The 72,089-nt window shown below is 35.1% G+C and overlaps 1 protein-coding gene across 1 annotated transcript; it reads right to left on the reverse strand.

Annotated features, from left to right (window-relative positions):
• Positions 1-23,419: 23,419 nt before the first annotated feature.
• On the reverse strand, positions 23,420-48,654 carry LOC139894613 (YDG domain-containing protein At5g47150-like). Its single transcript, XM_071878012.1, has 2 exons — positions 47,553-48,654; positions 23,420-23,977 (listed from the first exon to the last, which is right to left on the reverse strand). The coding sequence occupies exons 1-2, from the start codon at positions 48,616-48,618 to the stop codon at positions 23,904-23,906; spliced, it is 1,140 nt and encodes a 379-aa protein (XP_071734113.1). The 5' UTR covers positions 48,619-48,654; the 3' UTR covers positions 23,420-23,903.
• Between the last annotated feature and the right edge of the window lie 23,435 nt (positions 48,655-72,089).

The following is a 72,089-nucleotide window of genomic DNA, read 5'->3' on the forward strand; positions in this document are numbered from 1 at the left end:
TAATGATATAAAAAAATATATAATTTTGTAAAAGTTTTTATTAAGTTCTTCGTATAAAAATATAAGTTTTTAAAAAAATATAAAAATATAAAAATACAAAAAGAGTTTGTTAAAAAATATATAAAGTTTAAAAAAAAAGTATTTTTACTTTTGAGTTTAAAAATAAGTATTTTATTGTTTTATAAAAATATTTAGTTATATTTTATATATTTTTGATTAAACAGAAAAACATAATAATAATAAATAAAAAATAATAATAACTGAACCTGATTAAAAAATGAACCCTTTCTCAGCTTAAATTTGACCCTCCGCGACTCGCGGAGATTTTGAACCGGGACCAACCGCACTCGCGGAGGTCCACTGACAGGCTAGGGTTTGACTCTGCAAACTGTAATAATTACGGAGTATTATTAATTATTACTATTAAACCTAATTAGGTTATTAATTATTTATTATTTAGTTTAGTTTTAATTATTTAATTTGTATTTTTAAGTTTTAATTAGTTTTATTAATATATAAAATTAATACTTTTATAAAATAAATAATCTAAAAATAATATTTTTATAAAAATTGTAATTTTGACAACTTTTAGTTTATTTTTATATTTTGTCTCATTTTTTTTTAGCGTAATATTTGTATTTTTCGCTCGTATTTAGTTTTAATCCATAGTTTTCGCCATAGTTATTTTTGTTTCTAGATTTTTAGGTTTTGCCGTAAAATCCCTTAAGTGCTTTTTCTTTATACTAAGATTTAAGTGCTCTAGAATTTTGCGACGCTGTTCTAAGTTTTTAGTACCTTTTTAAGTTATTGCCATTTGGGATATAGTTTTACTTGTAAGCCTTAATATTTTTAGACGCAACTTTTAGTTTTTAGTTTTTAGTTCCTTTTTAAGTTTCAACGCGCTACTTTCTTATTTTTATTTTTCGACGCCTTTTACCTATGTATCAATTATCACTCCAATTAGTAATCTCAATTTGCAATTTTAATTTTAAGTTAGTGATAATAATAAGGTTGGGTTAGTCGAGTGTTTTAAAGTTTTATAAGTCACTCTTTTTCTTTCTTATTTCTCTAATTTTAATACCGACGCGTTCTTTTTCTTTCTTATTTCTCGCCATTCTAGTTTTAGGATATAGATTTTTATTCTATTTCTTCTCTAAATTTCTTTAAAATTACGAAAATTTATTTTAAGTGGTTAAATTGATAGACATCAAAATTTTCTGGTTCGTAGTAATAGTTGGATTTGTACGTGGACCGGGTTATTTGAGCCAAACAGTACTCAATTATATTGAGACCAAACGAATCCTGCCCCTCTGCTGCATCTTTTGGCTATTCGAAACGTGGGCAAAATCAAAAAAGTCTATTAATTGGATAACTTATATATTTTTTCTTTCCTTTTAAAAAACTAATAGGATATTCAGTGAATGCACCGAGCAAGACGTTCACCACCTTTTGTACGTTCACCACCGGTAACTCGATCAAGACATTTAGCAAATATTGTCGCCGTTGATTTTTCTTTAGAATCGTCATCCAGTCGACCAAGTACTCCAATTCAAATTTCCGATAATCCATTTTTTGAACCCGACCTCACAATTGAGAATCCGGAGAATATTCAGGGACGATTCATAGATCCTGAACCATTAATTTTTCCTCCGGAACCACCAATCATTCAAACAGAGATTGTTGAGGAACGAACCATTAAATCAGAATCCTCTAGTGATTCCGATTCAACAAATTCAATCATGGAAAATCTGGAACCTTTAAGTATAGAAGACCGAATGAGAGCTAAACACACTGGCCAAGGTCACGCAATTACTCATCCAGACATTAATGTGCCAGATTATGAAATCAAAGGACAAATTTTACATATGGTGACTAATCAATGCCAGTTTAGTGGTGCGCCGAAGGAAGATCCAAATGAACATCTTCATACCTTTAATAGGATCTGCACACTATTTAAAATCCAAGAAGTGGAAAATGAACAGATATATCTCATGTTATTTCCCTGGACTTTAAAGGGAGAAGCCAAAGATTGGTTGGAATCATTACCTGAAGGGGCGATCGATACATGGGACGTTTTAGTTGAAAAATTTCTTAAACAATTCTTTCCCGCATCTAAAGCCGTAAGACTTCAAGGAGAAATTGTTACGTTCACACAGAAACCAAATGAAACTCTATATGAGGCGTGGACCAGATTTGGAAAGTTATTGAGAGGATGTCCGCAACATGGTTTAGATACTTGTCAAATAGTACAAATATTCTACCAAGGATGTGACATCACTACAAGAAAAGACATCGACATAGCAGCTGGTAGTTCTATTATGAAGAAAACAGAAACTGATGCTTACAAAATTATTGATAACACTGCTTCCCACTCACATGAGTGGCACCAAGAAAAAGATATCGTTAGATCATCTAAAGCAGCTAGAGCCGATTCTAGCCATGACTTAGATTCCATTTCTGCAAAGATAGATGCTGTCGAGAGACGAATGGAAAAGATGACTAAGGATATACACTCAATATGAATTAGTTGTGAGCAGTGTGGAGGACCACATTTGACAAAAGATTGTCTCAGTATTGAACTAACAATGGAACAAAGAGAGAATGTTTCATACTTAAACCAAAGGCCTGGAAATAATTATTAGAATAATTATCAACCGCCAAGACCAATTTACAATCAAAACCAGAATTATAACCGAAATGTTCCATACAACAACCAACAAGGTCCTAGTAATCAACAAGTATCCAACAATACTTACAATCAGCAAAGACCTAATTTTCAAAACAAACCACCACAAACCGATGATAAAAAGCTGAATTTAGAAGATATGATGACGAAGCTAGTTGAATCTCAAACGCAATTTTTCACATCTCAGAAACAAACGAATGAACAAAATGCTCAAGCATTTAGAAATCAACAAGCTTCTATTCAAAATCTGGAACAAGAAGTAAGTAACCTAGCAAGGTTAATAGGTGAAAGAAAACCGGGAAGTTTACCTAGTGATACAAATGCTAACCCCCGGAATGAAACAGCTAAAGCTATTACCACAAGAAGTGGTATTACACTTAAACCACCTGAAACACCTGTAATTTCTGATGACACTATTCCTAATCCACAAGAACCACAACCTGAACAAGATAAGGAAAAAGAACCGGTAGTTGAAAAGGTTAATGGAGATAACACAGTTAAGGCAAAACCTTATGTTAAACCATACCAACCACCACTTCCTTACCCGAGTAAAATAAAAAAAGAGAGACTTGAAGCCGAGCAATCCAAATTCTTGGATATGTTTAAACAGATAAATGTAAATCTTCCTTTCATTGATGTAATTTCAGGAATGCCTAGATTTGCTAAATTTCTGAAAGATCTAATCACAAATAGAAAGAAAATGGAAGAACTCTCAGCTGTTACTATGAATGCTAATTGTTCAGCAGTACTGTTGAATAAGATGCCAGAAAAATTATCTGATCCAAAAAGTTTCACAATTCCATATTTTCTGGGTAGTCTTAGTTCAATAGAAGCATTGGCAGACTTAGGTGCTAGTATAAATTTAATGCCGTATTCGCTATACACTAAACTAGACCTTGGAGAATTGAAACCAACAAGAATAAGCATGCAAATAGCCGATAGATCAATAAAATATCCTAGAGGGATAATGGAGAACATGCTAGTTAAAGTTGGTACTTTAGTATTTCCAGTAGATTTTGTTGTTCTGGATATGGAAGAAGATTCTCAAGTTCCTTTCATATTAGGAAGACCATTCTTAAACACGGCTAAAGCGATGATAGACGTGTTCGGTAAGAAACTGACCCTAAGTATAGAGGACGAGAGTGTTACCTTTTCAGTTGATAGAGCTATGCAACAACCGCAATCTGCAGATGATACATGTTATTATATTCAAACTATAGATTCACATGCAGAATTGTTAGAAGAATTTCCAGAATTACAAGGAACAGGAGAATGTTTTTTAGGAGAAGGAACTGAACCAATTGATGAAACTGAAATGTTAGCTACACTTATGGCTAATGGATATGAACCAACAACAGAAGAAATTCAAATGCTAAAAGAAGAAGACAGATATCGATATAAATCATCGATAGAAGAACCACCGACATTAGAGTTAAAGCCACTTCCAAACTATTTGGAATACGCTTATTTACATGGTGAATCTGAATTACATGTAATAATATCATCTTCTCTTACTGAAAATGAAAAATCACAACTCATTTATGTGTTAAAAGCTCATAAACCAGCCATTGCATAGAAGATTCATGATATTAAAGGAATAAGTCCTTCGTATTGCACACATAAAATCCTTATGGAAGAAGGTCATAAAACGTATGTGCAACGCCAACGAAGACTAAATCCTAATATGCAAGATGTTGTTAAGAAAGAAATTATTAAACTGCTTGATGCAGGTTTAATTTATCCAATCTCTGATAGTCCATGGGTAAGCCCAGTTCAATGCGTGCCTAAGAAGGGTGGCATGACTGTCATCACAAATGAGAAAAATGAGCTTATTCCTACTAGAACTGTAACAGGATGGCGTGTATGTATTGATTATAGAAAATTAAATGACGCCACCAGAAAAGATCACTTTCCCTTACCTTTCATTGATCAAATGTTGGAAAGATTAGCCAGAAATAGTTACTATTGTTTTCTTGATGATTTTTCCGGATATTTTCAAATTCCAATAGCACCCGAAGACCAAGAGAAAACCACATTCACATGCCCTTATGGTACTTTTGCTTACAAACGCATGCCATTTGGACTTTGCAACGCCCCTGCAACCTTTCAAAGGTGCATGATGGCGATTTTTCACGACATGATAGAAGAATGCATGGAAGTTTTCATGGATGACTTTTCAGTCTTCGGTGATACTTTTGAATCATGTCTAGTTAATCTTGAATGAATGCTTATGAGATGCGAACAATCAAATCTAGTACTTAATTGGGAGAAATGCCATTTCATGGTTAAAGAAGGCATCGTTCTTGGTCATAAAATCTCAAAGGAAGGAATTGAAGTAGATAGAGCTAAAGTAGATGTAATTGCTAAACTTCCACATCCCACCAATGTTAGAGGAGTTAGGAGTTTTCTAGGGCATGCCGGTTTTTACCGACGTTTCATAAAAGATTTTTCTAAAATTGCCACTCCTATGAATAAACTCCTAGAAAAGGATGCTCCATTCATCTTTTCAGATGACTGTATCAAATCTTTTAATATACTTAAAGAAAAACTCACTAATGCGCCAATCATGATAACTCCAAATTGGAATCTACCGTTTGAACTTATGTGCGATGCAAGTGATTTTGAAATGGGAGCCGTTTTAGGACAAAGGATTGAAAAACGATTTCAACCTATATATTATGCTAGTAAGATGTTAAAAGGAGCACAAACGAATTACACAACTACTGAAAAAGAACTCCTTGCTATTGTCTTTGCTTTTGACAAATTTCGATCATATCTCGTTCTAGCTAAAACGGTGGTCTATACCGACCATTCTGCTCTTAGATACCTATTTTCGAAACAAGATGCTAAACCAAGATTAATCCGTTGGATCTTACTCTTACAAGAGTTCGATATTGAAATCCGAGATAAAAGAGGAGCAGAAAATCTCGCCGCTGATCATCTTTCCCGTCTTGAAAATCCCGAATTAGAAGTTCTAAATGAATCGGCCATACAAGACAACTTTCCTGATGAATATCTATTGAAGATAGATTATAATGGAATTCCATGGTTTGCAGACTATGCAAACTATTTAGTATGTGGATTTCTTGAAAAAGGATTGTCGTACCAAAAACGAAAGAAATTCTTTAGTGATATAAAACACTATTTCTGGGAAGATCCACATTTGTTTAAAAGTTGTCCCAATGGAATAATACGCCGATGTGTATTCGGAGATGAAGCTAGTAAAATTTTAAACCATTGTCACACAGGACCAACAGGAGGGCATTATGTGCCTCAGCTCACAGCAAGAAAAGTTTACGATGCTAGATTCTATTGGCCTACAATTTACAAAGACGCACACCTTCTTTGCAAATCCTGTGATGCTTGTCAAAGGGCCGGAAAAATAAGTCAACGTGATGAAATGCCAAAAAATGTCATTCAAGTATGTGAAGTATTTGACATTTGGGGTATTGACTTTATGGGTCCATTTCCAAAATCTCATAATAATCTCTACATTCTCGTAGCCATTTATTATGTATCTAAATGGGCGGAAGCACAAGCTCTTCCAACTAACAATGCACGAGTTGAAGTCAATTTTTTAAAACGTCTTTTTGCAAGGTTTGTAACACCAAAAGCTTTAATAAGTGATCGGGGAACTCATTTCTGTAATAATCAACTTGAGAAAGTTCTTAAAAGATACGGAGTAACTCATAAAATCTCCACCGCATATCATCCACAAACAAGTGGACAAGTTGAAAATACCAACCGAGCATTAAAACGTATTCTAGAGAAAACCGTAGGATCAAATCCGAAGGAATGGTCCATAAAATTGGAGGATGCACTCTGGGCTTTTAGAACAGCCTACAAAACTCCAATTGGAACCACACCTTTTAAACTCGTTTACGGAAAAGCATGTCATCTTCCAGTAGAAATTGAACACAAAGCATTTTGGGGTTTGAAGACATGTAATCTTGATTTACATGAAGCTGGACGTCTACGATTAATTCAATTAAACGAATTAGAAGAATTAAGACATGAAGCATACGAAAATTCGTTAATTTATAAAGAAAGAACGAAGAAATGGCATGATAAAAGAATCAGAAGTTCAAAAGAATTTAAAGAAGGAGACAGAGTTCTTCTTTTAAATTCACGATTCAAGCTATTTCCTGGAAAATTAAAATCAAGATGGTCTGGACCATTCATAGTCAAAAGAGTTTTCCCATACGGAACAGTAGAATAGATAAATTCAAATGGGATTGAATTTAAAGTTAATGGTCACAGAGTTAAACATTACATAGATAGTCCGATGGAAGCTGACAATAAAGTTAATCACAATTTCAACACCACAGCTAACTAAGTGTGGGGAGAATCAAGTCTTTAAAGGATAATATGTATTTCTGTTAGAGTTAGATTTTCTGTTTTCGTGTAGTTCTCGAAAATGGAACCCGAATGGTCTTTCCCTAGCAGACCCTAAAGAACTAGTCTTCTCCCCCCATTCTGAATTTTTATTTTTTTTTAGGTTTTTCGAAATAAAGACTTCATGTGAATTAAACCATGGTCTAATGCTACACGCTTTGATCACTAAACGTAATAATGACACACTTCCAAGTGAAATCGTATCATTAATCAGAGGTAAATTGGTCGGAGTAAGAAAAGAATCCAGATGCGAAAATAATAAGTTACAATTTGGTAAAAGAAAATCAAAATCCGCAGCGAAAAGGAGAGCACGACACCTTGAAAAATGTCACAAATGCGGAAAATGGTCACACGAAGGTAAATGTTCAAATAATCAAACCTATTCAAACACCGAATTTGTTACTTTATGCAGAGACGGACCGTTCATATGTTTAGAAGAAAAAACGTTAAATGCTCGAGGTTACGCCTATGTAGCTATGGAAAATCAATTAGTCCGACTATCTTATGAGTGGGCTAGAGCATATCACTAAGAATACTATCTCACAGGTAAGTTTGTACAGTTTTCATTTTTATTTTTATTTTTATTTTTAACCTTTTGATAATAAACGCTAATTTGTTCGCTATAAAGTATTAAATTGGTATTCGATGAAATTAGGTCTTGCGACCGAAATTATTGATATCATACAAAAATTTATTACATCACTGCGAAATTTACCGTTTATTCTTAAGGTATAAATACCTTTAATCAATCAACCCAAAATATTTCAAAAATTCGTCATGAGTTAAACTAGGTTATGAAACCGAAATTACTTTACCGAAAAGAGGGACGTATATTTTTGATAATATTTGATTAATTAAAGTGGGACAACAGATCAAAAAGATTTTTAATTTTATTTTTACTTTGTTTTTAAAATTAATATTAAAATAATATTGTAAACTTTTGAAATCAATATATTTAAGTTTGTAAATATTTGAAAATTTTAATATTTTTAATATAAGTTTGTATAAAAACAAAAATATAATATAAGTTTGGTGTGAATTTTTAATTTTTAAAATATGAATTTTATTTTAATTTTATGCATTTTAAATTTAAGTTTGGTGTGAATTTAAAAACAAAAATTTACTTTATTTCGTTAAGTTAAAAATATGATTTTTAAAATTCGTCGTGAGTTGAAGACTTGGTCTTTGAACCGAAATTGCTTTACCCGAGAGAGGGACGAGAACTTTTATTATCATTATTTTTAATCTTATTGAATTAAAGTATACCAAAAACATTAAAAAAAATCCAAAAATCTTTACTTTTAAAAACCGCGCTTTAAATTGACAAATTTTAAAATTTTGTCGAGGGACGGACTAGGACAACGATCCGAAACGCCCTCATCCTAAAAAGAAACAAAATTTTAATTTTTAAATTAATTTTATGTTTTATAAAGTTATAAGGTTTTAAAAAAAAAAATAAAAAAAAAAGAGTAAACCGCCGCGACTCGCGGTGATTTAAACTGGCCCACCACCGCACTCGCGGAGGTCAGAAAACCCAGAATACTTATCTGGTCGAACAGACCAGTTACAAATACACAAACACACACACATTTTTACCCGAAAAACCCACAAAAATTCATCACAAATTCGCCATTTTCACCATTTTTCATCAAATCTTTCATAAAATCGCAATAAGGAGACTATTATCAAGGAATTACACAAAAAATGGGTAAATTTCTACACCTAAACACCATTTAATCCAAATTTTAGTGTTCTTGAACAATTTCATACATAATTCGATTTTGATGCTTTCTAGTGTAATAATGCTTCAATTGTTTGTGTATTATGCTTGTATAACCTAGATTGATGCTATTTAACATGATTAGAAGCTTTGAACTTCAATTTTTGAATAATCTAGGGTTTGTGTTCTTGAGCAAAATTAGGGCTTTTTGATATAAACAGGTTATGGCCGATTTTTGTCATGAATTATTGCTTAATTGAGTAGTGTAACATGTTTAGGTAGTTAAATGATCCAAACATTGATCCTAAACATGATTTTTAGAGATTAAAGTGGACTTTTTAGGCGAAAATTCATGAACTTGATTAATTTGATATATTTGCCATTTGAGACTTGTTTAATTGTTAGTAATGACTATTTTGACATGTTATTTGAGTTAAATGCTTAAGAACTTTGTATACATTTTCATATGTGCTTATTTGGAAAAGTATAGAATTGTAAAAAAAAAAAAAAAAAAAAAATTGTGAAAATGTGTATAAGTTTAATTTTGATTTAACATGTTATTGTGATTGTTTTAAGTTGTTATTTTGCTAAAACTAATGCACATTTGGATGCACAAAAATTGTGTTTGATATATTTTGCAGACTGAAAGGGGTGAATCTTCATCCCAGGCTCGCAATGTTCCTCCGGAAGATGCAAATCAACAGGAAATTAATAACCATTACCGACAAGATATGCCTCACCCAATTGTTTCATATTCAAACATTCATGAGGCGGATTTACATCCGAATTTGAGATTTGATAGATATTGGATAGGCTACCCAAAATATCAAAAGAACCTGCACAACCTTGTGTCTAATAATGTTGAGGTACCCAGAATTATAGATTGGGCACCATTAGAGGTAGTGGAATTGGCCGAGCCAATCAGGGAATTACTTACTCAAAGGTATGGTAATTCTACTTTTAATGATTGGGTACGTTTATTCAACATGCGTAGACCTGTGTATAGAGAATGGTGTATAGAGTTATTGTGTACTATTGAAATAAATGATCGGGTAGATACTTTAACCGATCGTAGTTTTATTAGATTTTTATTAGGAGGGGAGATGCGCCATATGTCCTTACTGGACATGGCTCGGGCTTTAGGTATATATACACCCGAGGAGCTAGCATCTTATGATTGCCAGAGGTTAATAGTTTATGGTAGGAGGGTGGATGAAAATTTTGATACGAATGACGTATGGAGCAGGATGACTAGCCATCGCCGATTCCAGGGGGGATTATACTCTTATCTTGATATTGATAGAGCTGAATTAAGAGTAATCCATAGGTTTTTAGCCAATTCGATTACACAACGAGGTAAGAATAAGGAAAAGGTAAATGAACAGGATTTGTTTTACCACATGTGTATTCGAGACCCACACAGCACTGTAAGTATACCTTTTTGCATGGGTTATTATTTATTGACTATGGTTAGGGGTATGAGGCGTGGTAGCATAATAGGAGGTGGTATATTTATTACTTTGATTGCTGAATATCTCGGTGTGGATAGAAGTCGGGGGGGATTATTAATGGCAGAACAAGAACCCCGCGATTGAATAGATTTGCGTGTTTATCATGGTGCTAAGGTCTTAAAGAAATGAAACAACGCGGCAGCACGTTATGATGGCAGGCATCCACAGGTTGAGAGAGAACAACAGCAAGGTCAACTGGGAGGGGGTAATCCAATGACGGAAATGCAAATTTTTATGGCACGACACGAGTATGAAATGGCTAGACAAAAAGCATTTCAAGATTGGCAGTATCATCAAAGCCAAATCATGAGTCATTGTATACATGTAGGTAGAGAATACATTCCTACCGTTATGCCCGAATTTGCTCCTTGGACTTTAGAGAGCCGACTTCCATATCCTACATATGACCCGGCTCAAACATTTTACAGCATCTATGGATACGCTTGGGACCCACACTGGAACCATCCTCCTCATTCGTAATTTTTTATTTTTGTTTATTTTATTGTAATGTTACTAATTCTTAATTTTCTTATTTCTTATTTCTTATTTTATTATTATAATAGCTTTTATAATTTTCTAACTTTATTAGATTTTAATAATTTTTGAATGTGGTGTGAAAACCCAACTTCAAAAATATGTATATATGTGTTTGTAGTTTATCTCATGTACAAAACAGGGTAAAATAGCGCATTTTCAAAGACTGGCATTAAGTTCAGCAAAAGCTATTAATTTTGACGACAAAACGAAAAACAAATGTGATGTACCAACAGACGGAATGAACAAATGATGTGCAACATTTATCATTCAGCAAACAAACGCCAATATGTTTGGAAACTTTGGTAAAATTTAATCATTTTTCTACGCTAATCACCCTCAATAATTTAAATTGTTACTGATTTCTTGCAGATGAGGGCATTGCAAGATCTTAAGTGTGGGAAGGGGTTAAATTCTTTCAGATTTTTAAAATTTTTAACTTATACACTTGGTTACCATTAAAAATACTAGTAACGTAGTAGTTGTATTAGAATCTAGTGCTCTCTGATAATAAAGAACAGCCCTAGTCTTATATACTGACTACCCACTTCTAGTAAAAATTTTTAAAATTTTCAATTAAATGAACTCAAAATCATGTTTATACATATTTATGAACGATAAAACTAGGTGTTAACACCGAAATTATTGTTACCTCGGAAAGGACATAAATTGAGAAACAAACCAAAATGTTAGAATTCATTTAAAATGGAATAGAGGACAATAAAAAGGAAAATAAAAGCCAAGTATGGGAAAATTTACCAAGTTATTTTAAACATATGTTACATATTTCTGTAACAAATAATTGAAGATACTTTTGCTTTGGATTAAAATAAAAAAGTTTTACCCGATTTACTGTAAGAAAGATGGATCTACACGATGAATCAATTCCATCACTTAAAGGAAGTAAAGTCTTCCAAAAAAGAAACGCGCTTCTTGATTTAGGTCATGAAGTTGTCGTCTAGACCAGCTGTAGGTTGACGAAAAATCTAGAAAAGTCATCTCTAAAATCAGCAGGAAATCCACGGACCTCAGCATCAAACAGGGTCGCCAAGTGGTCAGACTTATCCTAACCATGAGAGGATCTGTCTTGTAAAATGGGGAGGACGCCGTGTAAATTAGCTGGATAAGACTAATGAATCAGATTCCCAGAAAGGATAATCTCCTTAAAGATCAGCTTTTAAGACTGATATTACTCAATCCTTGTGATTGACCTTAAAGATTGAGAATTATAAACTCATGGAATTCGATGATATCTAAACTCGAGCTTGAACGAGAAAATATTTTGATCAAAATACAAACCGATTTGTTTTCTAAAAACCCATTTTCAATGCGTTCATTACCATTGAACGTAAAATCCTAGGAATTCACCTGGAATTCATTAGGTCACCTGAACCAAATCGGGTGTCAACCGTAAGAACGGTGGTTGCATAGCATGGTCAAAGACAGGACCTTGTGCCAGACCGAAAAATTATAAGGGTGAGCTTTACTATTACTCCTACAAAGGATAGTAATTGCATCCGACACGTTATAAGACCATAATTAAAAGCATGTCAGGGGACATTGCCTTAACAGTTGCTTGTTCAACGCTTTCCTTTACAACCGGACGGTAGTTTACCGAAAGGTAATATACGGAACAAGTAAACTGGTCGTGTTGCTTTCCTAATACAAGGTTAGCAAGTGGGTGACACAAAACCGCAAGTTTTGAGCTAAAATTTTCAAATCTGAAACCCACCAAACCCACAAAAACAATTTGCAAACACTGATGAAGGGTTATTCCGGAAAACTTATCTAGGGTAAAAGCTAGATTGAATTTTCAAAAGATCAAATATTTTCATAAAGATCCAATTTCCTTAATGGATCTAAATTTTTATAGTCATGTGGGACTGTAAACCACATCGTTATTACCATTGTTTATACCGCCGTAAAGAAATCATTGATGTACAAAGTGTGAAGAATAAAGAAGTGATTCTAGTATATTTCAAGACTATATTGCTTGAGGACAAGAAACGCTCAAGTGTGGGAATATTTGATAATGCTAAAAACGAACATATATTTCATAGCATTATCCCTCAAGAAAGACAAGCTTTTAGTTGCAATTATTCTATTTACAAGTGATTTTCGTTTAAATAATAGAAGGTGAAGACAAAAGACAGATTCGACGAATTGAAGACGCAAACGACCAAAAAGCTAAAAAGTACAAAGTACAATCAAAGAGGTTCCAATTATTGATAAGAAACGTCTCAAAATTACAAGAGTACAAGACGCGAAACGCAAAGTACAAGATATTAAATTATACGCAAGGACGTTCGAAAATCCGGAACCGGGACCAGAGTCAACTCTCAACGCTCGACGCAACGGACTAAAAATTACAAGTCAACTATGCACATGAATATAATATAATATATAATTAATTCTTAAAATTAATATATATATTATATTATATTATAAATCCGTCGGCAGACTAAGATCCAAAATTGTGTTAGCTAGAATTAGGGGCTCCGCACTCGCGGAGCTTTGAAGACCAAAATCCTCCGCACTCGCGGAGGTCAAACAGTAAACGTAGGGCCTATAAAAGGCCGAGCATTCGGCCGAATTTTTTACACATCTTTTTCTCTTCACTCATATGTAAACGTATATATATATATATATATCTATATTTTAATTTTAATTTTAATTTTAAATCCTAATAATAAGGGTATGTTAGCGAATGTTGTAAGGGTGTAAGTCGAAATTCTGTCTGTGTAACGCTACGCTATTTTTAATCATTGTAAGTTATGTTCAACCTTTTTAATATAATGTCTCGTAGCTAAGTTATTATTATGCTTATTTAAAACGAAGTAATCATGATGTTGGGCTAATTACTAAAATTGGGTAATTGGGCTTTGTACCATAATTGGGGTTTGGACAAAAGAACGACACTTGTGGAAATTAGACTATGGGCTATTAATGGGCTTTATATCTGTTTAACTAAATGATAGTTTGTTAATTTTAATATAAAGATTTACAATTGGACATACCTATAAATAACCATATACACTCAATCGGACACGATGGGCGGGGTATTTATATGTACGAATAATCGTTCATTTAACCGGACACGGGAATGGATTAATAGTCTATGGAATTATTAAAACAGGGGTGAAATTATGTACAAGGACACTTGGCGTAATTGTTAACAAAGTATTAAAACCTTGGGTTACACGCAGTCGATATCCTGGTGTAATTATTAAACAAAGTATTAAAACCTTGTTACAGTTTAAGTCCCTAATTATTTGGAATATTTGACTTCGGGTATAAGGATAATTTGACGAGGATACTCGCACTTTATATTTATGACTGATGCACTGTTATGGACAAAAACCAGACGGACATATTGAATAATCCAGGACAAAGGACAATTAACCCATGGGCATAAAACTAAAAATCAACACGTCAAACATCATGATTATGGAAGTTTAAATAAGCATAATTCCTTTATTTTCATACTTAATTGCACTTCTAATTATTGCACTTTTATTTATTGTCATTGTATTTAATTGCACTTTTAATTAACGCACTTTTTAATTATTGTATTTTATTTCATCGCACTTTTATTTATCGCAATTTCATTATCGTTATTTATTTTACGCTTTAAATTAAGTTGTATTTATTTTTAATATTTTACATTAGGTTTTAACTGTGACTAAAGTTTTAAAAAAATTGACAAACCGGTCATTAAACGGTAAAAACTCCCTTTATAATAATAATATTACTTATATATATATTTGTATTTTTTTATAAATTAAAACTAATATAGCGTTAAGCTTTGTTTAAAAGATTTTCCTGTGGAACGAACCGGACTTACTAAAAACTACACTACTGTACGATTAGGTACACTGCCTATAAGTGTTGTAGCAAGGTTTAGGTATATCCATTCTATAAATAAATAAATATCTTGTGTAAAATTGTATCGTATTTAATAGTTTTTCCTAGTAAAAATATAAGCTATTTCATATACACCTCGCACAACATCAGTGGTTCCCCTATTGTGAAGTCGAGATCAATTTCTCCGATGGGCCAACACCTTTCTCCAGAGAATCCAACTAAGGGTACTCTTGGGGCGCTTAACCGTGCCCTGATGGCGGGACTTAGCCGTTCGAAGCAATGTTCGTACATCACGTCACAAGCACTTCCACTGTCGAGGTATATCCTTCGTACCTCTCCGTTGAAAATCTTTCCATTTATGGTGACCGGTAGGTCCGAAGGACATATTGTATCAAGGGCTGGGAACGACACTTCACTCAATTCTCTGACGATACGACATCTTTCTATTTTCTTATAAGGCTGGTGTGAATCTATTGCCACGATTGCATTTTCTGCTTCTTGCCTCGTATCCTCCATTTTCTTTTCCTGTACCCTGTCTTTCTTTGGTTCCCGAATTCCCTTTATGAGATGGGACAGTTTGCCCGACTTAACAGCCTCTTCAATGGCTGTTTTGAGGTTGAAACATTCATCCGTATCGTGCCCAAAATCGTTGTGGATGTCACAAAACTTGGTCATGCCCCTATTTCTTCCTCTGTTGGACATCTTTCCCGGGGCTTTGAACTTGTTGGCAGCTTTCTCTGTTGCTAGGATTTCCTTGGGAGTTTTTATTAATGCCCCCAGGATCCCAGCTCCGGTTTCTCTTCGGTAAGGGTGGAATCTCCCTCTATCCTCTTTCCTACCATGTTTATCGTCCCTTCTTTCTGATTTCTCCTTTCGCCTATTCATGGGGATGTCATCTAGGACGAAGTTACCGGCTGTTTCCTTAGCATCTAACCATATATATACCTTTTCTAACAAAGCTTCGTAAGTGCTTGGTAGGTCTCGGCTGAGGTGTTCAATGAGAGGCCTGACCCTAGATCCGTAGAGCAACCCAGATATTCTTTGGGATTCTGGTAGGTTGGAAATTTGTTGTGTTTCGTTGGTATACCTAGTGAGGAAGGCTCTAGAACCTTCACTATCCTTCTGCTTTATCCCATGAGCGGCCACATGATTCTTCTTGTGTCGCTTTTGCTGACTAAACTTAGACCTAAATTGTCGTTTTAGGTCATCGAAGCTAACTACGGAGTCTTTTGGTAGGGAGTCAAACCAAACCCTAGCATCTCCCTTTAACATGTAAGAGAATGCGTGACATGCTACAGGTATGTCCCATTTGGCCATTTGTGCTGCACCCTCGAATATACTAAGGAAATCATCCGGGTCGTCTTTTCCCTCGTAGTAAATTAGGTGCGAGGGTATTTTCATTCCATCGGGGAATGCACAGTTTTGGATGTAGGGCACAAACGAAGTTTTTTGGTTTATCCAAAAGTTTCTGTTGGCTACGATAGGGGGTAGTATCAGGTGACCTTGGGTGTAGCACATTCCCCCTTGGTTAGGAGGATATATCCAGGTGGTGGTCATTTGTTGTGGTGGGTGGTTCCAATTTTGGAAGTAGGCGTGGTTGGTTACTGGTGGTACCGAAGCGTTTGGTTGGTTGCTTACAGGGGTTACCTCCACACATGGTATGTTAGGGATGACATGGGAGTTTCCTTGGGCCCATATATATTGGTTGGATTGCCTGAAGCTTCCCCAGCTCGGGTGTGGAGGTGGTACATGTCTATTTGGCGCTTGGGATGCTAGGACACAGTCGGAGCTGTCGTGTTACAAGTGTAGAGGGGTGCAGTAGGTATAGTTAGGGTTACCTGAGAGGCGTTGGGAGTTTCCTCCGCACGAGTCATAGTTTCTGCTGATGAGTTCGCTGGCGGGATTCTAGGTTGCGAATTTTGATTCGGAGGTTCCATTTCCATCTCCTCGTCGTAATCCTCGCTTTCGTACGTCAGCATCCTTCTACTTTGCAAGACCCATGTGTCCCTTAAATTCTTTATCACCGACCTGATATGATCATAATTATTCAAGACGAAGTTCTTATCTATCAACGGTGGTGGTTCTGCGGAATGCGAGCCATGGGGGTTCGTCGAGACGAGTATAGCCGGAGTGGCGGGTGACCTGGTTAAGGTTCCTACAGTTGAGAACTCTAGCTGTGTTGAATCTGAGGCTTGTGTGATTCTGGGTGGCGTGAAGCCTGGAGGTATGTGACTGGAGTCCGCCATTGCGTCGGTTCTTGCTCAACAAAATGAATAAGATGTGAGTCCCAAGGATGGCGCCAATTGTTTGTACAATAACTGGCGTTTAGCATTGATATGGGGATATGCAAGTCACAGGGATTAAGATTGAGTGATTATGATTTTGGTTATGTTCGTTGGCGATTCTCCGAAGGTAACAGTCAGAGGACTGTTTTACGCCACCGAAGCAAATTGTATAACATGATTGTTTTATTATGTGTGTGTGTATTGAATGTGGAATATTTCCTGCATTCTATACTATTTATAAGTGGGATGGAATGGCTTTCCATACCAGTTCGCTAGTTCCCAATGATTTTGGATCACTAGTCGACTTTCCCTTTTGGTAAGCCTGCAGAGGAAAGTGAGCTTGTCCCATTTCCTTTGTGGTACAGGCGTGCACCGAGCTAGGAATAGTTTCGCTAGTCTTGACTTTGTAATTGACCGAGGTTTTATGGGCTCTAAGCTCACTGTTGTTGCTCCGATTCCAGGACCTTGTTCACTGTAGCTAAAGTTTTCCTTCGTTCCATATATTGTAGCCATATTCTCCGAAGCAAACTTTGAAGCTGATAGACGGGCCGGAGGTGGGGTACACTATCAGTACCTTTCCACTATCCTATCTAGGCGTACCAATCGGTATTAATAGGGAAAGAATCGCCATGTGGGAACCCATCGTGTCTAAATTCAAAAAGAAATTTGCGGGATGGAAAGGAAGATGTCTTTCTTTTGGTGGTCGTCTCGTCATGGTTAACGCGGTCATCTCGAATCTTCCAATTCATTACATGTCCATTTATAAAGCTCCTATAGCCATCATTAATAAACTCGAAAGATATCGAAGGAATTTTTTGTGGGGTGGGAATTGTCTCAAAAAGAAAACGAGTTTGGTAAAATGGGAGTCGGTTTGTCTCCCGAAGGAACAAGGAGGCTTAGGCATCACACCACTTCGGTTAAAAAAATTTCACATTGCTCGCTAAGTGGTGGGCAAGAATGAATGACAACAAGCAACAACTTTGGAAATCAATCGTGGTCTCTTCGTTTGGCCCATCGTTCCGAGGTAAAATCATGAACAACGTTTCCGAACTTCATTCCTCACAACTTTCTCCGATTTGGAGAGATTTACTTAACCTTCAAAAGGAAGAGTCGTCGCAATCTATCGTGGGTCCGAACGTTTGGAGATGGAAAATTGGTAACTGGTCGAGCATTTCCTTTTGGTTTGATTCGTGGGCGGACGTGAAAATTTTAAAAGATGAATTCCCTTCCCTTTTCTTTATTTCCCGTCATCAGAATGCACCCCTGCAATTTTTTCGTTACCCGTCTGATCTTTCTGCTGCTCAGACCGGCTGGGACTTGATGCTCCAACTCCCGCTTTCTCGGTACGTCTCCTTTCGGGCTGACCAACTGTTCCAGCTCATTGCACCATTTAAAATCAATCCTGTTGTCCAAGATCGCGTGTTTTGGTCTCCTGTAGTCGATGATCCCTATTCGGTTGCCACTGGGGTACGAGTTTTGTTACAATCTGGCGATTTAATTTCTCCCGCTTGGCCAAAAGTTATTTGGGGCAATAACATCCCGTCTAAAATTATGCTCTTCCATTGGCTAGCATTTAAGAAAAGTATTCCCGTTAAAGATGTGTTAGCCAGGAGAAATATTTTACCTTCTTCCCAATCGACTTTATGCGTTTGGTGCTCTTTAGAAGTCGAAACTATTGACCATCTTCTTATGCATTGTAAGTAGGTATCTCGCATTTGGTCGGAGCTTTTTAAATGGTAGAATATTAGATGGGTTGTTCCGAAGTCAATCGAGTCGTTCTCCTTTGATTGGTATCATGGAATGGGGATCAAAGCCGCAAAATATTGGAGAATGATCGGACCCGCTGCAATTTGGGTGATTTGGTTAGCAAGAAACGATGTCACTTTCAACGGAAAATTCACATGTCGGTCTATCATCGTTCGCAACATCAAACTAAAAGTCTTCTTGTGGTCTGCCAATTTGAAGTTTTGCCATGGGTTTCAATCATACATGTAGGAGCAAAATCCATATATGCTTTGCCTATAGTGATTTTGCATGTCAATTACTTATGTAATTTTATTTTGTTGTTCCTAAATCGCTTGTATTTTGATCACTTTTATTGATCCACAATTGTAATCTCTTTTGCATTGTTATCATTCATCGTTTTGATGAAGGTAACAAAGGTTATTAATATATCATTCTTCGCCGTTTAACAAAAAGATAGATACTATGATATAGTATGATATGATGATTAAGTGTAGTAAGATGTATCATCATTATTTTCTAGTAAATGTATATTGGGCAAAAGGTGACAAGATGGTTGAGTGTAGTCAGATAGAAGGCAAAAAGTGACAAGATAGGTTCTGAAACCCCATATATATCTACACTCACACACAACCCCACATGATGATGCATTAACAAAAAGTGAAACCATGTCTTTCCAAAGCCTGGGTTTCAGAACGCTTGAAAAATGAGAAAAAGTGGTCAAAACCCGGAATACCGGGTCTCAAAAAGGTTGTCCACATGGCCTATCCCAAACAATTAACTTAGTACTACGACAAATCCAAATGCAATTATAATCATAATTCACAACCTATTTAACAGAGAACATTCAGCTAACAATAGCAACACAATGACAATGGTCATATAAACTCAAGTTTGAATTTGAATGCCTTCCCAATCAGGCCACATATCCCATTTTCATGTTGACCAAGTTCACACCAACACATACTGCTTTAACCACTGTTACCGTAAGCCGAAATAGTAGTACAAATGATCAATGCACAGACCACTAGTACAGTCATCTATCTACATACGCATAAAAGTTGCTAACCTTCACACATTCCAACAATAGAATATCCAAAATTAACACTAATATGTACTACTAATCTATAGTAAGATCCAATGTACATATAGTGATCAATGATCAGCAAATCTATGTATTCTAACTCATAGATTTGGTCATGAAATCATGAATTTGAATGTTGTAAGCAAAAAAAAGAAAAGAAAAGGAATCACATTTGTTTTATTATACACTGAATCCAAGTTAAATTCAAAAAAGTAAATTCGTAACTAACATGTTGTCAAATGGGTTAAACATACCTGAAACACTAGCAAATGTTGTACGTAATGTACAGATTTCTGTTCAAAAAAGACTAAACAAAACGATATCACAACCTAACACCTGCCTTTTTCACTTCATTTACAGATTTCCATTCAGTAAAGTTGCTGGTTGCCCAGGTAATCTACTTAGCTCGAAATTATACACCATCTTGCCTTGTTTACTTCTTTCATATACAAAACCACTCACAATGTACAACCCATCATATAAAAACATCTGATTCTTGCCAACGTCTTCAAATTTTCGAATCACTCGAACAGGGTTTTTTTCATCCTTACTGTTCTTCAAAGCAAGATTACCTAATTCAAGTTTTTGATCTTCCATTTTTTGTTTACCTCCCATTACACTTCGACCACCATGACCACAATAAACCAGCTTATCACAATCTCTGCGCTCATTCGAGTAACGTTGAGAATCAACAATGCTGATAGCCAGATTTTTCCCTTCAAAATTGGTATAATCTATACCACATTGCTGTTGACAATGAAGACCGATCATCACAAGCTGTAACCTAAACCTAAACTTATCCCCGACTCGAACCCCACACACCGGTCCTATTACTTTTTCAGGATCGGTCCACTTTAACTCTCGTCTGACTATCTTCGCTACATTCTTAAGAACCCTCCAAGACGAAATCTTTTCTATCACCGGCTTCGATCTATTCTCTTCATCTAAACGTTTATAAACTTCAACAAAATTGCTCATTGCTTCCTTAATCTTTTCACGTTTCGCTACTTCTACTTCTTTACTCGTTACAATAGTTGCGTGCTCTATCCAACTCCTAACTCGATCCCAATATTTCACCTTACTGTCTCGCCTTTTATCGAGATAAGACTTGTTTCTCCCCAACTCTTTCTGTTCAAGCCTCTTAACTTTACTTTCGGTTACAGCGTTAGTGGTAACTTTTAGTTTTTCACCATTGTCATCCTTAACCGTCGGTCTTAAACCGCAACAATAGTCATCTTTCACACACATAGAAGGGTGAAAATAAAACTCCCCTACTTTAGGCTTCTTCTCATTATCAACATTGTAATCATTTACATCATCAGCGGGTCGTTTTCTAGGTATGGCAAATTGCACAGGCATCTTCTTCACTGTAAAATTGGGATCGCAACTTTTTTCGAAATCGTTCGAAGGCTTCCGCTTTAAAACCATGACCTTCGGTTTTGGGGGATTACACTCCTTTACAGATGCAGGATCCAGATATTTAACTTTTCCAGCATTCGGCTTTGGGGCGCGTAAACGAACGTTTCGTCTAACTTTTTTGTTATTATTATTCTCGGAATCAAAATGATCAGCGATGCAACCGGAAGTCATCTTCTCAAAAATCAAAGTATGATTATCAAAGTTTTTCAATGGCGTCCTCTCTGATTCTATTCAATTTGGGGGAAAAAGTTAGCAAGAAATAGGAATAAGAAATTAAAGTAAAAAAATTGTACAGTAGAAAATAGCAGCTTCTTCATAAACAGTATACAGCAATTAATTAACTAAATAGAAACTTAATTAATAAAACGGTTACTAATAATCATCAGAAAATGTAACCGTCATATTTGATAAATCATAAAGAATTGGACACGATCAATGCGATAAACAACTCACATATATACATACATATTATACAGTTGTATTTAATATAGCCAGCAATTAATTTAACAAAAAAGAATAAATTATACACAAATAGTTACGCATTTACTGCTACAATCCGGACAAAGGTTTATATATGAGTATTAATAATTAATTAATTAATCATTATTAATATCATACAATAAATCGATTCATAGGACATAAAAAGAAATCTTACTGAAATTGCGTTCTTGGAACAAGAAGAATGCCGGTATTTTAATGGAAGGTGAGGAGGTTGAAAATGGAGGAAATTGTAAGGGTTTAGTTATCGTTGTAGAGACGCGGGCTTTAATTTTGGTACATTTGTTAGGAATTTCAAATGACTTTATCTCTTTATATTCCGATGACAAGTTATTTACGTAACTGGTCCTTTTAGTTTACTTTTTTACGAATAAAACAAAATCTTTAATCAATGTAGTATGATGGTACATCAGACTAATAGATACCTTCTTTCACTGATAGCCTAAAGAAAAAACGTCATCGATTTATTAGTTTAGCATACTGATAAGATGTTTTGATAGTCTCACTTTACATCTAAATACTAAACCCGAACAATCAAATATCTTTAGGGTGACCATTAAAAAGTGTAAAATGGTTATGAAAATATGTTAATTAGACCATGTACGTTTGAGTAGTAAAAAATCTTTATAGTTTTCAAATGATTTTTACGGATTATTTATTTTATATTTAGTATGTATATATGGGTATAATATAATCCCAACCATACTTGTAGCATTTACGTTTGATGTGTCACTATCACAACGTCAGAACGCTTGAAATCTAGGGTTTGTCTAGGTCAACGCACTATATCGTGATCGGTCAACGAAGAACACAACACTCAAATGTTGGTACCTCATATTTCCTTCCATTTTACTCCTTAAGACGAGTACTATAAAAAAAAGCTTAAAAGAAACTTGCCAAATAGAGATACAGAGTTGGAGGAATTGAATGGGATAAAACTTAGGTGGCGTTTAGCTCGGAGATTTGAAATGGATTTTTGAAATCCCATGAGATTTGAATCCCGAGATTTGAAATCTTATCATATGTTTGGTTTCGGGATATGAGATCTCAAAAATTTTAAAACGTAAACGTAAAATATAAAGTGTAAACGTAAACGTAAAGTAAAAACACGTAAACTATAAATCATAAACGTAAAACATAAATATAAATTCAGGAAAAAAAGTAAACAACCTCTAAGTCTCTAAACGCCTCACCTTACTTTTTTCAATCATACACTATATTTTCACATTAGGTTGAATAAATTGTGTGATAATCATAGTATACAAACTTACACATAAATTTGTATTCTATGCAAGTGTAGTAAACACCAAGGTCACCAACAATCTTCAAATTGGTTATTTATATTATTGTTTTTTCGTCAAAAAGAACAACAATCTTCAAATACCTTTTATTCTGATTGATTTGTTCTTCTTATTTATGACTTCAACAGCGGAGTAATTCATCTTATTAAAATCATTCAACCGTTTTACGAATATTAAACAAGAAACTCCACTACCTCTCAAGTTTACATAGATGACAAACTGAAAACTAACTCTCCTAACCCTAACAGACATATACAAACGCTTATAACAAATCCAAATATAATATTTACAGATTAAACCCTGTAGAAAGATAAGTTACAACTTCAGTCCCTTAAGTCTTTCAAAGTTTGCACCTGCAACAAAACTAACTACAAAAATAATAAACAAACTTGACAATTGTTGATTAAACTTTCTAGAACAAAATGCAATAACTACATGATCAACCATTAAGAACCACAAAAGAGTTATCCTAAACTTTATTTGATCTTCTTAACAATATGTAACATCTACTTGCCAAGTTTCGAATATTTCTACGCACTTCATGATTGAATGGGATTATTAACAAGAATTCTAGACATTTATCAGTTTGAGATGGTTCAATCTTGTACATACTAAATGTCTTCTTCATTTCATTAAATCATACACACATTAAATGTTATAATACATTTCCTTGAGCAAATCTATGTCTATGTCTAAGTCATAGATTTGATTTTTGTTCCTTTTAAGTCACGGATTTGATAATCAAAGTAAAGTCCGGTATACGTTACGGAAACAATATAGATGTGGCACGTTACTTTAATACATATGACGTTAGTTGCTATGTGGAGCATTGGTTCACTACTGAAACCTCTCGAGCATCATACTTAGAACATATCGGGCATTTGCCCCATCAGTACTGTCAAATCCGGATAATCTTTGTATTTTGAACACCCAAACACTAGTGGAAAGACAAGCTGGACGCTTACCTAATCGTGCACGTACTTCTCCCAAGGAAAAGAATAGAACAAAAATGTGAAAACTTTTTCTCGTGCAAGGAACCTGGCAACACTAGAGAAACATGTAAAGCTTCTTGTGAAAAAAAAAAAAAAAAGAATCTACTTGAGATCCAAGGTCAGAAGCAAGGTCAAAGTTGAGATCAAAGAACCGAATCAAGATCAACTGCCCGAGACTATTAAATCACAAAGTTATCAAGTTGTACAATTTAGAACACGACTAATGTAACGTTTATCACAATGTTATGTAAAATATTACGTTGTTATGTTATTCAAGTTTATCTTAGAGTCACTCTATAAAACAATTCTTTTCACAAAATGGGTCGCGAGGTTATTACAGAAAGTCGCAAGTATACCTCGCGATCTTGTAATGAGCTTTCACATCTCTATTTTTTTAGGTAAGTGTGGATAAGATTTTTTGATAAAATTTTCTTATATTTTGTAGGTTGTTGTCGGATAACGCTTCAACATTATAAATAGTTTGGAGAACACTTATTATCCTTACAAAAACCTTTCAACTTTTAACTCATTAAACACAAAATCTCAGAAAATGGATATGCCTACGCCGTTCAATGCTTACTTGAGGAGATGTTGGCGATTTTAGTGTCATCCAATGAATCGTTTTAGTGTATTGGATTTGCTAGGTTGAAAGTGAAGCGATTTCTAATGTTCTATAATGGATTTAAAGAGTGTGGAGTATACGTCCGTCAAAAAGCTACAGAGATAGCTTGAGTTGGGTTCTGGTTTGTTGATGAAAATAAACCAAAGTGGTGTCCAGGTATTTGGTGTGCCACACTAACTATTTGGTGTGCCACACTAACTATTTGGTGTGCCGCACCATATAGGTGAGAGGTGCGCCGCTCTAAAGGGCTATTGCGCCGCACCTTATAACGTGAAATGTCAAAATCGTCATCAGAAGGTTTTGGAAACATTTTGGTGCGCCACATCATCTCTTGGTGCACCGCACCGTTTGGCAAGTAAGTGTTGAGGTGCGCCACACCTCTACTATTGTGTGCCACACCATGTTGCTGATGCTGCGGAAAAGTGGCAACTTTTGCCCAAACGTTTTGCAAATTTTCATAAACGGTTGCATTGTATACCTGGACGTTTTGGGACATGTTTAAGGGATTTACTAGGATACTAATGCACCCTTTAACACATGTCCATTGCCAAGGGTTGTGTACTTTGATCATAACCAATATTGGAAGGTTGCAACACTTCATTGCACCTTTTGACCCATTATAAATATAACCCTTCATTCATTGAAAAAAGTTTCCAAAAATTTGACATTTCTAAGCTTACTTTCAACACTCAAACTTCCAGATTATACTTTCTATAATGGGAAAATTGCCCCAAAAGGTAACATAAAAGTCAATATTTCCCAATAAAGGGTATGTTGTTTTTTCCTTTTCCCAAAAGGGTGTCTGATTTGAATTTAGTACGTAAAAAGGATTCTGATATGAAAAAAATACCAATAAAGGTAATATTCATCCACATGTGCTTTCACATAGACGCCACCTCATCGAACATGTTACCTTTTGGTCAATTTGCCCTTATATAATTGCAAGGAACAATTATCTTTTTGTCAAGACGACTGTTCATACTAGTCTTATCCTAATCGTGATTTTGTGATACCTGTGACCAAGTAGGTCGAGATACTCGATTAAGAAAGTGACACCATGATTCTAGTATCAATCCGGTTACAGATTCTCAACCTAATAAATACATATATCTAACATATTAATCGAGTATTTAAAAATCATGGTCGGTGAATCGGTTAAAGAGATGACTTCAAGGTTTGTAAATAGGAGAAGTTTGAGGGTGTAAACTTTAGAAGATGGCAAAAGAAGATGCAGTTTTGTTGACAACATTGAAGGTGGTTTATGATCTTTCAAACCCAAGGCCCGCTAAGATAGAGGACGAGACATTGGAACACACCCGGTTTAGGAACAAGTGGGACAACGATGACTTGATGAGTCGTGGCCACATCATAAACGGTATGTCTGATGTTTTATTTGATGTGTATCAAACTGTTGAAATGGCAAAAGAAGTATGGGATCTATTGGAGGCCAAATAAATGGCCAAGGATGCATCTAGCAAGAAATTTCTTGTTAGTAATTTTGACAATTATTAGATTTTTGATTCTCTATGTAGTTTCACGTACTTGCGTCTATTTTGTAAATCATTTATAAAACCTGCATGTATTCTCATCCCAAAAATATTAGATTTTAAAAGTGGGACTATAACTCACTTTCACAGATTTTTACTTCGTCGGGAAGTAAGACTTGGCCACTGGTTGATTCACGAACCTATAACAATATATACATATATATCAAAGTATGTTCAAAAATATATTTACAACACTTTTAATATATATAATACAAGTTTAAATGTTTTATAATATAATATAGTCCCACTTTTAAAATCTAATATTTTTGGGATGAGAATACATGCAGGTTTTATAAATGATTTACAAAATAGACGCAAGTACGTGAAACTACATTCTATGGTTGAATTATCGAAATCGAATATGCCCCTTTTTATTAAGTCTGGTAATCTAAGAATTAGGGAACAGACACCCTAATTGACGCGAATCCTAAAGATAGATCTATTGGGCCTAACAAACCCCATCCAAAGTACCGGATGCTTTAGTACTTCGAAATTTATATCATATCCGAAGGGTGTCCCGGAATGATGGGGATATTCTTATATATGCATCTTGTTATTGTCGGTTACCAGGTGTTCACCATATGAATGATTTTTATCTCTATGTATGGGATGTGTATTGAAATATGAAATCTTGTGGTCTATTGTTACGATTTGATATATATAGGTTAAACCTATAACTCACCAACATTTTTGTTGACGTTTAAAGCATGTTTATTCTCAGGTGAATATTAAGAGCTTCCGCTGTTGCATACTAAAATAAGGACAAGATTTGGAGTCCATGTTTGTATGATATTGTGTAAAAACTGCATTCAAGAAACTGATTTCGATGTAACATATTTGTATTGTAAACCATTATGTAATGGTCGTGTGTAAACAGGATATTTTAGATTATCATTATTTGATAATCTACGTAAAGCTTTTTAAACCTTTATTTATGAAATAAAGGTTATAAGACCAAACATGGAACAATTCTATGAGATCGTAAGGATCTTGGTTGTGACGACCCGGAAATTTCCGACCAAATTTAAATTTAATCTTATTATGATCTCGACACGATAAGCAAAGTCTGTAATATTGAGTTTTAAAATTTTTGAACTAATTATATAGATTCAGTTAACCTATAACCATTCCCGACGATTCACGAACAAGTGTGTGCAAATATATATATATATATATATATATATATATATATATATATATATATATATATATATATATATATATATATATATATATATATATATATATATATATATATATATAAGTGTATATACAATATTTTAAATTAATAAATTACACTTTAATCATTTGAATTAAAAATATAAAATAATATATAGAATTATTAAGTTATTATTAAATATATATATATGAACTCTATATATTGTAATGTTTAGAATATTAAATATTCAATGAATATTAGTATATATTACATAATTAATAATATGTAATATTAATATCTAATATAATAAGTTAAATTATTAATGTTATAGTAATATTATTATTACTTTCAATATTAACATTTATGTTAGTATTATTATTAGTATCATTAATAACATTATTAATATCATTTTTATAATTACTTTTATCTTATTATTAGCATAATTTTGATAATATTTTATTAATATTATTAGTATTATTATATCTCTATTATTACTATTATTATTGTATTTTTATTAAAATTAAAAACATTCACAGATTTATTAATAGAGTTATATAATAAAATAATATTACAAAATGTAATATAACAGATACTCCATACAAAGACATACACCAATATACAAATACAGATATATATATATATCACGTATTCTGTTTCACATCACCATCAATCTTTATGTAAGTTTTGTTCCCGTTTGCTATTTGTTATCAAGCGACCTCAAAAATCACAGGTATAAACCAAAAGCAGTTGACGATCGATATCAGTTTTATATTTTCTTATTTGTTCTTTCCTGATAGAATAATTCCTATCTCCAAAATGATTTCCAATCGATCTCCATTCGTAGATACAAAACAAAATGGATTAGATATCAAAGTCATAAAATCGTACGAAATTGTTTCCCATCACGATCATACTGTGTTTAATTTTGTTCTTTGTCTCTAAATCGTACAAATCAAAATACGATCATAAGAATCAAACAAAATCTGTTGAACGTCGATTTCACTTTTCTTTATTTTCTTCTGACAGAATAAAATTTGTCGACTCAATCAAGGCTACAAAACAAACTGAAATCGAATCTTGTGGCTGTATATATATCGTACTAACTACTGCCAATCACAGAGAAAAGGAGATGAAAAATTAAATAGAAACATTAAGATACATATACATATATTACTTACACGCAAGCAATTGCAGAGAGATATTTAGGATTTATAATCGAAACTCAAAACCACCAAATACACCCTTATTGTCTTTTTACTACCTTCATGACCCACGATCATTACTAACGCTCTTCGATTCTGTTCAACGCCAACACCCATTAGAACACCCCAGGTTTGTTACTCGAATCTTATGTTTCTGAGACGAAATAAAAAAAATACCATACAACCATCACCATTACCTCGCTACCTCTACTAAACGCTATTGTTTTCATCTGCTAGAAATCAATCTCAATCGAACCACATCATATGTGATTGCTCAAACTATCCTTTCTCTTGTAAACCATCACCAACATCATTATAATTCGATAGTTCTTCTATTTTTCTGTTTACGGTTTCAACAACCCAAACCCGCCATCAACATTTAGTCCACCTTCCGTCTACCATCGAACCACTCCCACATCATCACCTTTGTTCATCTCCGGCCACCTCATCATCTCTCATACGCCACTATCTACGTGAGATTTTTGTTACCATAAACCTCCACAACCCATTAAACTTACTACTTCCTTTTTGATGAGGCTACTATATATATTTTTATACATCTGAGAAGGAAACGAATAAGAGTGAGTGCGATGCATCGAGACTTTTAGTGAAGTGATAAAAAAAATATAATGACTCTTATAACCATACTTAATTATTGATGCAAAGCTTTTTATGAAATTGTCGGTAATCCTTTTCCTAGTGGGTGGTTAATGGAAAATGACGGATATATATTCAAAACAAACGCAATGATTGATATCCCATCCGCGTTAAATATTGTTTCCTGTTAGTTGTATTCAGAAGTTTGAAAATGGGGGACCAAGTTGATTACTTTTCACATGCCACTCATATCTAAATCTCAACTTGCAAAACCCTTTTGCTATACGTGACCTTGCAAAACCCAAGTTGATTATTTTTTTTATAACCCCACCGTTTGTTGATTACTTTTCACCGAATCCTATTTTTTGTTTGGGCCATGATAATTCATTTAACAAACCGAGACTATCGTGGAGTTCTTCTACTGGTTACCATCCTTGAACAGCCATTTAAATTGCTGCTACAATTTACAACTTCTGTTGGGCTTCGGTGTTCCTGTTGGGCCGAGTGTTATATAGACACATAAGATTGTTATATAAATGATGATTCCGTAAGTGATGATAGATTACGGTTATAAGAATGATGAAATCCGACAATGATGATAACGTTGATGATTATGATAGTGAAGAAGATGATGTTCATATGTTAGGTTAAGATTTAGGAATGATGAGGATAATAGATGATGAAGAAAAAGAAAAAAAGAAAAAAAAAGCAAACAGAAAATAAAACGGGTTAAATGGGTTTAGGCCGAGTTCAAAACAGAAAAGTAATAACAACTCGATGATCTAGGGCGTTATCGGGTTAGCGGGACATCGCGGGTTCAAACCCGGACTTGGACATTTTTTTTTAGAACAACTTCTTTGAGGTAGTAATTTTAACTCTATTTATTATTTTTATTTATAATAATTATTATTATTATTATTATTATTATTGACATTATTGATATTATTGTTGTTATCATTATTGTTAAAAAGATCATATTTAGTAAAAGTATTATTATTTTTATAAATATTATTCTTATTATCATTATTATTACAAATATTATTATTAGTAATATTGTTATCATTATTATCATTAGCAGTAAAATTATTATTATTATTATTATTATCATTATAATTATTATTATTATTATAATTAGAATTATTATCATTATTATTATCATTAATACTATCATTATCATTATTTCATTAACATGATTTTTATGTAATTTTATTTACATTATTTACATTATTTTTATTATTATAATTTTTTATTATTATTATGATATTATTATTATTATTATTACTACAAACAAAATGACTATAGTTATTATTATCAAAATTATCATTTTCATTATCACTATTAAGATTACTATTATTAATTTACTGAATAAATATTATACATATAAGAAAGATATATTTATTACATATAACATAACTATATTAATATTTTTATAATAAATACTAGTTATTTACCTAAAGTATATAAAATAAATATAGTTAATTAAGTTATTAATGAAACATATAAGTTACTAAAATAACAATTAATAATAATATATAAATTGTTCGGTTACGAGTATATATGTTAATATATATATAAATGATATAGGTTCGTGAATCCGAGGCCAACCTTGCATTGTTTGGTTCCGTCGTATGAATATTTTTACTACAAAATATCGTATTGTGAGTTCATTTGATCCCCTTTTACTCTTTACATTTTTAGGACTGAGAATACATGCGCTGTTTTTATAGCTGTTTCCTAAATGCTTTTGAGATATATTTTTGAACTGAGAATACATGAACTGCTTCTATAAACGTTTGACGAAATAGACACAAATATTCAAAACTACATTCTATGATAGAATTATTTGGATTCAGGGGTTCGATTTCTATAAAGATTGTATTATCGACCATCGGTGAGATGATTTCATCATTGCACTACGCGTTAGCTACCGATATGGTTCAATTTAGTAGTTAGTAACGGTGAGATGATTTCGTCATTGCACTACGCGTTAGCTACCGTTTTAACTACCATCGGTGAGATGATTTCGTCATTGCACTACGCGTTAGCTACCGATGTATTGTATTGTATTATATTGTATTATAGTCGACTTTGTAGTTGGTAACGGAGGGATGATTTTGCATTGCATACGCATTAGCCCCCGTTTCAGCTACCCTCGGAGGGATGATTTTGCATTGCGTACGCATTAGCCCCCGTTGTAAGAATTATATTGTATTAACTACCACGGTGAGATGATTTTGTCATTGCACTACGCATTAGCTACTATTGGTGAGTTGTTTGAAAGGTTCCGGTGTTCTTCATATGAATGATTTTACAGCAGGAGTAGACCTGCACAGATTGTTTTCTAAATATGAGTATCTTGTGGTCTATTATATTATTGAAAATGATTATTTACTATAAACTAATGAACTCACCAACCTTTTGGTTGACACTTGAAAGCATGTTTATTCTCAGGTATGAAAGAAATCTTCCGCTGTGCATTTGCTCATTCTAGAGACATTACTTGGAGTCGATCATCGCAATGAGACCAGATGTTGGTGACTTTGTCCAGATGGATTAGGACGGGGTATGACATTGGTGCAATTTGCCCAACACCACATGACTATGGATGAAACCATTTCGGTTTCATCTATCATTGACAAATTGCCATCTTCATGGCAAGATTTCAAACACACGTTGAAAAATAAGAAAGAGGAAATGAACTTAGATGAATTGGGTAGCCACTTACGTATTAAAAAATCAATATGTGTTCAATAAAAATGGCAAGAAGGGTAAAGAAAAGGAAACAAGATCATCTTCTATCAACATGATTGAAGATAATCGCCATGGTAATAAACACAAAAATAACAAGAAATCAAACAGAAAGAAGCGAAAGTTTGATGTTAAAAGTGAATACAAAAAGAAAGACAAAAAAGGTTTGTTGGAGGTGTGGCAAATCCGGGCACTTTAAAAGGGATTGTCGGGTAAATAACATTGAAGGATGGAGCACTTCGGGTGCGGTTCAAGGATCTAAGCGTCCGACTCTAAATCAAGGTCAAATTCTTGACTTATTGATTGATCCAATTAAGAATTATGTGTCCCATATTTATGATTTTATGTGCAGGATGATAATATGGATGGTGGATAGATTCGGGTGCCACTTTCCATGCGTGCAAGGATCGTCAATGGTTCAAGAATTTTGTACCGAATGGTGATGTTTTACATATGGGCAATGACCTGTAGCAAATGTTCTAGGTTATGGTAGTGTTGTGTTGGAATATAGTTCCGAAAAAACTATTACTCTTGCACATGTATTATATGTACCTAATTTAAAAAAAAAAAATCTTATCTCTAATCCTTGGGTACAAACAAGTGTTTATATCGGACAAATATGACAAATATATCTTGTCCAAAGGTGGTGTATTTATTGGTTTTGGTTATTATAACAATGACATGGTTATGTTAAATCTCAAGAATGTTCCAAATGTTAAGAATTCTACTTGTATGATTAGTTCTAGTTCTATTGATTTTGGTTTATGGCATGCACGTTTAGGACATGTACATTATAAACGATTACATGAAATGTCCAAGGAATATATGATACCAAGTTTTGATTTAACTTTGGAAAAATGTAAAACTTGTATGTTGACTAAAATTATTAGACAACCTATGAAAGATATAAACCGAAAATCAATAGTGATCTATGTGACTTCCATTCTACTATTTCATTGGGTAACAAGAAGTATATGATCAGATTTATAGATGATACGTCTAACTTTTGCTATGTATATCTTTTGCATGCTAAAGATGAAGCTTTAGACAAATTTAAAATCTATAAAACGGAAGTAGAATTGCAACAAATGAATCAATTAAAACATTGCGTACCGATAGGGTGGTGAATACTATGACCTGGTGTATTTCCAATCAATAGGTGTAATTCACCAAATCACGGATCCTTATACACCTTAACAAAATGGTGTAGTGGAAAGGAAAAATGGGACACCAAAGAAATGGTTAATTCCACGATGTCCTATTCGGGTTTGCGTGAAGAGTTTTTTGGGTGAAGTCATGTTGACGGCTTGTATATCTTAAATAGGGTTCCCAACAAGAAGGAAAAGAAAACCCCTAATGAACTTTGGTATAAGAAACGACCTAACTTGCATTACTTGCGAGTTTGGGGTTGTCGGGCGGCCGTGAGACTATAGGACCTAAAAGGAAAACATTGGGTGAAAAAGGTATTGATTGCATCTTTATTGGATATGCGGAGCATTTCAAGGCGTATAGTATCTATGTCATTGAACCTAATGATGCTATATCGGTTAACACCATGATAGAATATAGAGATGCAATATTTGATGAATCAAGTTTTACATCAATACCTAGACATAAGGACATGGTGCCTATTGCATGTACTTCCTAAGGAGCACAATTGGAAGAAATTCCAAGTGAGCCATTCGAACCTCGTAGAGGGAGCATAACTAGAACTCCTAAATCATATGGTTTCGATTTTCAACTATATCTAGTTGAGAGTTTTAGAGATTGTGTTCAATAACTCTACTATTGTCACAATATAGAGGAAGATCTTAATATCTATGATGAAGCTATGAGATTTCGTGACGTTGCTTTTTGGAAAGAAGCAATTCGTGATGAGATGGACTCTATTGTGGAAAATAACACTTGGGTTTTAACGGGACTTTCCACCGGGGTGTAAATCATTGGAAAATAAATGGATATTCAAGAGGAAAATGAAGGTTGATAGGACAATCAATAAGTTTAAAGCTCATTTGGTTATCCAAGGCTTTAGATAAAAGGAAGGCATTGATTATTTCGATACCTATGCACCGTTTGCACGTATTACCACCATTAGATTGTCGATAGCTCTTGCTTCAACTCATAATCTAGCGACTTGCGAGGTTTTTTAGAAATTTTTTTTATTTTGTGGGCGTATAGTTATAGTTTGTTCGAAAAATGAGCGTTTCGTTAAAAAATGAGTAAGATACTACTTTCACACAACTATAACACATCAGCTTACCATGACCACAATATTGCCTTCTTTGCCAGCAGATGTACAAATTTTTCTTGGTGACCACACACGAGGAAAACTTTCTAAGGAGGTCACCCACACCTATACTACTAGCGCCCTCAGTCGAGCATGCACATTTGTAACGTACATCTGCCATGTTTGTGGTCTCAAAATGTGTTCTAATGATAAACAAATCACTCGGTACAAGTGATTGTAACATCCCGTTTTTTAGAAGCTTAGGACGTCATTTGAGTTCCAAGGTATGTAATCAATCTTTTGGAATGTAAAATTTACCATGTTTGGCCTAAAAGTGATCAAAATGAGAAAATGCTGAAACTGGTGGGGATCGCAGTCGCGACCAACACCATCGCGGTCGCGATATGTTGACAGGAGTACCAGGTTTTTGGTTTGATGGATCGCGGTCGCGACATACCCCATCGCGGTCACGATGCGAGTATGGCAGGAACTTTTTGGAACACGTTTTTGGGTTTTAAAAAGGGCAAAAAGGTCTTTTTACCTTGATGCCGATATCTAGGCCATAAATCTGGATCCAAGCTCATCTTGAGCTCATTTCTTATCCATTCAAATACTCCCATTTAGAGAGAGAGAGTAAGAACCATAGAGAGAGAAAGCTTGATTCAAGGGAAGAAGAAGCTAGTTCTCACTAATTGGAGTTGGGTTTTTGTTGAATCCACTTGCTAACCATTTTTTGGTGTTGTGGTAAGTTCCAATTCAAAGTTCTAGTGTTTAATTTGATTTATGGCTAGGATTTTGGTCATGTGTTGGGTGTAAGCCCTATTTCTTTGGTAATTTGGGAATTTTGGGTAAGATTTATGTATATAGACCCAAAGATTCATAATATAGGGTTTGATGATGTAAATTGGGTTGTTGAGTCTTAAATTGTCATTGAATCACCAACACACTTATGTGTTAGTGAATGGGTGTTGTTAGGGTTCATGATTGACCTAAATGTAAGTGTTGACCTTGAAATGAGTCAAATGGGTGTTGTGTGACCCAACTAGTAGGATGAGTATGTAATTACTCAAAACTTGTGTAGTTAGTGTATTTGGACTATAATCACTAGCTATTATTGATTTGGGATAGTCTTGACTTAGTGTGGGTGTTAGTAGTGCAAATGGGTCACATTTGCACTATGGGTCATAATTGCACTAGGAGTTATGAGTTGGTATGTAGTTTAACTTGTTTGTGTGTGTTAATTGTGTGATTAATGTAATAGGTATATTGCATTGAAGGTTGCGGGATTTTGTATCATCGTCACCTAAGCGATAAGGTGAGTGGAATAATTATACGTATATGTATATAGTGTATTTACTTGTGTGGGGCGCGATGTGGGTTTAAAGTTCGGGCGTTCGATACCACATTGTGTTGGCATGTGATATGGGTTTAAAGTTCAGGCGTTCGATACCATATCATCATGTGTGTGTGAGCGTGAAGTGTGGGTTTAAATTTCAGGCGTTCAATACCACATTTCACGTGACGGGTGAGTTTAAAGTTCAGGCGTTCGATACCACCCATGTGTTAGTGATACAAGGCATATGTACACTAATGGTTGTTGCAAACACCGATGGTCATTCGTGAGTACCATTCCCATGTGCTTATGGTTAACCATGTTTATGTGTTGGTAGTATTAGCATGTTATATTGTGACGATTATATGCTATTGGGCATCCTAGCTTGGGGCGTATTGGGAACTTCTAGCTTTATACTTTGTAATGGTATGTTATTTAGATTGCTAGCGTATATGCGGTATTTGTGTAAGTGATTGCTAGTAAGTAGATTATATATGTATATGTATAATTGTTGTATTCACTAAGCGTTATGTTTACCCTCTCGTTGTTTACTCTTTTTAGATCCAGATACGGATAAGGGCAAGGCCGCAAGGGTACGCTCGTGGACTAGAGGACCCTCTCTTGTGGATATTTAGAAGACACTTTTGGAATTCGACCTAAATTTGCGTAGTTTAATCCCAAACGCCATGCTCGTCTTTTGTTTGGAACTTAAACTCTTTGGGTCAAATTTATCTCTTGGTTATGTTAAACGGGTCTTGGAAACCCATGGGTTGTTATGCCCATTTTGATACTTGAACTTATGTATTTAACTTATTAAAGTTGTTTAAACTTGTTGGTGCATTGGAAGTGTTTTGAAAACATAATTGTGGTGTTTTTGATATTAAAAAAAAAATTTATGTTGGTTTAATGACAGGTTGAGTCATTACAAGTAGTATCATAGCATGGTCTAAGAGATTTAGGTGATTTGTGATAAGTGCATAGACTTAGACTTTATTGTATGTACATTAAATGCGGGACTTGTAGGATACGGGTCGGAACGGGGATTGATTATTGCCTTAGCATAGGTGAACTAACTATGTTGTGATTATATCGTATTTGTGTTTGCTATCGTCGAGCAAGATGTCATTGTATCAACGAGTTGATGTGACGTGCTCACTTAACAATGACTAGCTACCATTGTTATGGGTTCAAATCGTGTCAAACGAGTGAGGTACGACGAGTGTTGAGTAAGATGGAGTGGTGTGGTGTGTATGGTTTACATGTGTTTCGTTGTTTAACCTATTTCATTTCATAGAATTAAGACAAGGAACGAACACGATAATGGGGGCCAAAGTGATGAAAAAGACTTCATGGCCAAGGTAGAGGCCATCTTGGAAAGCCATTCCGAGGATTTTATCGCAAAGGACGATAAAGTCTTTCAAGAGTCGGTTGATGAGCAAATAACTGACCTTATAAAAGTACAAGTGGGTGCTATTGTTCAAGGCGATTTTTGGAAGAGGTTTCCTAAACTTCAAGGCGTGAATGTGGAAGGTGATACGGGAGATGTTGGAAGAAGAGACTTCGCTTACAAGAACTTCATGATTCACAAACCTCCAACGTTTGATGGTGAAAGAAATCCGCTTAAAAGTACTCGTTGGATCTCCGATATTGAGGGGGGATTTCCGCACTAGTGAATGCCCTCTTGATAATAAAATGAGGTACGGTAGAAGTATGTTGAGGGGTGATGTAAAGCTATAGTGGGATGGAAGGATTCAAGTTTTTGGTGAAGAGCAATGTATGAGCTTAACTTGGGAAGAGTTCAAGGCGGAATTCTTTAGAAAGTACCGAACTCAAGCCGATCTTTCTAGGCTAAGAAACGAATTGCGTAATTTGAGGCAAGGGTCAATGGATTTGAACACTCTCAAGTCCACTTTCTTGTCAAAGACCCAATTTTGCCCGGAGTATGACTGTAATGATCGTATGTTGATGGAAGACTTTTATCGAACCTTGAATGATAACATGCGAAGAAGATTAGCATTTGGTCGGTGGATTCTTTTGCTAAGTTGTTTGATGTGGCGAGGGGTTTTGAGTCACATGTCCCGAAAAGAAATGATTTCACTTTTAGCAAAAGAAAGTTCGAAGATACAAGCCATTCTAACAAGAAGCGTAAGAGTACAACCGAAAGCGTCGGTAGTGTGAAGAAAAGTGCTTCCAGAGGTTATGCATTCACGTGTTATATTTGTAGTAAAAAGGGTCATATGGCTCATGATTGCCCAAACCCATCTTCTAACAAGATCACATGTTTTAATTGTCGAAAGGAAGACACCGAAAGTCAGAATGTCCCGATTTGTATGGGGATCAAACCAAGAAGCTTGAGAAGGCAGCGGGTACGGCAAGGAGACGAAATTATTTGATGACTAGTGAGGAAGCCAAGAAGTTCAATGAAGTTGTTTTAGGTACTTTTATGCTTACTAACCCGCGAAAGTGCTTTTTGATTGTGGTGCTAATTTGTCATTTGTTTCCCCCAACGTTTGTGAATAAACTTGAGAGACCTCTAGTTAAGTTGAGGAATCCGGTAGAAGTCAAAATAGCGTATGGCAAAACTATACTTGGGTTTGATGTGTGTGAAAATTGTGATATTGTGTTTGGTGCTGAAAACTTTAAGATTGACCTTATACCAATGACATTGGGTAAATTCGATGTTGTTGTTGGCATGAATTCGCTCGATCGTTATAGAGCCGACATTGCTTGTCATGAAAATTTTGTGCAGGTAAAGACCTCAAGTTGGGGAGAACTGATTATCTACGATGAAAAACAAAGGAGACTTGTGCCACTATGTACTTATGCACGGGCACATCGGCTCCTCGGAGGTGGGGGTATGGATTTTCTAACACATGTAGTTAATACTTGTGAAGAGCCTCCATCCATTCGAAGTATTCCGGCGGTTAATGAATTTGAAGACGTGTTTCCGGAGGAGTTACCAGGTGTTCCGGCAGAAAGACAAGTTGAATTTCGCGTTGAGTTGGTTTCGGGGGCTACTCTCATTGCTAATACGCCTTATCATTTAGCGCCAATGGAAATGCAAGAATTGTTGAATCAAACCCAAGAATTTTTAGAGAAGGGTTTTATCCGACCGAGTGCTTCGCCATGGGGTGCTCCGGTTTTGTTCGTGAAGAAGAAAGATGGTAGTATGCCGATGTGCATTGATTACCAGGAGTTGAACAAAGTGATGATCAAAAATCGTTATCCATTACCTAGGATTGACGATTTGTTTGACCAAATCTAAGGCGCATGTTATTTTTCCAAAATTGATTTACGGTCCGGTTATCATAAAAGTCCGTGATGAAGATATTAAGAAAATGGCCTTTCGAACTCGTTACGAGCATTTCGAATTTGTAGTAATGCCCTTTGGTCTTATGAATGCGCCCACGACATTTATGGATCTTATGAACCGAGTGTGCCAACCTATGTTAGACAAGTCGGTGATTGTGTTCATTGACGACATACTCGTTTATTCTAAGAGTATGAAGGAACATGAACATCATCTACGTGAAGTGTTGAAGACGTTACGAAAAGAGAAGTTGTATGTTAAATTCTCTAAATGTGAATTTTGACTAAGAGAAGTGCAATTCCTTGGCCATATTGTGAATGAAGAAGACATTCAAGTAGACCCGGGGAAGATAGAGGTGGTGAAGGATTGGGAACAACCGACTACACCAACGAAAATTCGAAGCTTTCTCGGATTGGCAGGTTACTACTGTCGGTTTATTCAAGACTTCTCTAAAATTGCTTATCCGTTAACAAAATTGACAAGGAAGAATGTGAAGTTTAATGGGGAAAATGAGCAAGAAATTGCTTTTGAATTGTTGAAAGAGAAATTGTGTCGAGCACCGGTGTTGGTGTTACCGGAAGGAGTTAAAGATATGACGGTTTATTGTGATGCCTCAATCAATAGGCTCGGGTGTGTTCTAATGCAAATGGGTAAAGTCATCGCTTATGCCTTGTAAACTAAGATAAACGAAAGACTAATAAAGAACAAGGATCTAAAACTAAGTAAAGAAGTGAAAGAAAAGAACACTGTAAAACCCAAACGACTACATTGTTATCACTTCTATATTATTCATCATACATACATATAGGGTATTTATAGACCCATAAGAATTATAGTTCAGCTGCTCATTAAATGCAGCTGCTAACTAACAACAACCATATATTAAATGCACCGACTCCAACAACTACATTAAATGTGTATACTGTCTACCGACTGTATTCTAATACTATCTTTATCTTCCTATGTATTCTAACACTACGTATTCTAACACTCCCCCTCAAGCTGAGCATAGCATAGCATAGATAGTAATCATGCTCAGCTTGACACGAAACCGACACATGTAGCTTCGACGTAACTTCCGGATATCTGACAACATGCGTACATAATTTGACTCTTCTAACCACATCAGTAAATGCTTTCTAACACTCCCCTCAAGGTGGAGCATAGTTGTTAATCATATCCAGCTTGTTACAAAAGTAAACAGCCAAGAAATAATCCACCTCTTTCATAATCTTCTTTGAATCAATAATCACAAAGATAATCAATCTCACTTGGGATCGACAAAAACAAAGCAACCAAATCATGTCTCAATAGATCGCACTCGAGATCTAATCAAAGCAACCGAAATGGACAATACACTTGTGGAGAATACAATGGTAGAGGATATGGAGGATATCACAATGGTAGCGGACGTGGAGGCCATGACAACGATGAAGGATGTGACTAACCAAATTTGTCTCGCCGGGGACGAACAAAACAAACGAACTTGCTTTAACAGAATTCATCTCGTCAGTTATGAATATCAACCGATCTTGCTTACCAGGAGCATCGGGATGAATAAAATACCAGTGACCATCAAAACTCGTCTCAACATGGACGATCAATTAACCATGGATGACTAATTAACAGGCGACCGAATAACTAATGGAGGATAACCAAACTTGATGACTAAGTAACATACTCGCCTCACCAGGGACGAATAAATAACCGAATCGATCTCACCAAGGACCGAACTCAAAATTGATCTCACAAAGGATCAAACAAACTCAAATGGTCTTCGCTAGAGACCTTCCAAATAACCAAACTTGCCTTACAATGGCAACCAAATTCGTCTCATCTGGGACGAACAAATAACTGAATTAGCCTCCCAAAGGGCTACCAAATCTGACTTGTCTAGTGACTTCAAAGGACAACGGCGGTGCTGACTTCAAAGGACAACGGCGGTGCTGACTTCAAACGACAGCGGCGGTGACTTCAAAGGTCTATTCAACAACCGAATTAGCCTCACAAGGTGCTACCAAATTACCAAACTCGTCTTACCATAGACGAACAAATAGCTGAACTTGCCTCATACAGGGCAACTAAACTCGTCTCATAATGACTGGCGACCAAATAAAGGACTAGGAAGGCGGAGAGTGGATGAACAAATAATGGATGACTAATAACCATGAATAACCAAAATTTTTCTCTCCGAGGATGAACAAATAACCAAAGTTGCCTCACCAGGGCATTCAAATTCGTCTCACAGGACGACCAAATAACTGACATTGCTTCACTAGGAGCAACAAATAACCATGGATGACTAATTAACATACTCGCCTTACCGGGGGCGATCAAATAACCAATGAAAGATAACCGAACTTGATGACTAAATAACCAAACGTGCCTCACAACGGGCAACCAAACTCGCCTGATCAGGGACGAACAAATAAATGACTTTGACAACGGTGGTGGTGGCGGTGGCTTGTAAATGACCTTGCTTCACTAGGAACTTGGTGGTGGTTAGTTGAAACACTCATCAAACCTAAAACAGTAACCCAAAATAGCCTTATGGGCATTCTCAACACAAGAGCCAATTTCTTCCAAATCTCTATCTTCCAAATATCTCAGCAACCCGAAACTCAACGGATCAAACTTACCCACCAGATAAAAGAAATCAGCAAATAAATAATTTATGTTTGGCTATATATCGCAATAGTAAGGCCATGAATTGATTTGGTCAATATTGTGGTCCACTTTGGACATGTACTAAATTCCAAATACAATTGCATGACAGCATGAGTGGTACCTTTATAAATATGTTTCAACTATTTGAATGTCAGCCAACGATTTTCAATCTTGCACATACACGCATGTATTTATCATTTTATCACATGATTTCCTACATTATTATCATCTTCCACTTACATAAAAGTATTATTACTTTATTCACAATTGTAATTTCAATGAGTGACCCATCCTTTAAATAAAGTAGCAGGGAAAGCCAAATAATGTACTTGAACCAGACAGAAGCATGACCAGAAACACTTCAGTACATAAAGTACTCGAAAATCAAATTAATCGAATGGACCAATACTCACCGGGGTATGGTTGGAATCTCCAGACGAGTCTACGGGAAGAAAAACAACGGCGAACGGAGACCTCACGTGCTTTAGTTCGCACTTAAACTGAGTGCTTCTCCTATCTCCGACTGAGCACGCACTCGTTTGCTTCTGAAATTTAATCAGATACCCTCCAGGTAAAAAACTGAAACTGAATTAACAGGGTGACTGAGACTTGAAAATCACTCTCCGTGGGTGATTCTTGATGACAGCCGGTGATGGTGGGATTGTACTCACCGGTAACAATCTCTACACTATGAAACCCTCACAGGCACGCTCTGACTACCTAGCTCTGATACCATGTAAACTAAGATAAACGAAAGATTAATAAAGAACAAGGATCTAAAACTAAGTAAAGAACTGAAAGAAAAGAACACTGTAAAACCCAAACGACTACATTGTTATCACTTCTATATTATTCATCATACATACATATAGGGTATTTATAGACCCATAAGAATTATAGTTCAGCTGCTCATTAAATGCAGCTGCTAACTAACAACAACCATATATTAAATGCACCGACTCCAACAACTACATTAAATGTGTATACTGTCTACCGACTGTATTCTAATACTATCTTTATCTTCCTACGTATTCTAACACTACGTATTCTAACATGCCTCTAGACACTTAAAGGAACGCGAAAAGAAATACCCGACTCACTATCTTGAATTGGCGGCGATGGTCAATGCTTTGAAAATTTGGTGCCACTATTTATATGGTGTCAAGTGCACGATTTATTCGAATCATAAGAGTTTGACATATCTCTTCGGTCAACGAGAATTGAACAACCGTCAACGTCGGTGGATCGATTTGTTGAAAGATTATGATTGTGAGATATACTTTACCATCCGGGTAAGATAAATGTTGTTACGGATGCGTTCAGTAGAAAAAGTCAATATCTGATAATACGAGTGGAATCATTACGCATGACTATTACTAACAATTTCCTCGTAAAGCTTGGTGAGATTCAAATGAAAGCTTTCGTTAATAACAAGCATGAAGAACGGATTAAGAGGCAAACAGAGTCTATCAAATTAGGTCCACACGGGTTGTTATCTTTTCAAGGTAGAGTGTGGGTGCCTAAAATGGGTGATTAACGACAAGTGCTACTTGATGAAGCACATAAGTCAAAGTTTCCATTCATCCGGGTGCGACAAAGATGTACCTTGATTTAAAGAAAGAGTATTGGTGGCCCGTAATGAAGCGTGCCGTTGTTAAGTATGTTGAACAATGCGTTACATGTTTACAAGTTAAGGCCGAGCATCAAAAGTCGTATGGTATGTTGCAACCGCTAGAAATCCCGAAGTGGAAGTGGGAGCACATTACAGTGGACTTCATTACAAAGTTGCATGCGGGTACTATTTTTTGTCTAGCGGCTAAAAGGTACCAGTACAGTACTGAAAACCGCCTAGCTTGGAGAGATGTGTTACCGACTGATGTTTTCCCTCGGAATAAAATCCCTGCAGACCCGGAACACGGACGAGATCTTCATGGGGTGGCCTTATCACTCTTAAAGGATAAAACTGAGAGTTGATCCATCTAGCGTATTGTTGCTAAGCGGTGAAGGTTCTAGAGTGAGAAAGTACCGTGTGAGAGAGAAAGTGTACTCTGTGACAAATGACTGAACTGTTAAATGTGGTGACCCAGGGGGTCTATTTATAGGCGTAGAATGTCTGAAATTCTCGGAAACACATGTCAAATGCTGATTAATTTGATTAGGCAAAATATCCGCAACCGACTTTGGCTTGGGCTGACGTGGTTTTATGTCGCTCACGCGCCTATTCAAGGGCTTAAGCATAAAAGCTGCCTTCAGGGCTTACGCATGACGTTGGGCGGCCTGGCTGAGCGCTGAACTGCTACTAACAAAAACCGTCACGATTGCTATCTTTTGTGCGTTTTAAACCTTTCTTTTATTGTAAGAACGATGCTTTTATGCGTATATCCCCTAGGATATACCATTATTTCCAAAGAATTCGAGGACCCAATTCGATACAATTTGGGTAATAGTCGATAGATTGACGAAAAGTGCATTATTTATTCCCATCCGGGAGGCGATATCGTCTGAGGCACTATCGAAGTTATTTATCAAGGAGGTAATACCTAGACACGGGGTTCCAATATCTATTATTTTGGATCGGGATACTCTTTTTACATCTCGATTTTGGAATAAGTTTCATGAAGATATGAGTACAAAGTTGAAAATGAGCACAGCGTATCATCCTCAAACGGACGGTCAAATCGAATGTAAGAATCAAACATTGGAGGACATGTTACGGGCGCGTGTTATTGATTTTGGTGGTAGTTGGGATGAGCACTTGCCTTTGGTGGATATCTCATACAACAATAGTTATCAAGCTAGTATCTGGATACCACCGTATGAGATGCTTTATGGGCGAATGTGCTACACCTCGATTTGTTGGGGTGAAGTGGGTAAAAAAGAAGTCGGGAGTACCGACTTGGTGCTAGAGACGAATAGTAAAATTGTATTGATTCGGGCTCAACTTAAGGCGACAAAAGATAGACAAAAGTTTTATGCCGATAAACGTAGGCGACCGATTGAGTTTCAAGAAGGTGACATGGTGATGTTCAAAGTTTCGCCATGGAAGGGTATTATCCGGTTTCAGAATTGGGGAAAGTTAGCTCCTCATTTTATTGGGCCATTCAAAATTTTGATTCATGTTGGTGAGGTTGCTTACAAACTAGAGTTACCCGAAGAACTTGTGGGATTTCATAACACATTGCATGTTTCCCATCTCTGTAAGTGTCTTGCGGATGACTCGACGTGGGAGCCATTGGACGAAATTACTCTAAACAAAAAATTGATTACGTTGAAGAACCGATGGGCATCCTTGATGAAAAGGTCAAGTTGTTGCGTAATAAATAGGTGAGAACTTATAAAGTACAATCGCGACATCGAAATGGTTCGGAGTTTAAATGGAAACTCGAAGAGTTTGTGTTGGCGTATCTTCCTGCTTGTTATGCATCTTGGATCGCGAGGACACGATCCGGTTTAATTGGGGGAGAGTTGTAACATCCCATTTGTTAGAAATGTGTTACTTTGGACGTCATATGAGTTCCAAGGTATGTAATCAATCTTTTTGAATGTAAAATTTACCATGTTTGGCCTAAAAGTGATCACAATGAGAAAATGCTGAAACTGGTGGGGATCGCGGATGCCACCAACACCATCGCGGTCGCGATATGTTGACATGAGTACCAGGTTTTTGGTTTGATGGATCGCGGACCAATTCCAAGTTCTAGTATTTGAGTTATGGCTAGGGTTTTGGTCATATGTTGGGTGTAAGCCACATTTCTTTGGAAAATTGGGGATTTATGTATATAGACCCAAAGATTCATAATCTAGGGTTTGATGATGTAAATTGGGGTGGTGAGTCTTAAATTGTTGTTGAATCACTAACACACTTATGTGTTAGTGAATGGGTGTTGTTAGGGTTCATGATTGACTCAAATGTAAGTGTTGACCTTGAATGGGTCAAATGGGTGTTGTGTGACACAACTAGCAACATGAGTATTTAATTACTCAAAACTTGTGTAATTAGTGTATTTGGACTATAATCACTAGCTATTAGTGATTTGGGATAGTCTTGACTTAATGTGGGTGTTAGTAGTGAAAATAGGTCACATTTGCACTATGGGTCATAATTGCACTAGTAGTTATGAGTTGGTATGTAGTCCAACTTGTTTGCGTGTGTGTTAATTGTGTGATTAATGTAATAGGTATATTGCATTGAAGGTTGCAGGATTTTGTATTATCGTCACCTAAGCGATAAGGTGAGTGGAATAATTATACGTGTATATATATATTGTATTTACTGTGTGGGACGCGATGTGGGTTTAAAGTTCGGGCGTTCGATACCACATCGTGTTGGCATGTGATATGGGTTTAAAGTTCGGGCGTTCGATACCATATCATCATGTGTGCGTGGGCGTGAAGTGTGGGTTTAAAGTTTGGGCGTTCGTTGCCATATTTCATGTGACGGGTGGGTTTAAAGTTCGGGCGTTCGATACCACCCAGGGGTTAGTGATACAAGGCGTATGTACACTAATGGTTGTTGCAAACACCGATGGTCATTCACGAGTACCATTCCCCTGTGCTTATGGTTAACCATGGTTATGTGTTGGTAGTATTAGCATGTTATATTGTGACGATTATATGCTATTGGGCATCCTAGCTTGGGGCGTATTGGGAACTTCTAGCTTTATACTTTGTAATGGTATGTTATTTAGATTGCTAGCGTATATGCGGTATTTGTGTAAGTGATTGCTAGTAAGTAGATTATATATGTATATGTATAATTGTTGCATTCAATAAGCGTTATGCTTACCATGTCGTTATTTACTCTTTTTAGATCCATGTACAGATAAGGGAAAGGGTACGCTCATGGACTAGAGGACCCTCTCTTGTGGATATTTAGAAGACACTTTTGGAATTCATCTAAGTTTGGGTAGTTTAATTCCAAACGTCATGCCCGTCTTTTATTTGAAACTTAAACTCTTTGGGTCAAAATTATCTCTTGATTATGTTGAACGGGTTTTGGAACCCATCGGTTGTTATGCCCATTTTGATACTTGAACTTATTATGTATTTAACTTATTAAAGTTGTTTAAACTTGTTGGTGCATTGGAAGTGTTTTGAAAACATAATTGTGGTGTTGTTGATATTAAAAAAAAAATTATGTCGGCTTAATGACGGGTTGAGTCATTACAGTGATGAAATATAATTCAGGAAATGAAGATGAATTGAAAATAAAGCTGATGCACGTGAATATGTTATAACAAAAATGAACTAAATCAAACATGAATTGGAATTATTGTATCACCTCAGCTTACTATGACCACAATATTGTCCGTTTTGTCCCGTAGACGAACGACTTATTCTTGGCAACCAAACACGATGAACCACCTTCTCATGAGGTCACCCATCTAGATAGTGTTGTCTCCTGAGTACACTCAACTGTAAAGTACTCGCAACACCTACCGTGCATGTGGTCCCAAGGCGCGTTTTGTCATGAAAGCGTGGGAATTATCTTATAATCTCAAAATCACTTATGTCCTCTGGTGGCCATGTGAGATTCAGATACGTGTTGCAACCACCCCATCAGGTACTCACCGTCCTTGAGGTTTGCACCACAATCCCAAACGACATATGAGTAACTTTGATATCATACTGTCCGCTTTTCCGGCAAACACACCGCGTTTTCTTGGCGACTACACATGAGGAACTACTTTCCTAGAAAGTCACACATCCTATAGTGCCCTCGCTCGAGCACGCTCAACTGTAGCGTACTCACAACACCTGGCATGCATGTGATCCCAAAACGCATTAGGTCATGTAAGCATGAGAGTTACCGTATGATCCACAATCACCCATATCCATGGGTGACGTAAGATTCGCTAACTTGTTACAACAACACATAAGCTTTGCAAATAGTACCAAACATCAATGATGTCTAATTCTTCCTTTTAACTTTAATGTAATGCATATTAACTATGAGATCAATAAGACAGAATTCAAAAAGTCAAGAGATGAATCTAAATTAAGGAAACCTACGCACACATAGTGATATCACAACCTAAGATTGAGTATTTGGTAAAGTTGTTGGTTGCCCAGGTTTTCTACTTAACTCGAATTTAAACAAAATCTTACCTTCTTTACTTCTTTCCCTTGTAAACTTACTCACAGTGTACAACCCATCATATAAATACACATGATTCCTTCCAGCCTCTTCAATTTTACGAATCACTCGAACCTCATTTTGTTCATCCTTACTGTTCTTCAAAGCAAGATTACCTCTTTCAAGTTTTTGATCTTCTATTTGTTGTTTACCTCCCATAACTCCGTGTCCACCATGACCACAATAATTCAACGTATCAAAGTCTTTGCGCTCATTCGAATAACGATGAGAATCAACAATGCTGATAGCCAGATTCTTTCCTTCAATTTTTTTATAATCTATACCAGATTGTCGTTGACAATGAAGACCAATCATCTGAAGTTGGAACCTAAACCTAAACTTATCTCCAACTCGAACCCCACAAACAGGTCCCAATACTTTTTCAGGTTCCATCCAATTTAGCTTTCGTGTGACTATCTTCTCAACCTCTTCAAGAATCCTCGAAGTCGAAATCTTTTCTATCACCGGCTTCAATCTATTCTGTTCATCTAACCGTTCATAAACTTCAATGAAATTGCTCATTGCTTCGTTAATCTTTTCACGTTTGGCTATTTCCTTACTCGAACCAATAATAGTGGTATCTATGCGATTCCTTACTCCATCCCAATGTTTCACCTTAGCTGTCTTTTTATCAAGATAAGACTTTGTCCCCAACTCTTTGGGTTCAAGCCTCTTGACTTTATTTTCGGTTACAACGTTCGGGGTAACTTTTACTTGTTCACCATAGTCAAATTTGCAATCATTTACATCATCAATGGGTCGCTTACTAGGTATGACAGATTGCACAGGCGTCTTCTTCACCGAAAAATTGACTTCTTCGTTTTTGAAATCATTCGAAGGCTTCCTCCTAGAAATAGTGACCTTCGGTTTTAAGGGATTATACCCCTTTACAAATGCAGGATCCAAATATTTAACTTTCCTAGCATTTGGCTTCGGACCGCATAAAAAGCCGGTTCTTCTCAAATTTTTGTTATTATTATTTTTTTCAAAACCAAAATGATCTGCTTTCACCAATTTAGCAATGCAACCGGAAGTCATCTTCTGCAACTCAATTTATGATTATAGAAGTTTTTCAATGGCTTCGACTCGTGTTCGATTCTGGAGTTTCAGTTTAGGGGAAAAAAGTATGCAAGTATAAGAAATCGAAGTAATAACGAAAAAAAGGGAAAAAAAAGAAATCGAAGTAAAAAAAAAAAAAAATTGAGTGAAAAATAGCGACTTCTTCATATACAAAAATTAAATACGTATATTAACCAATAAATCATAAATACTGGAAGATGTAACCATAATCATGGGAAAAAAAAACTCAAGATACTTAAATTAATAAAACGGTTACTAATAATCATGGGAAGATGTAACCATCATATTTAAGCAATAGATCATAAATACTGAAATACATATAAGTACATTTTATTAATTATACAGCAATAAATTTGACATAAAAATTGAATTATACACAAATAATTATGCAGCAAGGGTTTTAAGAAGAAATCTTACTGAATATCGCGTTCTTGGGACAAGAGTAACGCCGTGAAATTAATGGAAGGCGATGAGATTAAAATATGGAGGAGTTTTGTAGGGTTTAATTACCGTTATAAAATCGCGGGCTTTAGTTACGGTACATTTATATCAGGAATTTCAAATGTTATCCCTTCATACGGAGTATTTGATCACAATCTGAATTAGTAATCTACTTAAATGGTACCTTTAGTTTACTTTTTTACGAATTGAACACTTACCTTTTACTGTAATAATACTCTAACTAGTTGTGGAGCCTTCGCTTCGCGCCGGGGGCTCCGTTTTGAATGCGAGTTAAAAAAAAGTCTTTTCCTTTTGTGGTTCTATTTTGTAAAAAAGAATTTTTTTCGACATCTAACATTGAAGGGTTGTTCCTTTTGTGAAAGTTGCTTCTTTTAGCGTTAAAGTTAGTTGATCTATTTTGTAAAAAAAAAATATTTTTCGACATTTTTTGGTAGCATTGAAGGGTTGTTCCTTTTAAGAAAGTTGCTTCTTTTATCGTTGGAGACAAAAAAAATGTAGCAAAGTAGTGGCCTATGTGGGTCCTACTGTTTGAACGCAGTGTAGAAGCCGGTAAAGCGTGGTGGGTGTTTTTGGTGTTAGTGATGGGATAAATAATAATTTATAATATAAGTATAAAGTAGGTGGTTCGATTTGTATTTTAATGAAAGTAAGGGGTTGGTTTGTAAAAAATAAAAAATTGAATAGTACTATTTATAACAAATTAGACAAATTTTGTCTATTAGTTATATTGGTAATTGGTAATGGTAATTAGGCGTCGTTTGGTTTGTGAATTTAATATCTAATAAATTGAAATCCTTGGATTTTATTGGAAGTGAAATCCGAATCGATTTGAAATCCTGGCATGTGTTTGTTCGGGGATTTGAAATCACATGACTTGTAATACATAAACCTAAACGTAAACATAAACGTAAAGTAAAACATATACGTTAAAAGTTAAACGTAAAGTAAAACGTAAGACTTGGAACGTAAAACGTAAATGAAAAACGTAAACATAAACAAAAAAATGTATAATTTAATCCTAAAACATATACCGTAAAACGTAAATGTAAAGCAAAGGGTAAAACGTAAACGTAAACGTAACAAAAAAAACCCTAATTCGCAAATTTTAAACATAAAGGAGGAGAAACCATGTGATTTTAAAAAAATTTAGGCATTTGAAATTATCCAACCAAACATGAGATTTTTAACAACGCTAAATGATCTCCTTAACAAAGTCCGAAATTTAATTCCAAAACCATACGAACATTAAAGGTCACACGAAAAAGTAAGAAAAGTAACAAAAGACTAAAACACTTTAGTGACCATTTCTCTCGTCATAAACGGGCTTATTTCAACCCACCCTAAATTTTCAAATTTCAAACCTAATCACGACCACTCTACCACCTATCTCCTCCACTAATCCACCTCCAAAAACCACTCACCACCCCTTCTTCCCTACACCCATTCTACGTCCTCCACCCATAACCACCATGATCCTTCAAGTTCATCTCCTTATTCGATTTCCTTTTCCAGCATTAATGCGTTGCTTGCTGCTTCAACCGGTTCGTGTTATCGAGAACATTTTGAGACTTATAGGAATGGTTTTGTTCATGGGCCGTTTTTTGAGTCAATTAGGGAATACAAGCTTGTTGCGGGTTCTGTCAATTTGGTCGATTCTTTCAGGAGTATAATGTTTGGTAGTTTAAGATGTGATATGGCGGAGTTGCGGAGCTTAAACAATTGCTTTGGAGAGTTGACACATGACATATTATATCGAGATACCAAATAATTTTAGTGAAGAATATTCATTTTGAGTATGTTGGTCATATTCCCAAGAGGAAAGGGCCTCTCAGGACCTGTGGCTCTTAATTTCAAGTAAGAACTGAAATGAAATTTGTAAACCTGTGACTTACGAGTGTTTGATCTTCTAAATCAACTGAATCCGACAGCGTTTGAAAAAGATATAACTAAAACAGTGTCAACTAGCAAATTCTGCAAGCCTTCACTATTTTGGTCACATCTCATTCATTCGGAGTCCGTTTTAGTTGATTAAAATACACAAACGTCCGTAACTCAGAAGGCTTCAAATCCACACTTGCTACTCAATCTTTTGGAAGGGCGAGGGCCCCCTCATTCCCTAAGAAAGCTTCGCCCTTGCCGTACTCTAAACATAAACTGAATCCGAGACCGTTTGAAAAAGATATAACTAAAACGGTGGCAACTCGCAAATTCTACAAGTCTTCACTATTTTGTTCATATCTTATTCATACGAACTCCGTTTTAGTTGATTCAAAAGCACAAACGTCCGTAACTCAGAGGGCTACAAATCCCCATTAGCTACTCAAACTTTTGGAGGGGCTAGGGCCCCCTCATGCCTTAAGAAAGCTTCGCCCTTGGATGTGGGTGACGGCAAAAATGCAGGTCCTGGTTCGGCTCCATCTACGCAATTGGCGGACCTTTCGAGGTTGAATACGTCTACGGTCGTGGATACTAACTCTCTAGTTACTAACTTATAGTTCTCTAAAGATTTTGACAAGGTTAAACAAACAATGCCCAGCACACAGTGGCGGATCCAGATTTTTTTCTCACCGGGGGCGAATTTTTTTTTAAAACCATAGCAATTTTTTTGAGTAAAATATGGAGGTTTTGGGGAAAAAAATTGAAGTTTTTAGTAAAAATTTGAAGATTTTGGGGAAAAATTTGAAGTTTTTAGGCAAAATTTGAAGATTTGTGGGTAAAATTTGAAGGTTTTGGGTCAAATTTTGGAAATTTTGAACAAAATTTGAAGGTTTTGGGGCAATATATAAAGGTTTTGGGGCAAAAAAACAAATCCACCGGGAGCAAAGTCGAAAAATTCAAAATTTTTACACTAAAATTTCGAAATCCACCGAGGGCGGGCGCCCCCTCCACTACTAGAAAATCTGGAATTAGCTTCGGATTTGCGACGGCTTATAATTCCGTCCCTAATTACCGACGAATTTTCGACGACTTTCCAACGAACTCATAAAAAACACATTTGCGACGGTTTAGCGACGAATTAACTACGGCGACTCGTCCGTCGGTAATCTGTCCCTAAATATAAGTTTTGCGACAGATTACCGACAAGTTAGCTACGTCCATAAATTCGTCCATAATCCGTCCCTAATCCGCCGGTAATTAGGGACGGATTTGGGACAGATGTTTTTTATAATTGAGATTTTATCGAGTTTACGAGCACGAATGAACACGTATGAGTACCAAAATGTCTTAGAATACACTTTTACTGTCAAATATGACATATATACATCAATATATTATACGTTTTTCGGATGTATACCTTTGGTCTAGTGTTTTTATATATAAGTTCCATAATCGTTGTCAGTTAATATATGCTTATTCGTACGTGTGTTTGCATTTAAACGCTAATTATTATTTTTAAAACATTTGTTAACTAATATAGATGCATTTAGAAATAAGTGTCTATGCAATTTCGTCTAAATCGTAATTTAAAAAAATATATACATATATGACCGTCCCTAATCCGTCGATAATTAGGGACGGATTTGGGACGGATTTTTTTAATAATTGAGATTTTATCGAGTTTACGAGCACGAAATACCAAAATGTCTTAAAATACAATTTTACTATCAATTATAACATATATACATCAATATTTTATGCATTTGTCGGATGTATATCTTTGATCTAATGTTTTTATATATAAGTTCCATAATCGTTGTTAGTGAATATATGCATACTTGTACGTGTGTTTGCATTTATAAGCTACTTAATATTTTTAAAATGTTTGTTAACTAATATAGATGCATTTAGGAATGAGTGTCAATGCATTTTCGTCTCAATCGCTATTTAAAAAAATATATAAATATATGGCCGTCCCTAATCCGTCGGTAATTAGGGACGGATTTGGGACGGATGTTTTATATAATTGAGATTTTATCGAGTTTACGAGCACGAATGAACACGTATAAGTACCAAAATGTCTTAAAATACACTTTTACTATCAAATATAACATATATACATCAATATATTATACGTTTGTCGGATGTATACCTTTGGCCTAGTGTTTTTATATATAAGTTACATAATCGTTGTTAGTGAATATATGCATATTCGTACGTGTGTTTGCATTTATACGCTAATTAGTATTTTTAAAACATTTGTTAACTAATATAGATGCATTTAGAAATAAGCGTCTATGCAATTTTGTCTAAATCGTAATTTAAAAAAATATATACATATATGTCCGTCCCTAATCCGTCGGTAATTAGGGACGGATTTGGGACGGATGTTTTTAATAGTTGAGATTTTATCGGGTTTACGAGTACAAATGAACACGTATAAGAACCAAAATGACTTAGAATACCTTTTACTATCAAATAGAACATATGTACATCAATATATTATACGTTTGTCGGATGTATACATTTGATCTACTGTTTTCATATAAGTTTCATAATCATTGTTACTGAATATATGCATACTCGTACGTGTGTTTTCATTTATACCTTAATTAGTATTTTTAAAACATTTGTTAACTAATATAGATGCACAAATACACGATATTATTAGTGTTTATATACATCTTCTTGCCGCGTTTAAACCGTTCTCTGAGTTTATGTATTTGTAGTTTTATACTCGAACATCTGTCGTTGTATGCGTCGTGGCACGGGTGCGTGAGTTTTTATGTTTTTTAATTTTTAAGTATGGTTATTTAGTGATATAGTTGTATGTAGGAGTGAGTGTTTATTCATTTTTGTGTAAATCGTATATTAATGGAATTTAGTGATATAGTTTTATACTCGAACATCAGTAGTTGTATGCATAGTTGCACGGATGCGTGAATTTTTAATATATATGTTTTATATAGTTGTATGTAGGAGTGAGTGTCTATGTATTTTTGCGTAAATCGTATTTCTTAAAAATATAACAATAAAAGTTCGCCCCTAATCCGTCGGTAATTTTAATTACTAGGGACGGACAATAATGTAATTTATTATTTTCAAGAGTACACGAGCACTTATACAATATGTACGTTGAATAAAATAAAATCCATGGTAGAGGACCATTAAGTCGTTTGACCAATGGAAATGGAGTTTACACTTGTGTCATTATAAGATAGAGTAATAACGTGAGATATACTCGTGTATTACAAAACATATTTATTTGATTTTTCTGTACATGCACAACATATTCTCTAAAAGTTCACTTGATAAGATTTCAAAAGTTTTAAAATAAGGGTGATGTCACATTTTTTGATGGATTGACGATTGTGCTCGATAATGAAAGGAATATATATATATATATATATATATATATATATATATATATATATATATATATATATATATATATATATATATTAAATTAATCATATAAAAAGAATTTGCCAGTAATGTGACACTATTTTATTTATATCTAGGGAAAAGCTCCGTATAATATATATATATATATATATATATATATTAAATTAATCATATAAAAAGAATTTGCCAGTAATGTGACACTATTTTATTTATATCTAGGGAAAAGCTCCGTATAACTTACTTTAGCTATGTTTGTTTTAAAAACTTGAAGGTGGGTGTTGGTTTGAATTATAGTGAAATCCTGATCGTTAGATGTTCAAGGGACGGATTTATGACGTGGAGAGATCTACGGTTGTGTTTAGAGTAATAGTGTGTTTGTTTGGTTTTCTAGAAATATAGAGATAAAAGAAAAATAGAGATATCGTTGATTGATACTACCATGCCTATTTCTCTATCTCTATCTACCCTTTTTCTTCTCCAACTTTTCAAGCTCAAACCATAACATTTCAATGTTATTCAACAATTTTTTCCAGGGTTTTAGAAGACACATCTCGCTTTATTAAACACAATTTTTCGTTACAAACCAATCCCAATCACTCCGGCCGGTGTGCAGTCAACTACGCGCCACCTGACGCAACACTGGTGCTTGAAGACAGAAGATATCCGGCGACCATTGTGCTTCCAAATTAGATCTCTCCACGTCATAAATCCGTTGTGCTTCCAAGATAGAGGTGCACGAGAAGTTGATCAAAATCATGAAGCATCTACCAAATTAGGATAGAGATGCAAAAGAATAAGAGATAGGAGTACATGTTTATCTAATCCTAAAATCTGTTTTTCGGTTCTTTCACCTTATGCGTCGAAGCTAATTGTGTTAGGATGCTAATTTGTTACTCCAAATTACATTGTGAATACAACTTATGTATGGATATTTTATTTGTTTAATAAAATTTGATGCTTTTAGTAATATTTATTTTAATTTTTGATTTGATTTGCTGATTGAGGATGATAAAACATTTGTAAAAGAGCTGAAAAAACGCTTAAAGTGAAAAACCCAAATTTTATGAAAATTATATTTAAAAAAAACAAAATTAGGGACGGATTTGGGACTCCGCATATTCCGTCGCTAATTAAGTTGTCCCAAATTCGAGTTCAAAAATTCGACGATAATCCGTCGTTAAGCGTATCTGTCGTTATTCTGATGATAACGAACCGTCGCTGATCCGTTCCTAATGGGTCCGTAGCTAATCCGTCCCTAATGGGTCCGTAGCTAATCCGTCTCTAACGGTTCCGTGGCTAATCCGTCGCTAATTTTTTCCGAGGGCGATTTTAGGGTCGGCTTCAATCCGTCAGAAATCTTTCGCTAAACACGTTTAGGGACGGATTAGGGAGGGATTTTGCCGTCGCTAATTTCGGATTTTCTAGTAGTGCTGTTACACTCTAGATCCGCCTCTGCCGGCACATATAATATGGTTTTCAAAACATACGAAAAGAGTGACCTAAATCTGGGATTGTACTAATCATGTAAGAAACTGGTAACTTTTAAGTTTCTAAGCTGGGTAACATCAACGATGTGTTTGACAATGAAGTTTCTAAATTTCTAGAGTTTATATTTATTATTTTATAATAATAAATACATATAACAAATTTTTATAAGCTTTCACTTCCAATTATTTTATGAAACGCGTTAACCTTAACAGCAAACATTAGTAAAATTTATTTAGTTATTTAAGATTCGCTACGATTTCTAAGCTAAGAAAATAACATTAACGAATACAACACATTAATGTTAAAAATTGTCAACAGAAAAATCTTAGAAAATAAGACTTCAATGATAATTAAACATTATGTAAAGAAGAATAAATAACTATCCGGCTTTTTTAAGCAAAACAATAAATTCACCCCAGGAACTTTGACAAATTTTGTGCTAAACGATTAACTTAACCAAACCAAAACAAACCAAACCAACCGTCTAATCAAAATTTTCAAACAATTCGTATAAATATATATTACTAAACAATAGAACGTTTAAGTTAACTGTGTACCTCAATCAATGTGATGACTCCGGTTTCTCTTCAAAATTCCACTTGAGAAAGAGCTAGAATAAACCTAATACACGACCGAGATTAAATAATGTTTCGTTATTATAAAGAGAACAGAATAGTCGTGAAACATACTCATCGAAAGAATGCAAAAGGATACGTATTTATAGTGATAGGGTAAATTAATCTCTTAAGTTATAAATCTTCTAATACAACTCAAAGATCTTTTACTTTAAATTTTATTATAATTATAATTATAATTATAATTATAATTATAATTATAATAATATCGAAATACATTCCATTATTATCCACTCTAATTTTTAAATTTAAATAAATAAGGAAGAATATTAATCGCCTTTATACTTACCTATAATTATAATTAAATTAATATATATATAATTAAATTACGGACTATTTGTTTATAATTTAAAAATACCATAAATAAAAATTGAAATAAAATTTAGGGTTAATGCTACTTAGTAGCTATGTATTTAGCTATATATTTTGTTTTTTTTTTCTCTCCAATGTAGGCTATATATCCAGAAAAATACCTGTCATAAACTTTGAAAAAATGTGTTAATGTAAATCAACTTAACTTGTTAACCTGATAAATAAGGTAGTCCGTTTAACTTTTTTTTTTTCCGAAACTTTGACTTCGAAATTCGAATTCATTTCTCCGATTTAAGATCTATAAATTTACAGATAGTTTCACGAAGAGATTTCGATCACATCTGTATTTTTACATTTTGCTATAACCTCTCGGATTGATCCGGAGCTCAAATCGGGCACAGTTTTGGTGAAGGATGAACTCGAGATCAAACTCTATAAATTTGTTGTTGATTATCAATTCTGATAATGTACGAACCTTCGTTTGATGTTATGATTCTCTAATCCGAAGTCAATTTGGTGAGAGAATCACCTTTGAACGATTTTGTAGATTGAGCTTAAAAAAAGTGTACTTTTTTTTTATTCCAATGTAGGCTATATACTCCAAAAAATACTAATGTAGGTTACATACTTTCAAAAAGTGTATCGATGTAAACAAAAGGTAACCTGTTTAGCCGGTAACATGTTACATTTTGTTTACATCGATACACTTTTTGAAAGTATGTGACCTACATTAGTTTGGATATATAGCCTACATTGAAACAAAAAAAAAGTATATGACTATTGAACAGCCTAAACCCTAAAATTTAAAGACAAACTTGTGCCAACATTCCATGTGATTTGCAAAGAAAACGCAACAGTCCATGTACTAAATTTGTCGTCCTTGACAGTCTCTGTGGTTTGTAGTTTCCATGCTGACAGTCCATATGTCACGACCGGGAAAATTTTGACTTATTTTAAACCAAATTCTATATATGATTTGATAGTTCTGACACGATAAACAAAGTCTATAAAGTTGAGTCTCAAAAAATTTTGAACTGTTTTCATACATTCATGTAACTTCGACTATTTCTGACGATTCACGAACAACTATTTGAAAACAGATACATATATGTTATATATATATATATATATATATATATATATATATATATATATATATATATATATATATATATATATATATATATATATAATTTGAAATATATTTGGATATAATATTAAGATTTAATTTTTAGAAATAAATATGTAAAATAATATAAGAAATTTAATATAAAAATTTGGAATTTTTTTGATAATTGTTATCCGCTATTGATTAACAATGGAGCACGAAACCCAGTCCGTAAAAGACGACGGCTAATATTATCGCACGTTTTAATTTTTAAATTATATTATAATTAATATTATATTCATATTATTACTTTATGATCAACAAATTGCAATTCAATCATCGATATTAAGATAGTCACTTGGTCTAAATCTATTAAATTTAATCACACTTGGACATTCACGCATATAAAATAATGAATAAGTGCTTTAGAGTGCTTGGTAGAGCCTACTACTTTTACAAAGGTAAGGTGACAAATTGTGGCTAACTTTAATAAGTGGAAACGATTATGATAGCAATGATAAATGATACGTGATTTATTGGAGAGGCATTAAGAGACCGATATAAGTCTCAACGTTAACTAGCCTATATAATATATATACATACCACCATATATACATGGATATGCATATATGCATATGAATAACTGGTCACCATTTCCATCACCTTCCTCAAAACCCCACCATCTAATTTGCTTTGTTATCCTATTGCTATTTATATTGAGAACCACCAAACATTCATCACCTACACCACTTGTTGAATCACAAAATTATATTATATACCAATATATAATCGATATACATGAACCAACACTTCAACCCACTATATATATATATATATTATGTAAATCATTAATAAATTGGGGTATGATGTCGACACATAAAATTTCAAGATGTCTTAATCTGTGCATTTAACATGTTATTAGTAATATTGTTTTATTATTACTTTATGGAAAGCTGAATTTTCAATCTATCTGTCAATATCGTGACTCAGGAAAAAAAAAGCATCCATTGAATATATTAATACAAATTGATTACCTTATATGTATACTTTGATACTTTGATACTTTGATTGATCACCTAATATTCTTCACAAGCCCCCACCACCTTAAAATATATGAAATTATAATATCAGGTACACAAGATGATAATAAATGTCGAGCTAATGGATGCCCACTTGTCAAGACTTATCAAACCATCTATCTAAACTCTTTATATATAACATACTTTTATATATATATATATATATATATATATATATATACCCATTTTAAAACACATCTTCTTCTTGTTTACTTCTTCATGACCCATCATCCACCACCACCTCCGTCCACCTCGACCTCCATCACCACCGTGCTACTACCAACGAAACACTACAAACCACCATGTGTCCTCTCTCTCACTTCTCTTTTCTACAAAACCCACTTTTATATATATATATATATATATATATATATATATATATATATATATATATATATATATTGTTTCACTCGAGCTCCAACAACCTGCATGTTTGCAGCTCCATCTGTTGGGAAATTACGGTCTCAATAATTCCCACCACCCAGCCCAACAATAATAGTAAAGAAATAAGAACAATACACAACACAAGATTTAACGTGAAAACTCCAAAACAGGAGAAAAATCACCGGCCCCCAAAGAGAGAAATACACTATATCACAAACTGTTACAATGATATAGACGACTCTCTTAAGCCAACTACACTCTCCAAAATATTTAACTAATACAACTCTCAAACAAGGGTAAGAAAGAAAGAAATAATCAAATACTTAAAGTGTATTGGTTGATGCAATTTGGAATGAAGACTTAACCCCTCTTTTATAACCAAACAAGTCCCCTCCAACTTTTTCCTCCCACCTATGTGGGATAACATCCTTCAAAATACTATGCAACCATATCTAATTCTTCTAACCAAAACTATATCCAACAAATCTTCACCTTTTGGATAGAAGAAGATAACCATGCTTCCATATTGCAAAGATAACCGATGTAGACGCTTCCTCGACGACAACTTCAAGATCCTCATCTTCATGCCGTTGACATTATCTCCCAAGAGACAAAACTTGCATCTTCATCGAACATTGTCAAGACCCGACAATCATTGTCATAATAGACAATCATAACTCTAAACAGAATTATCATACCCCACCATAAAGAGTATCACACTTAGAATATCACATTCCAAGCATTTCACCTCGGCACATGTTGTATAACCAGCTGAACAGTTATGGTGCAACTTCCTGTTTGGCTTTCCCTGGAAGTTTCATCAGCTACAACATCAGTTTCCACCACACAACCTGCATCAATGCCAAACCAGTGCCCATGTACAATTGTGGAACCGCTAACGAACATCCCTTTCTATGGTGGCGCGGACACACCACGAGGATGACGTGACTTCAGAAGAATTCGTCACTCTCCGTAACGATGGAGACAATGTTAGCATCTTTGGAGCCATTTGCCGGATTAGCTCCACCTGGACAATTAACCCTTACATGCCCAGTCTTCCCGCACTTCCAGTGTAATACCCCGTCAGAATCCACTAACGGAGTATTAACTCCTGGTCCCACAGTTTAGCGGTAACGCCCTCTATATGAGACGTTTCCGAAAAGTATTCGCATTAATCATTAAAAAAAAGTCATTTATTAAAGTAAATGTAACTGAAAACATTTGACATCAATGACTAATGTAAATGAACCCAAACATCTTAAATGAAAACTTGTTTAAATGCGAATATTTGTTCTTGAAATGAAAATGATAAACATGCTAGACGCCGTCCAGTTCTAGCAGCAAACAGCATATAACTTCAATTAAGCGGAAGCACTAGCTCTATGTACCTGAGATGAAACATGCAAAACGTCAACGAAAAACGTTGAGTGAATCTACAGGTTTAGTAAATCATTTCTAATGTTAGGCCACAAGATTTTTCTTAGAAAACATCATAGGAAAAGTATACATTATCATGAGCACTTGATTATAAAGCTTTAACCTTTGCGTGAGCCGAGCACACGTCTTTAGTTTACCCTATACTGGCGATACACCGATCAAGTGTACGAGTAACAACTATATAAGCACCTGTTTAACGTTGCGGTGAGGTTTGTCAAACCTAACGGTACCGTCCCTATAAAGTCGAGCTTACAAAGTAACTAATATAATCAAGCTAAGAGATTTTTGATCTGAACTTATATGTATATTCTTAGTAAGTTACTTGTGACAAACACGTAAAACATTTATAAAAAGCATGCATTTCATCCCTGTAAAAACATAGTAGGGACTGTAGACTCACCTTAGCAAAAACACTCGTAAAGATCTTAGCAAATCGTACTGTTGTCGATACTCTCGACTGGACAACGCAACCTAATCAAGTAAATCATCTTAAGTATACACTAATAGGTCAAACTTCGTCAAACCATAGTGTACGCAAAGTCCTAGTGCTCAGACTGACTCAACGAACAAGTAAAAGTCAACTAATCCAAGCAAGTCAACAAAAGTCAACCCTAAAGTCAACTCGGTCAAAGTGGTCAACTAAAGTCAAACATCTCAGTAGGTCATGCAAACATGGTCAACAAGTTAAACCTAGGTCATATAACATGTTATAGCTCGTAGTTTAGCAAATCGCATTTTCCGCATCTTATAGCATCCTTTAGAAATTCGTACGTCGTAAAGAGATACATCCATAGAATATAGCACATAAATCATATAATTATGATCAACTCCAGATCATAAATAGACTTAAAATCGATTCCAAAAAGTCCGGCCAAAGTCTCATACGATAATTAAAAGTCAGAAGTCAGAAGGGATCAAGTCTGAGTTCATTACAGAAATTTCTGCTCGCGCATCAATTTTTAAACATTTTTCAAAAAATATAGAAAATAGATTTTGACGAACAGCCAGTTGGTGTCATCTCAAAACATCCCAAAGTTTTAGTGATAAAATAATAAGAAGTATTGCTTTTATCCAATTTATACAATTTCGCAAAACATGACAGACTCATCAGTTTTTGACCATCAATCGGACACATCACATAGATAAGCATATATCTCATGGCAATTCACGTTTTCGCAAGTTCGCATACAAATGAAACATGTCAAGGAATACTTAATATAACATATTACAGAATATAAAGGTCTAAATCAATTACTAGTTCACTCTAGCAATTTTTATGTAACTTTGAAAAATGATTCAGCTCTCTTTAAAAACCAAATCTTCGTTTTGACATAACGGGAGCATTACATAACCTTTTGACGCAAATCTTAAGTCTAAATTGCATAACTTTTCACAAGTAATACAGTAGTATACTTTATATAAGCTAAAACACAAAGCATACAACTCAGAAAATTCGGATATCATGCAAACCCTAACGAAAACTTCGACTAAGCATATCTTGAGCATACGATAACGAAATCACGCAAAATCGGAGTCTAAAATTAATAACTTTTCGATATCCTTCTAATTAAACATATTACAAAATCAGATCTCATGTCAATTAAATCAGATCATCAATAGACAAATTCGTTTTTCGAACATACAACGTTAATTACGCAATCAATCAACAATTAACAACATCAATCACCATTAATTGAGCACTAGACTTAATTACACTAAGTAATTGAATAAAAAACTGAATTAATGAATTTAGGGTTCCTAGTTATACCTCAAACAATCAATTAAACGACAATACTAAACGTAGAACGATGCGTAGAACAACTTTGATACACAAGGGGGGAAGGGAACAAAAAAATTCGACTAACAAACGGGGGAGATGAAGGTTTGTGCTAGTTTACTTGCCTTAAATAGTTCGGGTTTGGGCCAATTAAATCCCTAACGATCCAATAAGCCAAAGTTTAGTCCATATGGGTGTCCACTAGGGGAATTCGGCCGATGGCCCTTCTAAAGGGTGTCATGGGCTCGTTTTGCTTAATTACTCATATGCGCGTGGTCCGTTTCCAGTGCCGTTAACCGTACCGGGTCTCCGGAACGTTAACTAGTCGTTGAAACGCAATCATCGAGTTTAATTCATTAAATAAATAACAAATTAAAAATAATTTTCTTAAAGTCAATAATTATCGAAAATAATTATTGTGTCGTTTTTCTGAGTTCCGTAAACTGAAAAGCTTTCAAGACGATAAATTAATCGTAACGTTTTCTAGTTATTTCGCTAACCGAAATAGGTTCGTAAATTAATATAACATATTAATTCAAACATTTCTCTAATAAGTATGTATATAATTCTATTAAACACACAAATCTACGTAACCACCGTTAAATACTTAACAGACAATTAACGATAGCAAACGGAAAAAGTTGGGTTATTACATTACCCACCTGTTATGAAAAATTTCGTCCCGAAATTTTAGTGGTCATCCGCCGTAGATGTCTCCTCGGGAAACAGTTGCGGATACTTAAGTCTCATCTGATCTTCACGCTCCCACGTGAATTCTGGTCCTCTACGGGCATTCCATCTAACCTTAACCAGTGGAATTCTGCTTTGCTTTAGTTACTTAACTTCGTGACCCATAATCTCAGCAGGCTCTTCAATGAAATTAAGCTTAGGATCAACTTGCACTTCGTCTAGAGGAATTATCAAACTCTCGTCTGATAAACATTTCTTCAATTTGGAAACATGAAACGTATCATGAATCTCACTAAGTTCTTGTGGCAACTTCAGTCTATACGCTACTGGACCAATTCTTTCGATAATCTCAAACGGTCCAATATACCTCGGACTTAGCTTTCCTCTCTTACCAAAGCGCACTACACCCTTATAGGGTGACACCTTGAGCATAACCTTGTCTCCAACCTGAAATTCCAAATCTTTCCTTTTAAGATCTGCATAGCTCTTTTGACGATCTAGTGCTATTTTCATTCTTTCTCGAATCTGCACGATTTTCTCAGTCGTTTCATGTACAATCTCAGGACCAGTTAACTGACTATCTCCTAACTCAGTCCAACATATAGGTAATCTGCACTTTCTGCCATACAGTACTTCAAAAGGCGCTGCCTTTATACTCGCGTGATAACTATTGTTATAAGAAAATTCTACTAACGGTAGATGTCTATCCCATCCAATTCCAAAGTCAATCACACACGCTCTTAACATGTCTTCTAATGTCTGGATGGTTCTCTCGCTCTGTCCATCGGTTTGCGGGTGATATGCTGTACTCATATCTAAACGAGTTCCCATTGCCTCTTGCAATGCTTTCCATAATCTAGACGTAAATCTACTATCTCTGTCGAAAATAATGGATAGCAGCACTCCATGTCGAGAAACTACTTCCTTTATGTAGATCTGTGCCAACCTCTCCATCTTATCCGTTTCCTTAATCGGTAGAAAATGAGCGGACTTTGTAAGACGATCAATAATAACCCATATCGTATCATAACCTCCTACCGTTTTAGGCAACTTAGTGATAAAATCCATAGTAATATTCTCCCACTTCCATTGGGGAATCTCTGGTTGTGTCAACAAACCCGACGGTTTCTGATGCTCTGCCTTAACTTTAGCACAAATCAAGCACTTACCAACATAGGTAGCGATTTCGGCCTTCATATTCGGCCACCAATACAGTGCCTTAAGATCTTGGTACATCTTGTCGGATCCAGGGTGAATAGAATACCTCTTCTTGTGTGCCTCTTCTAGCACTAGTTCCCTTAATCCGCCAAACTTCGGTACCCATATTCTGTCGATAAAATACCGGGTTCCATCGTCTCGAGTAACAAACTTCTTATCGATTCCTCGTAGTGATTCGGTAGCAACGTTCTCTTCCTTCAACGCCTCTAGCTGTGCGTCACGTATCTGAGAAGTAAGGTTCCTTCGAATAGTCAAGTTCAATGCTCTAACTAGAATAGGCTTAACTCTCTCCTTCCTACTCAAAGCATCTGCCACTACATTAGCCTTACCAGGATGATAGCTAATGTCGCAATCGTAATCATTCAACAATTCAATCCAACGTCTCTGTCTCATATTAAGCTGTTTCTGATCGAAAATATGCTGCAAACTCTTGTGATCAGTGAATACTGTGAACTTAGTACCATACAGATAGTGTCTCCACATCTTCAGTGCAAAAACTACAGCACCAAGTTCTAAATCGTGAGTCGTATAATTCAACTCATGTATCTTCAATTGTCAGGATGCATATGCAATCACTTTCGTACGTTGCATCAACACGCAACCAAAACCTTGCCATGAAGCATCGCAGTAGACTACGAAATCCTCGGTTCCTTCGGGTAAAGACAAAATCGGCGCAGTCGTTAACTTCTCTTTTAACAACTGAAATGCAGCTTCATGCAACTCTGTCCATTCATACTTCTTACCCTTGTGAGTCAATGCTGTTAATGGTCGGGCAATAGTAGAAAATCCCTCAATGAATCTTCTATAATAACCAGCAAGACCTAAAAATTATCGTATCTGTGTTGGCGACTTAGGAGTCTCCCATTTCTTTACTGTCTCTATCTTTGTAGGATCAACTTGGATACCATTGACACCTACGATATGACCCAAAAATTGCACTTTTCGCAACCAAAAGTCACACTTCGAAAATTTCGCGTACAACTGCTCCTTCCTGAGCATCTCTAGTAACAAACGGAGATGTTGTTCATGTTCTTTCTCATTTTTAGAATATACCAATATATCATCGATAAACACCATAACAAACTTATCTAGATATGGCTTACACACACGGTTCATGAGATCCATGAACACAGCCGGTGCGTTCGTCAATCCAAACGGCATTACGGTAAATTCATGATGACCATAGCGTGTCCTAAACGCTGTCTTCGGTATATCTGTCTCCTTCACTCTCATTTGATGATAACCTGACCTTAGATCGATCTTAGAATAACAAGCTGATCCTTGCAATTGATCAAACAAATCGTCAATCCTCGGCAACGGGTATCTATTCTTGATAGTTAACTTATTCAACTCTCTATAATCAATACAGAGTCTCATAGATCCATCCTTCTTCTTCACAAACAGTACTAGAGCTCCCCATGGTGACGAGCTCGGTCGAATGAATCCTTTATCTAAAAGCTCTTGCAGTTGACTAGATAACTCTTGTAATTCGGGTGGTGCAAGTCTATACGGTGCACGCGCTACTGGTGCTGCTCCAGGAACTAAATCAATCTGGAACTCTACGTCTCTATGCGGTGGTAAACCGGGTAACTCATCTAGAAACACATCGGGAAATTCTCTAACAATGGGCACATCTTCGAGTTTCTTGCCTTCAGATTCAGTTTTGCTCAGGTGAACCAGCATAGCAAGACAACCCTTTCTCATGTGTTTTTGCGCCTTCAAACAGTTAATAAAATGTAACGGCATATTGCTTCGATCTCCATACACCATTAAAGGTTCACCTTCAGTAACAGGAATGCAAATCGCTTTCTGATGACAAACAGTGTCGGCTCTATTCTCGGCTAACCAGTCCATTCCAACCACAAAGTAACTAATATAATCAAGCTAAGGGATTTTTGATCTGAACTCATATGTATATTATTAGTAAGTTACTTGTGCCAAACACGTAAAACATTTATAAAAAGCATGCATCTCATCCCTGTAAAAACATAGTAGGGACTGTAGACTCACCTTAGCAAAAGTACTCGTAAAGATCTTAGCAAATCGTACTGTTGTCGATACTCTCGACTGGACAACGCAACCTAATCAAGTAAATCATCTTAAGTATACACTAATAGGTCAAACTTCGTCAGCCCATAGTGTACGCAAAGTCCTAGTGCTCAGACTGACTCAACGAACAAGTAAAAGTCAACTAATCCAAGCAAGTCAACTAAAGTCAACCCTAAAGTCAACTCAGTCAAAGTGGTCAACTAAAGTCAAACATCTCAGTAGGTCATGAAAACATGGTCAAAAAGTCAAACCTAGGTCATATAACAGGTTATAGCTCGTAGTTTAGCAAATCGCATTTTCCGCATCTTATAGCATCCTTTAGAAATTCGTACGTCGTAAAGAGATACATCCATAGCACATAGCACATAAATCATATAATTATGATCAACTCCAGATCATAACTAGACTTAAAATTGATTCCAAAAAGTCTGGCCAAAGTCTCATACGATAATTAAAAGTCAGAAGTCAGAAGGGATCAAGTCTGAGTTCATTATAGAAATTTCTGCTCGCGCGTCAGTGTTTAAACATTTTTCAAAAAATATAGAAAATATTTTTTGATGAACAGATAATTGGTATCATCTCAAAACATCTCGTAGTTTTAGTGATAAAATAATTAGAAGCATTTCTTTAGCCAATTTGTATAGTTTCGCAAAACATTACAGACTCATCAGTTTTTGACCATCAATCGGACACATCACATAGATAAGCATATATCTCATGGCAATTCACGTTTTCGCAAGTTATCATATAAATGAAACATGTCAAGGAACACTTAATATAACATATTTAAGAATATAAAGGTCTAAATCAATTCCTAGTTCACTCTAGCAATTTTTATGTAACTTTGAAAAACTATTCCGCTCTCTTTAAAAACCAAATCTTCGTTTTGATATAACGGGAGCATTACATAACCTTTTGATGCAAATCTTAAGTCTAAATTGCATAACTTTTCACAAGGAATACATTAGTATAATTTATATAAGTTAAAACACAAAGCATGCAACTCAAAAAATTCGGATATCATGCAAACCCTAACGAAAACTTCGATTAAGCATATCTTGAGCATACGATAACGAAATCACGCAAAATCGGAGTCTAAAATTAATAACTTTTCGATATCTTTCTAATTAAACATATTAAATAATCAGATCTCATGTCAATTAAATCAGATCATCAATAGACAAATTCGTTTTTCGAACATACAACGTTAATTACGCAATCAATCAACAATTAACAACATCAATCACCATTAATTGAGCACTAGACTTGATTACACTATGTAATTGAATAAAAAACTGAATTAATGAAATTAGGGTTACTAGTTATACCTCAAACAATCAATTAAACGACAATACTAGACGTAGAACGATGCGTAGAACAACTTTGATACACAAGGTTTCTTTAAATTTTTAGTTTTGATGTGTGTGTGGTGTGTGTGTAGTCAACGGCCACCAAGGGGGGAGGGAACAAAAAAAGTCGACTAACAAATGGGGGAGATGAGGGTTTGTGCTAGTTTACTTGCCTTAAATAGTTCGGGTTTGGGCCAATTAAATCCCTGACGATCCAATAAGCCAAAGTTTAGTCCATATGGGTGTCCACTAGGGGAATTCAGCCGATGGCCCTTCTAAAGGGTGTCCTGGGCTCGTTTTGCTTAATTACTCATATGCGCGTGGTCCGTTTCGAATGCTGTTAACCGTACCGGGTCTCCGGAATGTTAACTAGTCGTTGAAATGCAATCACCGAGTTTAATTCATTAAATAAATAATAAATTAAAAATAATTTTCTTAAAGTCAATAATTATCGAAAATAATTATTGTGTCATTTTTCTGAGTTCCGTAAACTGAAAAGCTTTCTAGACGATAACTTAATCGTAACGTTTTCTAGTTATTTCGCTAACCGAAATAAGTTCGTAAATTAATATAACATATTAATTCAAGCATTTCTCTAATAAGTATGTATTTAATTCTATTAAACACACAAATCTACGTAACCACAGTTAAATACTTAACGGACAATTAACGATAGTAAACGGAAAAATTCGGGTTGTTACATCCAGCATGTCAGATTCTTTCTAGAGTTTCTCTTCTGCCTATCCGAACACAACAGTACCGTAGCTTCTGATGACGAGACTCCGTTACCTTCCAATCATTTCTACTCGGATAGGAGCTTGCTAGTAACATCTTCAAGCTTCAACGTCTCTTTCCCGTATATTAGAATAGGTTTCATGTGCTCATAGGACGATGATAAAGATAATATCAACCTCAAAGCTTTATCTTCATCATCCGTTTTAACTCCAATAGCCTCCAGTTCTGAAACAATACCGTTAAGAATACTTAGATGATCTGAAATCTTTGACCCCCCATCCAAACGTAGAGTATGAAATTTTTCTTTAAGCAATCGATTTGAGATGTCCTTGCCCTGGTACAACTGCTCTAGTTTAACCCAAAGCTCATTTGCCGTTGATAACCCGTGCACATTTGCAAGCACGTTCTTTGCAAGACACAAACGAATCGCACTTGCTTCCCTCAAATCCATATCATCCCATTTTTCTTCATCGAACTTACTGCTAGAATCACTGCCGGGAACAAAGGTGGGTTTACCTTTCAATGCCTTGTGTAACCCGGACTGAATCAACACATCCTTGACTTAAACCTGCCATAAGCCAAAATTGATCCTCCCATCAAATTTCTCTACATCAAACCTCATTGGACTGAACTTCGACATCGTATCCGTATCCTATAAACAACACTTTCTCTGATTTTGCTCACGTTTCGACTGGCCGACAGATGTAATGGAGTGGCGCACAGGATCCGTTAAATTGGAAAATCCAACACCCGGTCCACTACAAATTCTAGACACCACTTACTCCGAATCAGAAAAAATATTGTCTAACCAGTTACCCTATACGATCAATAGAACTCGTTTCTGATGTGGACGATCCACTCCCGTGGCAACCACCGAGCATACTCTGACTCCTATAACTGAGAACCTCGTCAAACCTGACGCTCTGATACCAGTTGTTGGGAAATTACGGTCTCACTAATTCCCACCGCCCAGCCCAACAATAATAGTAAAGAAATAAGAACAATACACAACACAAGATTTAACGTGGAAACTCCAAAACAGGAGAAAAACCACCGGCCCCCAAAGAGAGAAATACACTATATCACAAATTGTTACAATGATATAGACGACTCTCTTAAGCCAACTACACTCTTCAAAATATTTAACTAATACAACTCTCAAACAAGGGTAAGAAAGAAAGAAATAATCAAATACTTAAAGTGTATTGATTGGTGCAATTTGGAATGAAGACTTAACCCCTCTTTTATAACCAAGCAAGTCCCCTACAACTTTTTTCTCCCACCTATGTGGGATAACATCCTTCACAAATACTATGCAACCATATCCAATTCTTCTAACCAAAACTATATCCAACACCATCAAACCCACCACATTCACCTGTGATTGAATTAGTTGTTGCTGCATACAGCTTACTCTTTATGTTTTCCTTAGTGAACCCTCAAACCAAACTATTCCATTAAACTGGGCTGCTATTCTTTCTGTTTCGGAACAAGAGTCCATCACCAATACTCGCTGTTTACTATCAATCGAACCTGCAACTTGTTGATGTTACCGTAACTGCTGCAGCTACTTATTATGCTTCTGTTTTTTTCATAAACCACCCAAAACCACTGCAGCTGCTAGTTTCTCTCTACTTCTATTTCGATGTCAACCAGAACCGAAAACCACCACCATTTAATTTTTTTCTTTTTACGATCTTCAGCCAAAAGGCTGCAAACTATTTCGATGCAATGATTTTGGGTTCATGTTCATGAAACAAGGCTACTACTGCAGCTACTATCCGATTTTCAATCGTTTCTGTTTAATTGATAAAAATGAAGTTGTGAAGATGACTACAACGAATGGAGAGGATGATCATAGTTAATGAAGATGTTTTGATCGTGATTAATACTGTTTTGTTTTGTTCGATATTTAATGATGAACGTGATTAATGAATGAATGATGATGAATAGCATTAGTAAACAAAGAAGAAGATGATAATTGGAGAAGATGATGAATAGTGATGGGTGTTAGTGATGATACAATAATGATGACGATGAGTGTATGATGATGATGATATTACAGTAAGAACGATGATGATAAATCGAAGTAACCTAATTAGGATTCGCTGTTATGGTTGATTCACTGCTGTTCGATAAATGTTGTGAAGAAGAAGAAAAAGGAGAAACAGAAAATACGGGTTAAATATAATATTGATACTAATAATATCAGAAAAACAGAAACTGATGGATGGTTAAGGGTGTTGTTGGGGAGCTAGAGGTTGAGGGTTCAAGCCCGGGCAGTGGTGTATTTTTGTTTTTAAAGCTTGTCTTCAAATGTTGTACTTTATTATTATTATTATTATTATTATTATTATTATTATTATTATTATTATTATTATTATTATTATTATTATTAATTATTGTTATGTTAATTATATTTATTCCTAATATTAATAATATGATTATTATTATTATTAGTATTATCATTATTATTATTATTATCATTAATAAGTATTAGTATTATCATTTAGAATATTATTAGTTGTAGTGACCCGAACTTTTCCATATTTATATATATTAAATAAAATTGATATTTACATGATTAAGTGTTTCCAACATGTTAAGCAATCAAACTTGTTAAGACTTGATTAATTGAAATAGGTTTCATATAGACAATTGACCACCCAAGTTAACCGGTGATTCACGAACGTTAAAACTTGTAAAAACTATATGATGTCATATATATGGATATATATATAGTTAACATGATATTATGATAAGTAAACATATCATTAAGTATATTAACAATGAACTACATATGTAAAAACAAGACTACTAACTTAAGAATTTCGAAACGAGGCATATAGGTAACGATTATCGTTGTAACGACATTTAAATGTATATATATCATATTAAGATATATTAATACATCATAATATCATGATAATGTAATAATTTAACATCTCATTAGACATAATAAACAATGAGTTAACAACATTTAACAAGATCGTTAACTTAAAGATTTCAAAACAACATTTACATGTAACGACTAACAATGACTTAATGACTCAGTTAAAATGTATATACATGTAGTGTTTTAATATGTATTCATACACTTTTGTAAGACTTCAAGACACTTATCAAAGTACTTCTACTTAACAAAAATGCTTACAATTACACCCTCGTTCATTTTCATCAACAATTCTACTCGTATACACTCGTATTTGTACTCGTACAATACACAGCTCTTAAATGTATTTACTATTGGTATATACACTCCAATGATCAGCTCTTAGCAGCCCATGTGAGTCACCTAACCATGTGAGAACCATCATTTAACATCTAGCATGAAATATCTCACAAAATTAGAAACTAATGGAGCCTATATGGAACCCTTAAGTTTACGTGAAGTAGAGGACTCACAAACACAATTCCATTTTA

This window comes from Rutidosis leptorrhynchoides, chromosome 2 (genome assembly GCF_046630445.1).
Source record: "Rutidosis leptorrhynchoides isolate AG116_Rl617_1_P2 chromosome 2, CSIRO_AGI_Rlap_v1, whole genome shotgun sequence".
Classification (NCBI taxonomy): domain Eukaryota; kingdom Viridiplantae; phylum Streptophyta; class Magnoliopsida; order Asterales; family Asteraceae; genus Rutidosis; species Rutidosis leptorrhynchoides.

Bases quoted from the DNA above. Each gene is read 5' to 3' on its own strand.
- LOC139894613 (XM_071878012.1), bottom strand. From the start codon at position 48,618: ATGACTTCCGGTTGCATTGCTAAATTGGTGAAAGCAGATCATTTTGGT. The intron at 23,978-47,552 runs GTAAGATTTTGT...TCTTTCCACTAG, and splicing joins AAGGGAAAGAAGTAAAGAAG to TGTTTGGGTGTTCAAAATAC.